Below are 61130 nucleotides of genomic sequence, written 5' to 3'. Positions count from 1 at the left end.
TTAGAATGGGACTGATTTCACTTCTGTCGACACAAGTGAATTTATTTTGTGATTCACACACAAATACTCTTGAAAAATGACGAAATGATGATTCACATTCACACTTTGTAAACCTAGGCTAAATTAATGCTTTTGAAGGGATTCAATGTTTCTTCGGGGGGGGGGGGGTCCGTCCAGGAGAGCCGAACCGACTAAAATGAACGGAGAGTTGGAAAAGCAAACGACTCCTTTTGAGTGAGTCACGGCAACCGAGTCTTAGAAAAGGAGTGCAACCTCCCATCCAGCCCGTCGAGCGGTCCGAGCGCCGTGGCCCCGCCCCCGTCCCGCTCTGTCCCCGCCCCTCTCGGCACACCTTGGCCCGCTTCCGCTTCCGGCCCCCGAAGGGGAAGCAGCAGATGAAAGATGGCGGCAGCCGAGACGGACCGCGAAGCACCGTCCGCTCTCTGCGCCGAGTACCTGGACTTCTCCACCAAAGACACCGCCTCGGTAAGCGACAGGTGCCCCTCCCGGGTCGCTCCGCTTGCCGCGCGACTCCCGCGGCGCCGAGAACCGGCGTCGGCGCGTTTTGTTACCGACGCCGCACGTACGGGACCGTCTCCCGGGTGTCGACTTGTTTTTCAGCCGAGCTGTGCCCACCCTCTGCGGCTAGGCTAAAGCTAAGCTAACGCTAGGCTAGGCTGCGGCTAGCTGCTGCTCCAGTGAGGTTGACAATAATAAGGGCGATGATAAAAATGTTAAAACTGGTAACATCTGTGCGGGTGGAGAATAGTGTTTCCAAACCCTAATCTGCGGGTTGTCCTGTCACAATACTTCCTTTACCCACATTATCAACACTTCGCTGCATTGTCACCGGGTGGTGGACCTCGTACATTTGACTAAATAAACAATATTCTTGCATAAGCTCAGTTTTCCATCCGTCTTCCTGTAAGAAAAACAACCAAACAAGAGGTGGTATTATTTCCGGACGGTGCCGGGTCGCAGCAGGCTGCTGCTGGTGCTTTCTAACCTGTCAGCATCATTTTGGTGGATGTCAATACCTAAATATCACTGGCTGCAGCCCCTGCTTCAGCGAGTGCATGTCTGACATGTGGCCGCAGTGGCTGTCGGTTCTCCAGCTTTACCGACATTGTCACGTTTCAATATTCACCTGTTATTGAATTTTACTGGAACGTAGAGAAACTTACACACAACAAGATAAGCTAAAACTCTATTAATACATAGGGAAAAATACTGGGGTAGCAGCAGCAAGATACTGCCGATTAAGAAAGAGATAAAAAATAAATGTGTATTTGTAAATGTGTGTGTGTGTGTATGTATGTGTATAAATATATATATGTGTGTGTGTGTGTATATGTGTGTGTGTATAAATATATATGTGTGTATGTGTGTCTGTATAAATATATATGTGTGTGTGTACATATTTATGTGTATAAATTATATATGTGTGTATATATGTAAGTGTATAAATATATATATATGTGTGTGTATATATGTATGTTTATAAATATATATGTGTGTGTGTGTATGAATATATGTATCTGTGTATATGTATGTATGTATATATGTGTGTATATGTGCATGTGTATAGATATGTATGTATGTGTATAGATATATATAGTATGTGTGTATATATACATACTGTGTGTGTATGTGTGTGTGAGAGTGTGTGTGTGTGTGTGTGTGTGTGTGTGTGTGTATATATATATATATATATATATATATATATATATATATATATATATATATATATACTGCGTGTGTATACACATCTTTCAACAGGGAGTAGCGCTATGCAAATTAATCTTCCAATATAGCCAGGTGGCATTATACTACTGAACTAAATATTTTAAAAGGTTTAATAGTACTTCCAATAAGCTGGTATAGCAACTATCTGCATAGCCTTATTGTATAAGTATATCTATGTATAGTCTGTTGACATAGTAGTATAGTGAAGAAATGTGGCATTAAGGTATTAACAGCAGTCTAAATACAGTCATAACAAAAACACGGATAATAGTACTACTACTAATTGTAATAATAATGGTAGTTACACTTATAAAAATGATATAATTGTAACTGCTAAGACAAATACTTAAACTGAAAAGGGAAACACAAATGATTCACCAAATTTCCAAAAGGAACAGAGGCTGCGTCAGAGGGCAGACGCTTTGTACGGCTGCCAGTTTGAAGTGACCCGGTTGGCCTCCTAACCTGATCCAGGTTAGTGGCTCATTAGGACTTGCAAACGCATGCCTCAGTGGAACCTCTTTGTGTTTGCTCATACGTTGTATGACTGAGGTTCTCATCCCGGGCCACAGTACAAGCAGACAGTATCACTGGAACAAGGTCTAGCGGCTGAATGGTCCTCGGAGGCCAATGCAGGTTCCAGCCCTTCCTGTGTTACTTGACGCCTCTGATTGGGGCTGCTAATCAGGATTAGCAGAGTGGGTCAAGGTGTGGACAGGAATGTGGTGTATAGTCCTGGCAATGTGCTGTCGACTGGGAGATGTAGTGTTTTGGTAATGAGGTGATTTTCTGGAATATGGCGTGATCTGGATTAGATAGAACCAGAACCAGAACACCGCTCTAGCCCTTAAGCAGGGAACCACGGTTAATGCTAACTGAATGGAATTACAGGGATGCTTACGACTATGAGTCGGCCCCACTTTAGGGCTAAATCGCTGCTGCACTCAAGTAAAGGCATATTAAAGTCACGCGTCCAATAAATAGCGGTAGATCACTGCTCAGCTGTCTAACAGACAACAACAGGCTTCAGATTAAAGGACGGGAAACAGCTGCCAATTGACATGAATAGATGAATAATTAAACATGATGCTTGTTTTTAATGTCATGGTGCGCATGCTGTAAGAAGCAGAATACAAAGCCTCTGTGTGATTAAATACCTCACAGGCCTCCTCCAGATGGAAGTCGATGTGTCTGTCGTCTTCTGCTCTCCTCTGACGGTCTATAGATAGTTGCACTGCTGCTGCAGCACGCTGCCTGGTAACATGATGCCTGCATGCACGGCTGCACTGCCAAAGACAGCTTTAATTCAAGGTGTGGGTAGGCATGTTTATGACGCTGTAATAGTCCTTGTAGCTGTTTTCCCTTGCTGTCCGCTGGTTTTACCAGTTCTCCTTCCACATTCCATACAGAATACTGTCATCTGTCTCCAGATGCTTGCACCAGCCCAGTGCTAACCATTACACCTATGCAGTGCTATCAAGGTCTACCTCTGATCACACAATTCCAGTCCTGACGCATCCTCCCTGCCTCTAAATGCCGACTAGATCTAACTCTAAATAAACTAGCTCAAAGCTAACTTGATCTCCAATACAGTCCCCTTGACTCAGACAATGCTGCAGATTGTTTTCTGTTTCTGGGTCATCTGCAGCCATACTTGGCTGACTTTTTTTAAGCCTCACCACCGTTCCATTGTACAACAATACTCCTTAGAAATACTTGGTTACCTTGTTATTGCCACGCCCAGCAAACACTGCTGCTAATAAGGAATTACTGCTGACGTCACAGAATCAACCCGGAATCTGAGAAGATAATGTTGAGACTAGTTTGCTGTTCTAATTTAATATTGAGACTTGGTAGGATATGGTAGGAAAACATGAAGTCACTTGATAACACACATCCCATTTCTCTAGCAGCCCACTTCTAAATTTACTGTACGTCCAGAAGTATGAGGACACCTGAACCAGTCAATTTTATTTCTAAATCATGTGGAGTTGGTCCTCCCTTTGATGCTGTAACAGACCCCACTCCTCAGGGGACACCTTCAACAGTGGCAACCTGGCTCCAGGGGTTTGTTTGGGTTCTGCCTCAGTAGCTTCAGTGAGGTCAGGCTCCAACCAGGCCTCTGTGTTTGTGTGTGTGTGTGTGTGACCCCCGTCAGGAATGGCTCCGGGCCTCAGACCTCCCCAAGGAGGTCTACCAGCACCTCGCCTTCCACGTCCCCAAGATTTACTGCCTGGGCCCCAACCTGAACCCCCAGAGCGAGGAGCTGCGTGCCCAGCTTCAGCTCCTGGCCCCCCTGGAGTGGTACCTGTTTGGGGAGGAACCCACTCTGGCCCTGGCCCGCCTGGAGACCAGCAACCAGCCCTCGCAGCTGTGTGGTCACGTGTTCAAAGTCGGCGAACCCACCTACTCCTGCAGGTCAGTGCAGCCAGGATGTGATGGGACTGTTGATAAGAGGCTGTCACAACTGTCATGCAATCGCCTGATCATAATTATTTTAGCAGGACGTGATGTTTTTGTCAAATCGTTAGATCCACAATCATACGTTTGCATCCACGTTGAATCAAATCATCAAATTGATCTTTTGTAACAGGTAGACATGTGGTATTAAAATAAATAAATAAATCTGCCACTATTACACTATATACTATCATTATTATTAGGGGTGTCCGCATCTCTAAATCCATGATTCGATTTGGCTTTCAGTTTTAAGGTTTTGACTCGATTTTCACTTGAAACATGTGGCAGCGCCTGGTGTTTTGGGTCTCAAGTAAGCCACGGTCAGTTTTTTACAGATTATGAAAGTGCAGGTTGTTAACTTTCAAATGATGTGTCATACATTGAAATTGAAAATATAATGATAGAAGAAGATGTGCTTATTTGAATGTTGGACCGCCTCATCCTCCTCTAAGATCCTGGAGTTCTTCACACTTCACAGGCATGGGCGGGAACGATATCTGTTAACTCCGCCCCCAGCCACTCCCCCACTGGACGACCTGTCACTGTCAGTGGGTTAAAGTATGTAGTAGTATAAGAAAATAACACATGAAAATATGATACTCTCCCTAAGTATCTTATTTATTTATTTTTCATTAATATTTATTTAAAAATTCTGGAAAATGCATAATTCTACTTAATCCTTTAATTTTAAATTAAAATTAAAAAAAAAAACAATTGTAGTAAATAAATTTAAAGTAATTTTAAGTTCATGCTCACTATAGAAGCATGACCCCTCTATTATTGTGTAACTTTTCAACATTCCCATTTCCTTCCTTTATTGTTTTATAACAATGACCGTTTTAAGATTGATCCCACTGTGTCCGTATCCACTCTGTACGTTCTTTTCTAATTTGACTTTTTTCCTAATTCTATTCATCATATCACAGCATCATGTTCCATTTAACATTATTATCTTATATTTGATTCCACAATCCAAATCATATCCATAATGTTAACTACTCTTATAGAGCGTTTACTGGTGTGTACCGGTTTCTGTTCTGCCATCTCAAGTGGACAAATCAGGTGGACATCTTGTAAAATATATATCATGTTTTATTGAATGGGAGCACTCTACTTTTTCTTTAAATGTTTACAACTCACAAGCTGCGAGCTCTGGCTCCGCCCCCCTAGGAAATGCTTCGTTTCAGCGTAGAGTACGCAGTTTATTTTCAGGTAACATTACATAAGACGTGACATTTATTGTGTCTTGACTGCTCTGATATGGTCAGTCAAGATCCATGTCGGACGGTATTACAAATACGGGGAGTATCGCGACCCTGCTTGTCATTTTGACTGTTTTTCTGTCTGGAATCGGAATCGTGACACATTAATCATTAATTGTTTTAGTTTTCAACTAAAACGATATGAATGTGACAGCACTGTTGTATCTGTCAATAGAAATGCACCGCCAGGAAATGAAGATCATATTGTAATGCACATGTCGGTAGCATGAGTCCGTTAAAAAGGTGATGGCAAGTATCTCTGGAGTCAAGTCAAAACACAATGTTTGACATTATATTAAGGGTGAGAGTTGGTGAGTTGGTGTGGCGTGTTGGCCACAGAGGGGAACAGAGTTGGGCGAGGCAACAGTCTGTTAATCAGAGTGTTAATCAGCGCCTGCTGGCGTCTATGTTTATTTACAAAGCAAAGGCTCGCGGGCCTAACGGGGAACCTAAAATGAAAACAGCCCGACTCCTCCTCAGTGTCTCTGGTTCTCTCTCTGAGGTCCCGCTTGTGCGTCTTGGGACTCCCGCACACCCGCCTCGCTGAAAGAAACATTAAGAAAACTTCCTGTCCCGGGTCAGGTGTGCTGCCGCGGGGGAAAGCCTGTGCCGGCGTTTGCAGACCGCGGCTCAACCACGCCCCTTGGTCTGCCGCGCTTGGATTTTCTATCATGGGTTAATTCATAAACAGGAAATGCAGATATATTGATTTTGTGTAACAGCATTTTATGTATTAATATTTTCAACACAAGAATATATTGAGCCAGTGAATTTTTAGTGAAACATTTATCATTAGATATCATTTTGAGGCTGTATTGAACAGGGCTGATGTGGCTGTAATGACACACACACACACTCACTGCTTCTGAAAGATGACTGAATCTAAAGGCATGTTGCCTGAAGGGTGAACTAATACTGTGTGTGTCCACAGGGAATGTGCATCAGATCCCACTTGTGTTCTCTGCATGCAGTGCTTCTTGGGAAGCGTCCACAAAGAGCATCGCTATCGGGTGAGTCTACACTTATCAGCGGACGGGGGGGGGGCACAAGTCGCGTGCCCCGTTAAGATGTTCGTCTAAGAAGCATTTCAGCTATTATCAGAAGAGACTTTTCTGCCTTTCTGCCTCTCCATCGCCAGAGATATGTGGCGGCTGCCTCTGCCTGGCTCTCACACACGAGGAGACTCTTGAGTGACGATGGCACGGCGAGCGCAGACTGCGCCTTGATCGCCCCCTCTCCATGTGTGAAGCGCAGAAAATAAAGAACTTTTAATAATGCACTTAAGTTTTGAGTTTTTCCTCAACAAAAGAAAACAAGAGTACCGTTAAAGTACTAGATTGTAAAAGTACCCTTATTTATAATTCCTCATCCAAATGTTAACCTTGTGTATTTTGTCAGCTTCTATCCGTTTTATCCTAATGCACACTGACTGACAAAAAAAAAGGCTGCTTGACTTGAACAATCTCAGTCAACTGACATGTTTCCCACTGATGATTCGACTCATCGACTTTATGTTGAGAAAGCTTGAGCTCTTTCAACTAGTCCATTGACACCATTTGGGACAGTTCTTCAACCAGCCAGCAGAGGGCCACAGGGAGACTCACTTCCTGTCAGGCTTCACAACGCTGGTCAAAGCAGGAACATCTAAATGGAACCTGTAAGGGGGGGGGGAAGCTGAATTGTTAAACCTCTGTGTTGATTACACTACAAGCCCTAGAATTCCCGATCCGGGCATTCTTGCTGGGAAAGGCGGACCTCGCCACCAACACTGTACATGGCGTACACAGCGCTTGCAGAACACAAATACATTGAAAAGTTTTTTATAAAGTGGCAGCTCATCTTATGGATCGCCATTTTAAGGAAACTCAATGCCGTGTGCCCAAATGGATGCTTATTTAATTCAATGAACTTTAAAAATGTTGGGATCTCATCCCACCTCCCCCTCAACCCTCTCCTGTCCATGAGAACGGTGCAGTTTGCGCCCGGTCTGGCAAAGGTTCCAAACCTGCTGTAGCACAGAGCAGCTCAGTGTTCTGCTGGAAGGAAGGAGGTGAAGGAAACAAACACAAATTCACCACCAACAGCTCTCTGTGCATGGAAACCTCCACTGGCCAACTGTGTGTGTGTGTGTGTGTGTGTGTGTGTGTGTGTGTGTGTGTGTGTGTGTGTGTGTGTGTGTGTGTGTGTGTGTGTGTGTGTGTGTGTGTGTGTGTAGATGACTACATCAGGTGGGGGGGGTTTCTGTGACTGTGGTGATGCTGAGGCCTGGAAGGAAGCTCCTTACTGTCAGAAACACGAACCAAACAGCAGCTACTGCTCTGAGGTGAGTGGGAGTCATGCCCTGCGCCTCCTCTCTTCTGTTTTCCTCTGCACCTCCTCTAATCATTCTCTGCACCTCTTCTACTCCCCCTCTGTACCTCCTCTACTCTCTACTCCCCCTCTGCACCTCCTCTACCCCCCCTCTGCACCTCCTCTACCCCCTCTCTGCACCTCCTCTACCCCCTCTCTGCACCTCCTCTACCCCCCTCTGCACCTCTTCTAATCCCCCCTGCACCTCCTCTAATCCTCCGCTAATCCTCCTCTGCACCTCCTCTAATCCTCCTCTGCACCTCCTCTAATCCTCCTCTGCACCTCCTCTAATCCTCCTTTGCACCTCCTCTAATTCCTCTGCACCTCCTCTAATCCTCTGCACCTTCTCTGCACCTCCTCTAATCCTCCTCTGCACCTCTTCTAATCCTCCTCTCCACCTCTAATTCCTCTGCACCTCCTCTAATCCACCTCTGCACCTCTTCTAATCCTCTTCTGCACCTCCTCTAATTCCTCTGCACCTCCTCTAATTCCTCTGCACCTCCTCTACCCCCCTCTGCACCTCTTCTTATCCCCCTTGCACCTCCTCTAATCCTCCACTAATCCTCCTCTGCACCTCCTCTAATCCTCCTCTGCACCTCCTCTAATCCTCCTTTGCACCTCCTCTAATTCCTCTGCACCTCCTATAATCCTCCTCTGCACCTTCTCTGCACCTCCTCTAATCCTCCTCTGCACCTCTTCTAATCCTCCTCTCCACCTCTAATTCCTCTGCACCTCCTCTAATCCTCCTCTGCACCTCCTCTAATCCTCCTCTGCACCTCCTCTAATTCCTCTGCACCTTCTCTAATTCCTCTGCACCTCTTCTAATCCTCCTCTGCACCTCCTGTAATCCTCCTCTGCAGCTTTTGCAATCCTCCTCTGCACCTCCTCTTATCCTCCTCTGCACCTCCTCTACTCCTCTTATCCTGCTCTGCACCTCCTCTACTCCTCTACGTCCCCTCTGCTCCTCCTTTAATCCTCCTCTACACCTAGACATTGTTAAAACAGTGCTGTTCCCTTTAACGTGTAAGGTTTCAGTGTATGAGGTGATGATCTGAAGATTAGCTTCTTTTTAATTTGACTCAACGCTGTGTGACATAATACCACCGTATTGGAAATTCTATATACCGTACATCCCAAAATATTTATATCCGTTTTTTGAAGAAGTGGACATAGGACATGATGAACACAATAATAAATGTATTTATGCTATTATGATAGTGGTATAACATTTACAAAAAAGAAGGCCCAAGCAGTTTAAAGTAATTGACTGATTTTAGGTGCAGTGCTAATGTTCCAGCCTGTGCTCACAGCTTTCTAGGGGGTGCTGTCTTGGATTGACTGTGTTTTGTCCCTTTCAGGACCCCTTAGCCCAGCTGTCCGAGGACATGGTCGCCCGCTGCTACAACATCTTCTCTGTCGTCCTGAAGTATGCGGTGGACATGTTGACCTGGGACAAAGAGGAACTGCTTCCCGCTGGCCTGGAGCACCCGTACGTTTCATTTAATTTCCTGCAGATTTGTCAGCTGCACATTGATACTGCCAATCTCCCGTTCTATCACATCCCAAAGGGGTTCTGCTGGATTCAGATCCTCTGACTTGGAAGGAAACTGAACAACGCTGAACTCATCTTCACGTTCATGAAACGGTTTGAGACGACTTTTTCTTGGTGACACGGTGCATCATCGTGCAGAAAGTAAATGTTAGAAGGTGGGTCAATTGTGGCCGTGAAGGGATGCACACGGTCAGCAACAATACTCAAATAAGCTGTGGCATTCAAGCCATGATTGATTGGTAGTAATGGGCCAAGAAAAAATTCCCTACACCATGACACCACCACCACCACCACCACCACCACCACCAGCCTAGACTGTTGACACAAGGCAGGTTGGGTCCATGGATTCATGCTGTTGACCTTACCAACTGTGCACCTCAGCAGAAATGGAGATTGATCAGACCAGGCTATGTTTTTCCAGTCTTCGTCTGTCCAGTTGTGGTGAGCCTGTGCCCACTGCAGCCTCAGCTTTCTGTTCTTGCCTGATAGAGGTGGAACCCGACGTGGTCTTCTGCTGTTGTAGCCCATCCACCTCAAGGTTCGATGTGTTGTACATTCTAGCTGCTTTCACACATGCACTCCAGACAATGTCTGGATCTGATTATACCGACATTGTCCCGAGTTGCCCTTTGACACATGTAGGACACAACTGGAGATTGTCTGTGTCGAAAGCGTTGGCACCACCTGGAAATACTCTGGTTGCTTTAGACAAGGGGCGGAGCCTCTGTAGAGTGTGCTGGATGCAGGACATGGCGCGAGGACACTGCAGAGTTTTAGCAGTGCATGTGTGAAAGCAGCTTCTGACATTTTTTTCTGCTCACCACAATTGTACAGAGTGGTTATCTGAGTTACCATCGTGTTTCTGTCAGCTCCAACCAGTCTGGCCATTCTCCGTTGACCTCGCTCATCAACAAGGTGTTTCCATCCGCAGAACTGCCGTTCAGTGGATGTTTTTATTTTTATTATTTATTTATTGCACCATGGGGGTTGACCGGATCCGATATTTCTTATTACCGATTATCGGAATCGTTATTTTGTCTGACATGATTGCAGATAAAATAACGAAATTTAAAAAACAGTACGGGGAAGGAGCTTGTTGGGGCTCTCAAATGCACAGGAGATGCAAAATAAGGACATATGTGACCCACCGCTTATTTTAGGATCATTTGGCGGTTTTCGAGATTTTTTTTTTTCTCGCATCATTTGAAAGTGTAGAATCAGAGCTTCCAAACAAGGTGTCACTTGTGCAAATCAAGCAAATATTTTTAAAGCTATTACTTGTTAATGACACGCGTGTGGCAAACTGTGATTCTGAGATGATCACCTCCAAAGTTTTACCCACACCAGCTTCATTCAGCTCCCACAACACAACTGGTTGGAGGACAAACTAAGCTGTCATGGCTACTTAACGTACTGCCGAATGGACCAATCACAAACAGCTCAACAACACAACTCAGTTTGCTTTTTAAAAAAATGCTTTTATTTAACAGTAAGAATATACATGTTTTATAAAAGTGGAATTATTTTGGAGTTTAAAAGTACGGACAACACAACAAAATGTAGAGTCTATCAATATTATGAGTCTCACAAATCGAATTTTCCTCCAAGAAAGGTTTTTTTCAACTTATTTAGCTGCAGCTGGTGATTTCAGAAATGCGCGAGATGGCGACTATTGCTGTGGTGGGACACACATATACAGTTTATCAAAATCCGACTTCTTTGCAAAATTGAAGATGTAAACTTTAATTCACTGAAACCTTGAACTAAAATACAATCTGCAAACAAAAAGCTGCTTGTGTTTGGCTCAGTTGTTACCCTCCCTTCATGGTGCCGCAGACGGGCAAATACTGTAATATTCCATGATCCATCCAATGAGTAATTTCCCAGAGCGAGACATTCCACCATGTTTATTTACACTCGCTCCCAAGTGCAGATCACGTAAAGCAGGGTGTCGTAAAATATTGCCGTAGACCTGCCCGCAGCATTAACGGATTTGTTATACGTATATGTTTTTGACAAATAATCTCTTGAACTTGAACGTCACGAGTAAACAGCCAAACAACCACGTATTCCCTATTTGTGGGAAGGACGTGCGGAAAGAGGAAGAGAGAGAGAGGCACAGCTGAGATGAGAGGCTGTTTTTTCAAAGTAAAAAGAGAGAGTTTATTCTGAAACATGGGTATTTTTGGGTTTTTTTGCATGGCACTAATACCCTTCCGTGGAAGTTGCAATATAAAAATCACAATCATTATGATCTACTGTATATCTATGATGACATTACCCAGTTACATTTTTTTTTCTGATTTTATTTATTTTTACTTTTTCATTTATACAGGAACAAAACCTGATTACTTATAATTGGTGTCGGCCCTGAAAAAAAAATATTGGTCGACCACTTATTCAGAGTAAACTAGAGACTGTTGCTTGAAAATCCCAGGAGATCCGCCATTACAGAAATGCTCAAACCAGCCCTCCCGGCACCAACAATCATGCCACCGTCGAAAACACTGACATCCGTATCTGCATGAGTTTATGCACTGCTGCCACAGGATTGGCATATTACATAATTTTATGAGGTGTACAGGTGTTCCTAATAAAGTGCTCAGTGAGCTTATAAAAATGTATCGATGATAGATGTATTGGGTCACATCTTCTAATTGTAATTTTTTTTAAGGTTGCAAAGTTCTCTACCATAAGTATCTTTCAATTTCCTGAAAATACAACACAACTGAAAGATGTTTAACTACATGGATCCACTGCAGAGGGACTTGGTGCAACATTATCACAATAATCAGTAGAAATTTTACACATTATCAAAAAATCACAATATCTGCTCATATAAGGCAGGGAAATGTTAGTTGTAAAGCTCATTCATACACAAGGCTGTTCAAAGTGCTAAGGCATAAAATACATCAACACAATAATAAAGCCATAGGAATAAAAAGCTGTAACAGATGGGCTTTGATGTAACAGGCCTGCACACTTAAACAGGGTGGGACTCGAACCGGCACCCACCTCGCTTGTTCGGACTCGTAGCCGGCCCAGATACTCAGTAGGAGTGATACTACACATTTAGGAATAAACGGTTAAATCGCAATTTAAAACAGGCTGATTATTCACCTGAAGGCGCCTGGATTTAAAAGTAGCAGTGTGGAGAGAGTCTTTGTTGACGATATGTCGACCAAAATGTGGTTCATCTCATTGAAATAGATGATCATATGAATTCACTCAAATAAAGAGACCAATCTGCTCACCTCTGTCCAGGGATCGGGCGGACACCTACTACTGCATGCTGTTCAACGATGAGGTCCACACCTACGAGCAGGTGATCTACACCCTGCAGAAGGCTGTCAACTGCACCCAGAAGGAGGCTGTGAGCTTCGCCACCACCGTGGACCGAGACGTGAGTCCCGAGACCGTCCAGTGGTCTGCATTTGGGGAATTTCTAATGGGTTTTGGGGAGGTTCTAGTGGATTTTTGGAATGGTTTGTGGGTTTTATGAAAGTTGAAATATTTCGGGAGGCTCTAGTAGGTTTTAAGAAGGTTCTAGAGTTGTATTAGGGATGTTCTTAATGGTTTAGGGAGGTAATTTTTTTAAGGAAGGTTCTTGTGGGCTTTGAGAAGGTGCTGATGGCTCTCTGCTCTTCCAGGGGAGGAAATCCGTGCGCTTTGGTGATTTCCAGTTCTGCGAACAGGCCAAGTCGATCATCGTGGTGAGTCCTTCCCGTTCCAATGTCCTGGTTGCAAGGAACCAAAGTGTTTTTTAACCGACATATTTCTTCATCAGCATTAGGTTGATTGATGACATTTTATTTTGTTGTTCCTTTATGGACTGGCTAATTTGACTGTGCACTTGGGGTGTGTTAGGTTGCTATGGATGGCTGTGTCCTTGGTTCTATGAGTTTAAATTAGTGAAAGGAATCTTGACAGAGTTGTTTTTCAAACTTGATTGTGGAAAACACACCATGAGGGCTGTCAACATAATGACTAATTTGACTTTATTTGCTCACAGAAACAGAGAAAAATTGTCAATGATTGCATCTTGTTATATACACCAATCAACAACAACATTAAAACTACCACTAATAACCACTAATATTGTGGAGCTCCTCCTTGTGATGCCAAAACAGTTGTGAGGTGGAGGCATGGACTCCACCACACTCTGAAGGTGTCATGTGGTATTTGGCACCAAGACGTTAGCAGCAGATCCTTTTAGTCCTGGAAGTTGGAGGTGGGGCTGCCATGGATCGGGCTTGATGTTCCAGCACATCCCACAGACGCTCCATCGATCGGACCCTAACCCCATCCATCCACATGATGGAGAAGAAATCCATCCATCCATCCAACCTTCTCTCCACACCTTCTTCCATTGCTCTGTGATCCAGTTCTGGGGTCAGTTCAGGGTCAGCATGGACACTGTGAGCTCCCATACGCAGCAAGCTGCCATGCACTGTGTGTTCTACACCTTTCTATCACAGCAACATTCACTGTTTCAACACTTTGTGCTGCAGTAGTTCTTCTGTGGGATCCAACCAGACGGACTAGACTTCACTCCCCACGTGCATCAATGAGCCTTGGGCCCCATGACCCTGTCGCCAGTTCACCGGTCGTCCTTCCTTGTAGCACTGTTGGTAGGTAGTAACCACTGCACAGCGGGAACAGCCCATAAGACCTGTGGTTTTGGAGATGCTCTGACCCAGTCGTCCAGCATCACAATGTGCTCCTTGTCAAAGTGGCTCAGATCCTTACGCTGCTTCAACATCAACTTCAACAACTGACTCTTCACTTGCTGCCTCTTATAACCCACCCCATATATACAGTGGGGCAAAAAAGTATTTAGTCAGCCACCAATTGTGCAAGTTCTCCCACTTAAATAGATGAGAGAGGCCTGTAATTTTCATCATAGGTATACCTCAACTATGAGAGACAAAATGAGAACAAAAAATCCAGAAAATCACATTGTCTGATTTTTAAATAATTTATTTGCAAATTATGGTGGAAAATAAGTATTTGGTAACACAGACTTTCAACTCCCTCCAAATATTTTCTATGGGGTTGAGATCTGGAGACTGGCTAGGCCACTCCAGGACCTTGAAATGCTTGTTACGAAGCCGCTCCTTCGTTGCCCGGGCGGTGTGTTTGGGATCATTATCATTCTGAAAGACCCAGCCACGTTTCATCGTCAATGCCCTTGCTTATGGAAGGAGGTTTTCACTCAAAATCTCACGATACATGGCCCCATTCATTCTTTCCTTTACACGGATCAGTCGTCCTGGTCCCTTTACAGAAAAACAGCCCCAAAGCATGATGTTTCCACCCCCATGCTTCACAGTAGGTATGGTGTTCTTTGGATGCAACTCAGCTTTCTTTCTCCTCCAAACACGACAAGTTGAGTTTTTACCAAAAAGTTCTATTTTGGTTTCATCTGACCATATGACATTCTCCCAATCCTCTTCTGGATCATCCAAATGCTCTCTAGCAAACTTCAGACGGGCCTGGACATGTACTGGCTTAAGCAGGGGGACACGTCTGGCATTGCAGGATTTGAGTCCCTGGCGGCGTAGTGTGTTACTGATGGTAGCCTTTGTTACTTTGGTCCCAGGTCTCTGCAGGTCATTCACTAGGTCCCCCGTGTGGTTCTGGGATGTTTGCTCACCGTTCTTGTGATCATTTTGACCCCACGGGGTGAGATCTTGCGTGGAGCCCCAGGTCGAGGGAGATTATCAGTGGTCTTGTATGTCTTCCATTTTCTAATAATTGCTCCCACAGTTGATTTCTTCACAACAAGCTGCTTAACTATTGCAGATTCAGTCTTCCCAGCCTGGTGCAGGTCTACAGTTTTGTTTCTGGTGTCCTTTGACAGCTCTTTGGTCTTGGCCATAGTGGAGTTTGGAGTGTGACTGTTTGAGGTTGTGGACAGGTGTCTTTTATACTGATAACGAGTTCAAACAGGTGCCATTAATACAGGTAACGAGTGGAGGACAGAGGAGCCTCTTAAAGAAAAAGTTACAGGTCTGTGAAAGCCAGAAATCTTGCTTGTTTGTAGGTGACCAAATAATTATTTTACCGAGGAATTTACCAATTAATTCATTAAAAATCCTACAATGTGATTTCCTGGATTCTTTCCCCCCATTATGTCTCTCATAGTTGAGGTGAACCTATGATGAAAATTACAGGCCTCTCTCATCTTTTTAAGTGGGAGAACTTGCACAATTGGTGGCTGACTAAATACTTTTTTGCCCCACTGTACATGTATTTATTCATTTATCTATCTTTTTGTTTGTTTATTTAGTTCTTAATGCATGTGTGTTTCAGAGGCACACCAGCCGTCAGTCCAAGCCTCTGAAGGTCCAGGTGATGCATTCCTCTGTTGTCGCTCATCAGTGCTTTGCTCTGAAGATTTTGGCCTGGTTAGGACACATTCTAGGATACTCAGGTTGGTGCATCTAATGAAGTGTGTAGAGTGTGTTGTGACACTGCTTTAAATCACAGATAATGTGATGTGATCTATTTTTCACATTATGTGTCACATTATATATATATATATATATATATATCTCATTGTGAAATTATTATGATATATGCAGTATTACATTTCACTGCATATATGTATGGAAGTATGTATATGTATGTGACAAATAAAAATCTTGAATCTCTTGAATCTATGAAAATGCGCATTATGAAGTCACAATAAAAAGCCAAGAATATAAATGATTCATGGATTGTAGGCCTATTAGTTATCTTCTTAATTAATGAAAATTGGCGAACACTATTTCCCTTCGTAAACAATGTCTAAATATCATACAATATTTCAAAATACAGTACAAAAATACAAAAAAAATCTATTCCATTAAAAACACAACTATACTTCAGTCTATACTAGGGATGCAACAGTACGGTTTAATACGCACACGTGAACCACAGTATTAGGATATTATGATAGAAATCCACCGGATGCGTTGGAGCAGGGTGCGGGTGCGGTGTGGGGGCCCGAAGTGCTGCTTCCTATTAAACCCACGTTAAACTGCTGCTCCATCGGTCACTTAAGCATTACTCTAGCTTTGCGCAAGAGGTCAATTTTATTTTTATTTTTTCTTCAGCTGCACACGGCTACAGAACCTTTCCCATAGAAACCCAAGATAAGACTTCCTAGAAATTATTTTATAAAGAGTGCAATCAATCAAGGTGTCCAATCTGAATATAACCCCTGGGATGGCTGCGTCTCTCTTCGTTACAACACTCTACGACACTCTTCAGAAACTCGCACCATGTCGTTCACGAAACGATCTGGTTCTTTTGAACAGCTCTTTTGTAGGAATGAATGGAACTGAGTCTCTCTGGGTGATGAGCCATTTTTTGTTTTTTTTTGTTGTTGTTTTTTTTGTTTGTCTTTGTCAAGTTTTATGTTGTATTTGTTTTAAGTTTCCGTCTCATGCTGCCGGCAAATGTTAGACAGCCTATGCTCCTCCCTCCCCAGGAGTTGCCCTGGCTGAAAGGGAGCGCACCCACTGTCACATCAGGTTCACAAAACGAAGGCACACAGGCACTGGTCTGACTGTGAGGTTTTATTACTATAGGTTATTTTACTACAGGTACTCCTCACTGAACCACCTCCCTGTTAAACGACCGTTCAACGTGGATGAGCGCTCAGGACTTGAGGCTGGATGAGGTGGTGGGGCGGGCCCAGCCCTTGCACTGGCACTGGTGGGGGGTGTGGGCGGTGTGTAGGTCTGTCAGTGCGGGACCTTGCGCCGGGCCTGCGGTCCGTGCGTTGTGGTCGTGGGGCGTCTCACCCGTGGTGATTCTCCCTCTTGGAGTAGTAATGATGATTAGTTTAAAGGCCAAAACATGATAAGATGGTTCTCCAAAGAGAGGGGTTGGTGGTGGTTGTGTGTAACAAAAAGCTGTGCTCTGTTCGTCCCACAGCTCGTCACAGGACAGAGTTATTGCAGCAATTGTTGATGATTAAAGAATGAATAAAGAGTTTCATTGCAGGTTGACAAATTAAACTCCACTTGCAGACTTACTGTCCTCGATGCAATGGAACAAATACTCTGTGTTGTATGTCCAGCATGCTGACAACACAGGGTTAAAAAAAATAATAATAATTGAATTTCCCACTATCCTGGACACCTCCCCCCTAATCAGATAAACTTATGCAAATTATAACAACCCACTAATGAACTTGAACCCCCCCCCACAGTCATGCACACAGAGCGTTGCAGTAGTTATTTATGGCAGACTACTGTAAAAACCTTTTTTTACACCTTTTAACTTTTTAAAATAAATCTTAAATATACCGTAACGTTACTGTGGTCTCAAAACCGTGATACATACGTACATACCGAACCGTGGGCCCACTGTACTGTTGCATCCTGAGTCTATACACACTCTTGTGCAGCCTTATACAGCACAAAACTCTGAAAAGCTTCTAAGAAAGGAGCAGAATGAACTCCGGGCCAATATGGCGGTGGTATTTACTGTCTGGCTCAGCAAATTGAGGCATCTTTGTTCCTGTGTCTATTGCGTGGCATGGCTCCCTGTTATCTCCAAATGACAGAGTCTGTCCATGAGTAAACAAGTTTGTTTGCCTCAGTCGTCATTTCTTTGAATTTTGCTCAATGCAGCTTAAACCTCGACGACAGATTGTTTCACTCAATACAATACTCTGAAATACGTTAAACAATAATATGGACTAGTCACATGCAGCCATGTTGACTTTCTACTTACACTGTAGGCAAATATTAGCTGGTTCAATTGGTGTGTTTGCACACATTACACTGGCTAATGTGCGTACGTGTGTGTGTGCACGCAGATGCCCTGAGGAGGATCCTGTGCCAGGTGGGGCTGCAGAGGGGTCCAGAGGGAGAGAACTCTTCCCTGGTCGATACTCTCATGCTCTGTGACTCCAAGATGTGGAAAGGTGTGTGTGTGTGTGTGTGTGTGTGTGTGTGTGTGTGTGTGTGTGTGTGTGTGTGTGTGTGTGTGTGTGTGTGTGTGTGTGTGTGTGTGTGTGTGTGTGTGTGTGTGTGTGTGTGTGTGTGTGTGTGATCAAATCTCTAATTTATATCAGGACTTGTTCTATGGTCCTTGATTTTCTGGCATTTCCTTCGTTAATTTCCCGTCTGTCTGTGCTTCTCCCCAGGAGCCAGGAATGTCTACCACCAGCTCCTCATGAACAGCCTCCTCATGGACCTCAAGTACAAAAAACTCTTCGCCATCCAGTTTGCAAAAGTAAGATCATCCCACTGTGGAGAGTTCAGAAAACACCGGGTTCATCATGTGCTCAACATCTGGAGATAGATCTGAAGATAAAGGTCTACCTTCAACAACCTAGATCAGGGTTTTCCAAACTTTGGCCGGGATCCCTTGTGGTAATCAAAGGAATTGCAGGGGGTCTACAGTGAAATTATAATTGGTTTATTATAATTTATTTACATTATACTGGTTATTTTGTTTCCCTATTTTTTGTGCAAAAAAACCCCCATTCTAAATCTCCTGCCAGTGAAGGTTTGTGAACCCCTGAACTCAGCGTTTAAGCATCAAACTGGACATTGTGTGTGTCCAGCCGCAGTATGGAGGGAGATCTGTTTATTCCCGGGCTGTGAAGTGGATTTTTTTTGGGGGGGGGGGGTGGCTGTGACCTCTGACCCAGAGGTGATGGTCCCGTCCCCTCCACTCTGTAGAACTACAGATGCCTCCAGACAGATTTTATGGACGATGACCACGAGCGTGTAGTGTCTGTGACCTCTCTGTCTGTTCAGCTCTTCACTGTCCCAACCGTGGTGAGTACCCTCCCCTCCCCAAACTGCACTACCACCCGCACACACTCCTCTCTTCTTCTCTTCTCTCCCTCCATCCATCCCTGCGCCTCCTCCACCCCCCGCCACTGCTAGAATTATGAGCGCTTGCAGAGCGACTATGTGAAAGATGACCATGACAGAGAATACTCCATCACTGACCTCTCAGTGCAAATATTCACCGTGCCGTCCCTGGTGAGTACCTCCACCCGCGTGCAGTACTCGGATGTTTAGATGGTGAATGTTAAAATGTTGACAGAATGACGAGTCTGTGTTGCTGAAGGGGCTTTAAAACTCAACCTGACTTTAAAGGATTTGGCTCAAACGCCGGTTTTGTCTTTGAAGGATTTAGCGACCCCGTGAAGGTCACACGTTCTGAAAGACGGAAGAAAGGTTGAGTGAGCTACGCAGCGTGTCACTGATGGACGTTCAGAGTGAACACTTCAAGCGTATAACATTAAAACATCCACGTGTGTGTGTGTGTGTGTGTGTGTGTGTGTGTGTGTGTGTGTGTGTGTGTGTGTGTGTGTGTGTGTGTGTGTGTGTGTGTGTGTGTGTGTGTGTGTGTGTGTGTGTGTGTGTGCGCGCGCCAGGCGCGCATGCTCATCGTGGAGGAGAACCTGATGACCACCATCATCCGGACCTTCGTGGACCACCTGCGCCACAGGGACCTGCAGGGTCGCTTCCAGTTCGAGCGCTACACAGCTCTGCAGGCTTTCAAGTTCCGACGCGTCCAGAGCCTGATCGGAGACCTTAAGTAATCAATACTCTGATAATCAATACTCTGATAATCAATACTCTGATACTGGGAGAAAGCTCTGATCTTACCTCATTCTCGTTCATTTAGCAGATAATCATATACAAGTGTACAGCTTAACTAGCTCACAGCTTGCCGTTGTTGTCGCAACTATTTGTGAAATATCGTCGTAGAGCTTCCATACGACGGTGTTAAATATTGTCACATAACTTTATATCTTGAAGTCTAACTTTAAAACGTTGTCTTTGCAGGTACGTTCTGATCAGCCGTCCCAGCGAGTGGAGCGAGCAGCTCAGGGAGAAGTTTCTGGAAGGTCTGGATGCCTTCCTGGAGCTGCTCAAATGCATGCAGGTGTGCTGCCACGCCCTTTAGGCTGCCACCCTGTGTTCATCAGTGGGACCACACGTGGATGCACAAAATTCACCACAATTGTTTTGTACCCAAAGAAATATAATTTGCATAAGTATCTTTGGATAACGCCATTATCAAGTTGATACCATGGTTACTCAGGAAAGACAGAATATTAGGCTGTGGTCATAGTCACAAATAAATGAAGCAGTTTTAACAAGCGTCTGTTATGGTTTGATTATTTAATATTGTTGCTTTGGTCACAGCTCAGTTTATCACAGGCACCGATTTAGAACAGAACTATGATCAATATGGCATAAACACCTGCCAGCCAATCAGAAACCAGGATTTTTCATGGTCATTTTAAAATAATTGATTTATTTTTAATTGTAAAAGTGAGCGATCGCACGTATGTTCTCTGTGGCAAGGCCGACTGACTGGTTCTGACTGGTTCTCTTAGTACTGACTGGTTTAAAGGCTGATTCTGGATGTGAAGGCTGCTTTTAAAGGCTGGTTGTGGTCCTGCAGGGCATGGACCCGGTGGTGCGGCAGGTGGGTCAGCACATCGAGATGGAGCCAGAGTGGGAAGCTGCCTTCACCCTCCAGATGAAGCTCACACACATCATCTCCATGATGCAGGAGTGGTGTGCGACAGATGTAGGTCACACACCCTGAAACATGCGTGACAACATGCAAATGTACACATACATACACGTGTAGATATGAAGTTTGAAGAGTTAAAGAGTTTTGAGAAAAACGATTCTTTATAGGAGCAGTTGGCGGACACAGATTAGACTAAATCCTGTGTGTGTGTGTGTGTGTGTGTGTGTGTGTGTGTGTGTGTGTGTGTGTGTGTGTGTGTGTGTGTGTGTGTGTGTGTGTGTGTGTGTGTTAGGAGCGCGTGCTGATCGAGGCCTATAAGAGGTGCCTGTCGGCGCTCAGCCAGTGTCATGGCGGCTTCACGGACGGAGAGCAGCCAATCAGCCTGAGCCTGGCCGGTCACTCGGTGGAAACCATCAGGTACCAGGTCTCACAGGAGAAGGTGTCCATCCATCTGCCTGTCTCCAGACTGCTGGCCGGTAAATACACACACAGAGCCACTTGATCACAGTTACAGAGCTTTATCAAATGGATAACGAATGGAGCATTTTAGGTCATGGAGGTCAACAACAGTTATGATACAGTCTCTGTCTACATAGTTGTAGTAGTATTACTAATAGTGCTAGTACTAATAGTAGTAATACTAGTCCACTATATGGGATTGTATTGTAATGCTGTTTTCTTTCCTTCCTCTCTGTCCAGGTCTCCATGTTCTCCTCAGTAAGACAGACTTGGCAAACCGCTTCCCTGAGCAGCTCCCCCTGGTGGGTGGAGCTCATTATTTATTTGTCTTAACTGACAAGTGCAGACAAGTTGGATCAGAAATTACACTCGAGAATGATTTTGCCCTGGAATTTATCCGCATAAGGCCTCTACTTGTATGAGGGTATTTCAGCCTGCTTGTCTTTTAGTCAGACGTTTATTATGGTTTATTATCCCCATGAGCTGATGCCTTGACAACCAGCTAGTCTTCCTGTTATCCAGGACAACATTAAACCATGACACACGACACCCTAAAAACACAGACATGTAAGAATATGATAGCAAACAAAACAATACATTTCAACAAAACAATACGTTCAAACTAAATGTTCAAACAAAACAATACATTTATACAAAACAATACGTTCAAACAAACCATTACATTTAAACAAACCAGTGCAGATAGACTGTCAACTATAAGCCTAGTTGTCACATTCAGATATTGACCGATAATCAACTCCAAAATAGGGGTTGAGAGATATATATATAAATAAAAATATGGGCGTTCTCTTGAAGAAATGAGGGGTTTGTGTCCTCAGAGCGAGCTCAGCCCCCCCATGCTGCTGGAGCACCCGCTGCGCTGCCTGGTGCTGTGTGCCCAGGTGCATGCTGGGATGTGGAGGAGGAACGGCTTCTCCCTCATCAACCAGGTGACTCCGCCCGCTCACGTCTCGCTTCCCTCCCTTCTGTGGGAGGAGAGAGGGGTTCCATGATTCTACCACATCAACAATCTGTGGCCTTGAGCTCCTCAAAATATTAAAGTCAGGTGAACGTGTTGTGCTCCATAGATCTACTACTACCACAACGTGAAGTGCAGGGTGGAGATGTTCGACAAGGACATCATCATGCTGCAGGTACAACACACACACACACATCAGAGACCTCAGAGCTCTCTTTTAGAGGGGAACAATATTCCAATGTGTGTGTGCGTGCACGTGCGCGTGTGTGTGGCAGGTTGCGGCCTCCATGATGGATCCAAACCACTTCCTGTTGGTGGTTCTCAGTCGCTTTGAGCTGTTTCACATCTTCAGCTCGGCAGACTGCAGGAAGAGATACCGAGACGGAAACAAGGTCTGGACGCGACATGCAAACAAAACACAACAACACACCTCAGAGCTCAGAGCACCCTCTCACCTCCTGCTCTGTGGTTGCTCCTTCCAAAAAAACAACCAGTTGGTTGTTTTGGGTTTTTGTTTTTCTTTCAAGACTTTTTTTTTTTTTTTAAATACTTTATTTTTATTTTTGTAATTATTTTTTGATTCTGTATTAATTTGTCATACTTGTACCATTGGAACCACAGTAAAAGTGAAAGCTTTGAAAAACTCTCTCTCTCCCAGGACGTGGTGCAGCAGAACAACACCTTGATAGAGGAGATGTTACATCTCATCATCATGGTCGTCGGTGAGTATGGACGGAATAACTATTTTATTTTATTATGATACAATATTCTCATAACATAGCAGATCATATTTGCATTATGTCAAAACTTCCATTTGATTGACCTGTTCTGGTTCAATCCTGAAAGACTGTCATGTGTGAAAAGAACCAATGTCATTTACTGTAACTGAGTCTGTTTATTCCCGTTAAAGGAATTGGTGTTGTACAGCTTTTTTCATCCCAGAATTTTCCTTTAATATTTGCGTGCGTGTGTGTCCCAGGCGAGCGCTACGTGCAGGGCGTAGGTCAGGTGGAGTCGTGTGACGACATCAGGAGGGAGATCATCCATCAGCTCTCCATCAAGCCCATGGCCCACAGCGAGCTGGTCAAAGCCCTGCCAGAAAACGTACGTGGGTGAACCCCACCCCTGTGATAACCCTGCCCAAACCTCACCCCCCCCTTGTTAACCCCACCCATTACCACAGACATAACACCACCCGTCACCCACCACCCCCATCATGTTAACCCCACTTAAAACTCACTGACCCCACCCCCATGTTTTCACCACTCGTCTTCCACCACAATGTTAACCCCAACCAAAACGCCATCCCCCTTTAACTCCATCCATAACTCACTACTCATAACTCCACCTCCATCTTAACAACACCCAAAACAACTTCCACTACTACAACAGCAACACTGATCTTTCTGTTTTCCAGGAGAACAAGGAGACGGGCCTGGAGAAAGTCATCGACACCGTGGCTCTGTTCAAGTCAGTCACTGAGTTTCTACTTAGTTTGGAGTTGTAGTGAAGGTGTAGTTTGCTGACTGACTGACTGACTGTGTGTGTGTGTGTGTGTGTGTGTGTGTGTGTGTGTGTGTGTGTGTGTGTGTGTGTGTGTGTGTGTGTGTGTGTGTGTGTGTGTGTGTGTGTGTGTGTGTGTGTGTGTGTGTGTGTGTGTGTGCAGGAAGCCAGGGGTCACAGGTCGAGGTCTGTACGAGCTCAGACCAGATTGGACCAAACACTTCAACCTCTACTTCCACCATTACTCAAGAGCGGACCAGTCCAAGGTACCACACACACACTGACAACACACACACACACACTGACAACACACACACACACTGACAACACACACACACACACACACACACACTGACAGCACACACACACACACTGACAGCACACACACACACTGACAGCAGACACACACACTGACAGCAGACACACACAATGACAACACACACACACAATGACAACACACAAACACAATGACAACACACACACACACTGATAGCAGACACACACAATGACAACACACACACACACAATGACAGCACACACACACAATGACAGCACACACACACAATGACAACACACAAACACAATGACAACACACACACACACTGATAGCAGACACACACAATGACAACACACACACACAATGACAGCACACACACACACAATGACAGCACACACACACACTGACAACACACACACCATGAGAATACACACACTGTACTGAGCGTTGTCTTTAGGGCCCGGACGATAACTCTTCTGAATAACTTTTGGTATCGGTTGAAATGTCACTGACAAGTGCTGATGAAGGTTTTATCCTTCCAATGCTGACACCAGGCATGAACAGATTTAGAAGCCACCGGTAGCAGTAAGTCAAACTCTGAATGTTCTTCTAACTTTCCGTTGCTTCACTAAATCTTCAATAGAGTCGACATTCGTCCGTGGACATTTCATTTTAGAGAAGAATAAATGTAATCTTGGGGAGTATGAAATAACCTGTAAAAGTTTGTCGGTGTGCATAGTAAGCTGAGACTGAGCGAACATCAGGGATCGGCCGACATCCCTGCTGGAGTTTTAGTCCTAAAATAAAAGAAAACTGACATTCCTTACTCTCCCTAAAGTCAATCAAAAACAAATTCCGTGTTTGTGACCTCACACATGAAGTTCGCTTGCCGCTCCGACGCATCGGGTCTGAATCTTGTCTGTTTTATTTTAGTCCCAAAAGTTTATGATGTGGATGAAATGCAGTGTTTGGTGGTTTAAATGGAAGCGTGTTGTTTCTAACAATCAGTGGTTTCCACACAGACAAGGAGGCCGTACTGTTTGAGGACAGGCAGTGGACAGCCACGTTCTACCTTTTAAGAATGAAGTAATAACACGTGGAAAGTGTATCCTCTCCTCTAGGCACACGCCAACAGGGCTCCTACATTACCCACAATGCAATGTCTTAAAGCGACAGGCCCTGTCACGACTGGATTTACATTTATTTTTCTGCCAAAATAAAAATATATAGTAAAAATATAAATGTAATATCTGCATATAATAGATGATAATTAGTTATCAGAACTTTTTGCCCGCTATAATTGGTATCCATATCGTGACAAAAAAATCTGTTGTCGTGGTTACTGTTGGTCGTGTGTGTGTGTGTGTGTGTGTGTGTGTGTGTGTGTGTGTGTGTGTGTGTGTGTGTGTGTGTGTGTGTGTGTGTGTGTGTGTGTGTGTGTGTGTGTGTGTGTGTGTGTGTGTGTGTGTAGGCTGAAGAGGCACAGAGGAAACTGAAGAGACAGAATGCAGAAGATTCTGGTAAGAATACTCTTCTACCTCTCCCCCTTTCATCCAACACTCTTGTCTCCTCCTGTCCAACTAATCTCCACCCACTCCTATCCTTCACTTCCTCCTTTCTTCCGCTCTTTCACCCCCCCACTTCCTCTTAAGTATTAAATGTACTGTATGTAAACTGTAGTCGACTATTAGTCGTCAGTTCAAGCCATTAGTCCACTAATCGTTGCAGTTTTATCATATGAGTTTAATTATGTAAAAATATGTTTTTGGGGCATCAGAAAATGGTTTGAGTTCCTGGGCTGAGAAAGAACGTTATAAGTAACGTTGTTAACACGGTGCTACATGACGGATAAATACTCAATCTAATACCCAGCCTTTAAAATATACATTCAATTTACAAGCACTGCGCGCACAAAGCACCTGTTGATCACACCGGTTAAACATGACATCGGTTCAACCTATTAGGCCCTTTTATTATTTTATTAATTTACACACCTTTAAATTACATGTTGTCACAATTTGCACTGAAATGTGGCGTACATGTGTCTGACAACCAGCGAGGCGACTGAACATGTATATTTGTTAAAATGAGTTTGAAATGAAAAGACCTCTAGAGTTTCAGACACGGGTGCAGCCGTACAGAAGTGAAGGTTCATTTTGACGAGGTGTAACCCCCGAATGAAGCTTTTGTTTTTCCTGCGACCGGGTTGACAAAGACTCTTCTCGGAGACTGACGTTTGGTTGACTTTTTGTCACTAATTTATCGTGTGTGTGTCTGTGTGTGTGTCTGTGTCTGTGTGTGTGTGCAGCCCTGCCTCCCCCCTCAGTCCCCCCCCTGTGCCCCCTGTTTGCCAGCCTGGTGAACCTGCTGCAGTGTGACGTGCTGCTGTCACTGCTGTGCGCCGTGCTGCAGTGGACCACGGAGCCCAGTGGGGGACACTGCACCGAGTCCATGCTGCAGAGGGTGGGTGCAGCAGATAAGACTAGAGTGATAAACTGTGTCTGTGCTGCTGTGTAGTTATCATTAACATAACTTGGTCAATTTGAGCAACTTAAAAAAAAATACAAAACACAAAACTTTGAGAATAACCTATGTATTTTTTTGGTTTTCTCAACCTATAATCAAGAAATGAAGTTGTAGATTTAAGGAGTAGATCAGGGCTTTGCAACTGCGTTCTCTTGGGTGCCAGACTGATACATTAAACACACATTTTCATTGTTCAGAGCTATAGCTGCACTTTAAGCTAAATCTCCCCCATGTCTCCGACTGATCCGTGCAGGTTCTGCACCTGATGGGAATGGCTCTGCTGGAGGAGAAGCAGCAGCTGGAGAGCAGCAGTGGAGACGACGACATCACCTTCAGCTTCACCAGCAAGATCAGCCGTTAGTGTACACACACACACACACACACACACACACACACACACACACACACACACACACACACACACACCCCTACTACATCAGACCTCATTAAAGACAAGCTTAGTGCATTTACTTTGAGGTTGAATGTGCTGCTGTTATCAGAGTGCTAGCAGTCCTTATCAGGTTGTCCCTAATGTGTGTGTGTGTATGTGTCCAGGTCCGGGTGAGGCTCCCAGCACCAGCGGCAGTATTCTGGCTCTGCTGGAGAGTCTGCAGAACGCTCCCCACCTGGAGGCTCACAAGGACATGATCCACTGGATCCTCAAGGTACACAACCTGTCCGGAACACTCTACATGTATATCTATCTACTGTATTTCCTCAAATATTGACCTCTGCCTTTATTTACCTCAACTGCAGAGGGTACCAGGCCTTTATTGGAAATAGGCTTATATTATATCAAATTCCCTCTGTTTAATAAGTATATTTGTTCATATTTTAGGATACATTTAAATCAGACTTCCGTCTGGGTGCCATGCCAAGTACATACATGTATGGTGGAAAAAAAAAAGAGAGCTCGTAGCTACCCTAAAACACTCACACTTTATTATTATTATTATTTTTACCCTGTGTTGTCAGCATGCTGGACATACAACACAGAGTATTTGTTCCATTGCATCTAGGACAGAGTTAGTCTGCAAGTGGAGTTCAACTTCTCAACCTGCAATGAAACGCTTTATTCATTCTTTAATCATCAACAACTGCTGCAATAACTCTGTCCTGTGACGAGCTGTGGGATGACCAGAGCATAGCTTTTTGTTACACACAACCACCACCAACTCCCCTCTTTGGAGAACCATCTTAACATGTTTTGGTCTTTAAACAACTATTCATCATTACTACTCCAAGAGAGAGAGAATCACCACGGGTGAGACAAATAAACATAGAAACAAACAACATGTACACGGAAAAACAAACATAGAAACAAACAACATGTACATGGAAAAACAAACAAACAAACATGTACATGGAAAAACAAACAAACAAACATGTACATGGAAAAACAGAAACATAGAAACAAACATGTACATGGAAAAACAGAAACATAGAAACAAACATGTACATGGAAAAACAGAAACATAGAAACAAATATGTACATGGAAAAACAGAAACATAGAAACAAACATGTACATAGAAAAACAAACAGAAACAAACAACATGTACATGGAAAAACAAACATGTACATGGAAAAACAAACAGAAACAAATATGAAAAACAAACATAGAAACAAACAACAACATGTACATGGAAAAACAGAAACATAAGAACAAACATGTATACAGAAAAACAAACATAGAAACAAACATGTACATGGAAAAACAAACAGAAACAAATATGTACATGGATAAACAAACATAGAAACAAACATGTACATGGAAAAACAAACAGAACAAATATGTACATGGATAAACAAACATAGAAACAAACATGTACATGGAAAAACAAACATAGAAACAAACAACAACATGTACATGGAAAAACAAACATAGAAACAAACAACAACATATACATGGAAAACCAAACATAGAAACAAACATGTACATGGAAAAACAAACATAGAAACAAACAACATGTACATGGAAAAACAAACAGAAACAAACAACATGCACATGGAAAAACATCAACATAGAAACAAATAACCACATGTACATGGAAAAACAAACAGAAACAACATGTACACATGGAAAAACAGAAGCATAGAAACAAACATGTACATTTACATCTACATTTAGTCATTTAGCAGACGCTTTTATCCAAAGCGACTTAGAATAACATGTACATGGAGAAACAAACAGAAACAACGTGTACATGGAATAACATGAACATAGAACCAACATGTACATGGAAAAACAACATAGAAACAAACATGTACATGGAAAAACAACATAGAAACAAACATGTACATGGAAAAACAAACAGAAACATGTACACAGAAAAACATCGGCATAGAAACAAACGTGTACACGGAAAAACATGAGCATAGAAACAAACGTACACGGAAAAACATGAGCATAGAAACAAACAACATGTACATGGAAAAACATAAACATAGAAGCAAACATGTACATGGAAAAACGGAAACAAACAGGTACATGGAAAAACGGAAACAAACATGTACATGGAAAAACGGAAACAAACATGTACATGGAAAAACATAGAAACAAAGCACATGTACATGGAAAAACAAACTGAAAGAAACATGTACATGGAAAACCAAAAATAGAAACAAACATGTTCATGGAAAAACATCAACATAGAAACAAACATGTACATGGAAAAACTTAAACATAGAAACAAACAACAACAACATGTACATGGAAAAACAAACGGAAACAAACATGTACATGGAAAAACAAACATGGAAACAAACATGTACATGGAAAAACAGAAACATAGAAACAAACATGTACATGGAAAAACAGAAACATAGAAAAAAACATGTACACGGAAAAACATGAACATAGAACCAACATGTACATGGAAACAAACATAGAAACAAACCACAACATGTACATGGAAAAACAAACATAGAAACAAACAACAACATGTACATGGAAAAACAAACATAGAAACAAACATGTACATGGAAAAACAAACATAGAAACAAACATGTACATGGAAAAACAAACATAGAAACAAACATGTACATGGAAAAACAAACATAGAAACAAACATGTACATGGAAAAACAAACATAGAAACAAACATGTACATGGAAAAACAAACATAGAAACAAACAACAACATGTACATGGAAAAACAAACATAGAAACAAACATGTACATGGAAAAACAAACATAGAAACAAACAACATGTACATGGAAAAACAAACAGAAACAAACAACATGCACATGGAAAAACATCAACATAGAAACAAATAACCACATGTACATGGAAAAACAAACAGAAACAACATGTACACATGGAAAAACAGAAGCATAGAAACAAACATGTACATTTACATCTACATTTAGTCATTTAGCAGACGCTTTTATCCAAAGCGACTTAGAATAACATGTACATGGAGAAACAAACAGAAACAACGTGTACATGGAATAACATGAACATAGAACCAACATGTACATGGAAAAACAAACAGAAACAACGTGTACATGGAATACCATGAACATAGAACAAACATGTACATGAAAAAACAAACAGAAACAACATGTACATGAAATAACATAAGCATAGAAACAAACATGTACACGGAAAAACAAACATGTACATGGAAAAACAGAAACATAGAAACAAACATGTACAGGGAGAAACAAACATGTACATGGAAAAACAAACAACAACGTGTACATGGAAAAACAAACATAGAAACAAACAACAACATGTACATGGAAAAACAAACATGCACATGGAAAAACAGAAACAAACATGTACACGGAAAAACAGAAACATAGAAGCAAACAACATGTACCTGGAAAAACTAACAGAAACAACATGTACACATGGAAAAACAGAAAAATAGAAACAAACATGTTCATGGAAAAACAAACAGAAACAAACATGTACACGGAAAAACATCAACATAGAAACAAACATGTACCTGGAAACACAAACAACATGTACATGGAAAAACAGAAACATAGAAACAAACATGTACATGTACATGGAAAAACAGAAACATAGAAACAAACATGTACATGTACATGTAAAAACAGAAACATAGAAATAAACAACATGTACAGGGAAAAACAGAAACATAGAAACAAACAACAAAATGTACATGGAAAAACAAACATAAAAACAAACAACATGTACATGGAAAAACAAACATGTACATGAAAAAACAAACAGAAACATGTACATGAAAAAACATAAGAATAGAAACAAACATGTACACGGAAAAACAAACATGTACATGGAAAAACAAACATAGAAACAAACATGTACATGTACATGGAAAAACAGAAACATAGAAACAAACATGTACATGTACATGGAAAAACAGAAACATAGAAATAAACAACAACATGTACATGGAAAAGCAGAAACATAGAAACAAACAACAAAATGTACATGGAAAAACAAACATAAAAACAAACAACATGTACATGGAAAAACAAACATGTACATGAAAAAACAAACAGAAACATGTACATGAAAAAACATAAGAATAGAAACAAACATGTACACGGAAAAACAAACATGTACATGGAAAAACAAACATAGAAACAAACATGTACATGGAAAAACAGAAACATAGAAATAAACAACATGTACATGGAAAAACAGAAACATAGAAACAAACAACAAAATGTACATGGAAAAACAAACATAAAAACAAACAACATGTACATGGAAAAACAAACATAGAAACAAACATGTACATGGAAAAACAAACATAGAAACAAACATGTACATGGAAAAACAAACATAGAAACAAACATGTACATGGAAAAACAAACAGAAACAAACATGTACATGGAAAAACAAACAGAAACAAACATGTACATGGATAAACAAACAGAAACAAACATGTACATGGATAAACAAACAGAAACAAACATGTACATGGAAAAACAAACAGAAACAAATATGTACATGGAAAAACAAACAGAAACAAATATGTACATGGAAAAACAAACATAGAAACAAACATGTACATGGAAAAACAAACATAGAAACAAACATGTACATGGAAAAACAAACATAGAAACAAACATGTACATGGATAAACAAACATAGAAACAAACATGTACATGGATAAACAAACATAGAAACAAACATGTACATGGAAAAACAAACATAGAAACAAACATGTACATGGATAAACAAACAGAAACAAACATGTACATGGAAAAACAAACAGAAACAAACATGTACATGGAAAAACAAACAGAAACAAACATGTACATGGAAAAACAAACATAGAAACAAACATGTACATGGAAAAACAAACATAGAAACAAACATGTACATGGAAAAACAAACATAGAAACAAACATGTACATGGAAAAACAAACATAGAAACAAACCTGTACACGGAAAAACATCAACATAGAAACAAACAACATGTACATGGAAAAACATCAACATAGAAACAAACAACATGTACATGGAAAAACATCAACATGGAAAAACTGAAACAAACATGTACATGGAAAAACATCAACATGGAAAAACTGAAACAAACATGTACATGGAAAAACAAACATCGAAACAAACATGTACATGGAAAGAAAGAAACATAGAAAAAAACATGTACACAGAAAAACATAAACATAGAAATAAACATGTACATGGAAAAACATAGAAACAAACAACATGTACATGGAAAAAAATAAACAGACACATGTACACAGAAAAATAGAAACAAACATGTACATGGAAAAACAAACAAACAAACATGTACATGGAAAAAAATAAACGTACACAAACATGTACACAGAAAAATAGAAACAAACATGTACATGGAAAAACAAACAAACAAACATGTACATGGAAAAAAATAAACGTACACAAACATGTACACAGAAAAATAAAAACAAACATGTACATGGAAAAACAAACATAGAAACAAACCTGTACATGGAAAAACAAACAGAAACAAATATGTACATGGAAAAACAAACAGAAACAAATATGTACATGGAAAAACAAACATGTACATGGATAAACAAACATAGAAACAAACCTGTACATGGGAAAACAAACATTGAAACAAACCTGTACATGGAAAAACAAACATAGAAACAAACATGTACATGGATAAACAAACATAGAAACAAACATGTACATGGAAAAACAAACATAGAAACAAACATGTACATGGAAAAACAAACAAACAAATATGTACATGGAAAAACAAACAGAAACAAATATGTACATGGAAAAACAAACATAGAAACAAACATGTACATGGAAAAACAAACAGAAACAAATATGTACATGGAAAAACAAACATAGAAACAAACATGTACATGGAAAAACAAACATAGAAACAAACATGTACATGGAAAAACAAACATAGAAACAAACATGTACATGGAAAAACAAACAGAAACAAACATGTACATGGAAAAACAAACATCGAAACAAACATGTACATGGAAAGAAAGAAACATAGAAAAAAACATGTACACAGAAAAACATAAACATAGAAATAAACATGTACATGGAAAAACATAGAAACAAACAACATGTACATGGAAAAAAATAAACAGACACAAACATGTACACAGAAAAATAGAAACAAACATGTACATGGAAAAACAAACAGAAACAAACATGTACATGGAAAAAAATAAACGTACACAAACATGTACACAGAAAAATAAAAACAAACATGTACATGGAAAAACAAACATAGAAACAAACCTGTACATGGAAAAACAAACAGAAACAAACATGTACATGGAAAAACAAACATAGAAACAAACATGTACATGGAAAAACAAACAAACAAATATGTACATGGAAAAACAAACATAGAAACAAACATGTACATGGAAAAACAAACATGTACATGGATAAACAAACATAGAAACAAACATGTACATGGATAAACAAACATAGAAACAAACATGTACATGGATAAACAAACATAGAAACAAACATGTACATGGATAAACAAACATAGAAACAAACATGTACATGGAAAAACAAACATAGAAACAAACATGTACATGGAAAAACAAACATAGAAACAAACATGTACATGGGAAAACAAACATAGAAACAAACATGTACATGGGAAAACAAACATAGAAACAAACATGTACATGGGAAAACAAACATAGAAACAAACATGTACATGGGAAAACAAACATAGAAACAAACATGTACATGGGAAAACAAACATAGAAACAAACATGTACATGGGAAAACAAACATAGAAACAAACATGTACATGGGAAAACAAACATGTACATGGAAAAACAAACATGTACACGGAAAATCAGAAACATTGAAACAAACATGTACATGGAAAAACATCAAATAGATTTTTTTAGTGTCGACCACACCCCCAGCATTTATTAGAGGAAGTGTGTGTGTGTGTGTGTGTGTGTGTGTGTGTGTGTGTGTGTGTGTGTGTGTGTGTGTGTGTGTGTGTGTGTGTGTGTGTGTGTGTGTGTGTGTGTGTGTGTGTGTGTGTGTGTGTGTGTGTGTGTGTGTGTGTGTGTCTATCTATATTTATTCCTGATGTGTTTCCAGATGGTGTTGAACATTAAAACGCAGAGAGAACGAAGCGCATCGACTTCAGCCGTCTCCACCTGGGGAACATCACAAGAGGTTACACTCACTAAGTCACACTTTAATACATATTATACATTATTACTCTAATACTCACACTGAAATACACAAGTACACACTAATACATATTAATAGCTAATACAGTGTAAAACACATTAACACGTGGAGATTCACTAGTTCTTTGTAATGTACACTAGTACACACACTAAAATACATCATGATACATCATGCAAAGGCAAGGCAGTTTATTTGTTCAGCACATTTCATACACAGGGTCATTTAAAGTTCTTTACATGAGACACTGAAGGAATTCAATTAAAACTAAAAGAAGAATAAAAAAATAAAAATGTAGGCTGAAGTGTGTGTGTGTGTGTGTGTGTGTGTGTGTGTGTGTGTGTGTGTGTGTGTGTGTGTGTGTGTGTGTGTGTGTGTGTGTGTGTGTGTGTGTGTGTGTGTGTGTGTGTGTGTGTGTGTGTGTGTGTGCGCGTGCACGCCAGGCGGTGGGAGAGAGGGACAAGGCGGAGAGGAAGAGGAAGGCGGAGATGGCTCGGCTGCGGAGGGAGAAGGTCATGGCCCAGATGTCTGAGATGCAGATCCACTTCATCAACCAGAACAAGGAGCTGTTCCAGCAGAGTCTGCAGGAGCTGGACGCCAGCGCAGCGCCCCCTGGTGGTCACGCCTCCAGGTACACACACATGCACCTGCACAGGTTTCAACTGCCTCAGGAAAGCCTCTCTCAGTATTAGTTTATTCATGTTTTGGTACTTTTCCCTCCAATCATTTTATTCTTTATTTGTTCGATCATTTTAATATGTATTGTACTTTCAGTAAGGCAATATATGTTTTTATTTCTCCATTTATACACTTTTTTTATTTATATTATAAATTATATTTTTGCGTCATTATTTTGGGTACATTTTAAGATTTGGTGAAATTGTTCTATGACTTTCATACAAATAAAACACATTGAATTAGAAAAGTTGGTTTAACCTCCAGGCTGCCCTGCTCTCTTCTTCAATACTTATATTGAATAAGCATTCCTACATTTCCTCATAATTTGTCTTAAAAATATTAAAATGTAGCCCTCTGGTATCTGTTGACACCCTATGTTGCTACACATACACAGGGTGGTCGGAGTGTGTTTTCCCATCATGCACCTGGTCTCTCCTTAGCACTCCATGCACGGTGGGCCCTGAGGTGCTGGTGTGTGTGGGTCCGCGCACGGTGCCGCTGCCGGAGCGCAGCCGCCAGACGGTGACCTGCATCCTGTGTCAGGAGGAGCAGGAAGTGAGGACGGACGGCAGAGCCATGGTTCTGGCCGCCTTCGTCCAGAGGTCCACGGTGCTGTCCAAGAACCGCAGCCGCCCACTGCCCGACCCAGGTACACAGTACTCTGAGTATTATTGCTTTGATACAATACTTTAATATGGATTCCTAACAGAACTGTATAAATGGGGCAAATAATAAGTGTTCCTCTCTCCCTCCAGAGCACCACGACCCCCTGTTCATGCATCCTGACTTGGCCTTCGGCACTCACACTGCCAGCTGCGGGCACATCATGCACGCCACCTGCTGGCAAAGGTACGCTACTGCAGCTCCCATGTAACCATGTATCCACACGTTTGTTCATGTATTTGTACATATTGGTCGCTGGGGAAACAGAAGGCAGCTCCCAGTTCGAAACAATAAAGATCAATTAAGAGAAGTTTACTTTTTGAAAACCACATTGTGGAAAATTAAGAATGTAAGCCAACAATATACATAGATCCACAGATACTTTACTAATCCCCGTAGGGAAATTATAGTGTTGCCTGCAGCTCGGTGCGCAGGGCTCAAATGGAGGTCCTGACAGGGCCCGTACGACTACCATTAAATCTCAGGTAGGGATCAAAGACATCCACGCTGGGCGCGGGCGCCACACGCCCACCAAAAAATGGTACGCCAGTGGGTGACTGCCTTGCGTGAAGCATCCAAGCCTGCATGACACACTGAGATTGCTGCCATATAGACCTTAAGTGTAGAGGTGGCTTTTCCCTCCGCAAATAGTCTCTATAGAAACTCCAATATTGGTACTATAGGGCAGTCTGAAGGAGTGTGCCCCGTTGCTTATGCCACTGGGCTAAAAAAATGCCTCAGAGTGTACTCGGGGCATGTAGAGAGCAGGCTGGCGCTCTGTATAGTGGTGACGACCACATCTGACAGGCCTGATGCTAGGAGCTTCTCCCTAGCAGGTACCAGGCCCGCAGGCACCACAGGTCTGGGCATGGGTGCCATATCATTCCATGTTCCTGAGTGAGCAGGTCCCGTTGGAGGGGACGCTCCCATGAGGGACATGTGCCGCACAGATTGGCAAACCACGGGTAGCTGGGCCAATAGGGAGCCACCAGCCGCAGCGACAGGTCATCCTCCTGCACTCTGTTGACCAACGGCAGGAAGATCGCCACGGGGGGAAAGTGTAGAGCGGCGCCTCCAGCCACGGGTAGGCCAGTGCATCGAGGCCCAATGGGGGCTGGCCTCCTCCCAGGGAGAACCATAATGGGCACTGTGTCATCTCTCACAAAGCAAACGGATCCACCTCTGCCTGGCCAGACTACCTCCGGATCTCCGCCACCACCTGGGGGTGATGGTGCAAGTCTGCTGCCCAGGTGTTACTCCGGACAATAGGTCCACTCTGTGGTTGAGTCTGCCAGTCTGCATATAGCAGAAAGCGGTTCACTATGTGGTACAGGGGAAGGGATTGGACCTCATCCTGGTGATTGATGTATGCTATCACTGACGTGTTCTGACCTCACCAAAACATGTTGGCCCGTGAGGGCTGGGAGGAAGTGTTTGATGAGTTAATAACACTATGTGCGCCGTGGTGGGATGCGTCTGTGGTTATGGTGGAGCGGTATGATACACTCCCAGCGCAGACGCCGCACAGAGTAGCCATGCGCTTCTCTACACTGATAACGCAGTCTTGCCCCTCAACAAGTTATTTTGCAGTGTCTGTCTGTCTTTACTGGGTGAATGCGCCTGGATGTGTACCACCTCTGGAAAGCCCTGGCCCTGCAATATGCCAAGGGGCAGCACCGGGGCTGCTTATGCCATCATGCCCGGCAGCTTCTGGCACAAAAGTGATGTCACTTACCGTTCTGGTCCGAACTGTGAGGCGTGTGAAATTGATATCCTGAATTCTGGCTGAAGAGAGACGGGCCATCATGGAAACTAATCGAGTCCAGTTCCATGCCTAAAAAAGGGGTGCACTGGCTGGGGGTTAACACACTTTTCTCCATGTTGATAGCGAAGCCTATTTTCATTAGATGCATGTTTAACATTTGCGTGTCTAGTATTGGGCAAAAGTTTCCGTCTTTTGGGCACCACAAAGTACCAGCTGTGATGTCTGTGTGCCCCTCTCTCGGGACGCTCTGCACCGCTCTTTTTTCGAGCAGAAAGTTTTATCTCACTCACGAGAACCTCAGTCTGATTGTCCAGGACTATAAACTCAACGTTTTCCCTTGATGGTGGGCAGGGGGACGAGCTAATTGTATGACGTAGTCCTTGGCCCCAGTCCTGAGGGCCCACAGGGAGCCCAGGACAGCTGGCCGGTGCTCACCCGGAGGCTCGGAAAGCTGTCCCCGTCCTCTGACTTCTCAGAGTCCGATGATTCCTTCGGGGCCCCGAAGGATATTCCCTCCTGCGGTTCCTCCGCAATTTGTGCCGGGAAGAAACCGCCAGTGATATGGGGGCCGGGAGAGCGCTAGGAGTGACAAGGCCAATGCGGCCAGGTCATGCGCTAACGCTAGGCGGGCAAAAGGGCTCATCCTCCGTCATAGCCCCTTCGTCGGTGTCCACCTCGCACCAGCGCGATTTCCCTTCTCCCTGCAGCGACCACAGTGTGGGTGATCACCTTCCTGGAAGCCATGTTTGTTTGTTCCCAAACGGAAAGACAAGGAAAAATAGTGAAAAAGCACTACACTATCTCACCAATCTGTACTCGAGCCGGTGACTCACACCAACTCGTGTGAGTTAGGAACCTTATGCGAAGTAAGAAAAGAGGAAGAGAGGAAGGTGAGCTGCGGTTTTATACCCCCACGCGGTGGCGTGATGTGAGCGCGGGGAACCCATATTTAACTTAAAGCAATGAATACAAGATGTGGGACTCGCATTGAAATAAATACACGCTAAACATCTGTTCAGTGCGGCAGATGAAATATATAAATAGAATCAATAAAATGACATTGTGAACTAAACCGTGTGCAGGTACTTTGAGGCGGTGCAGGTGAAGGAGCAGCGGCGGCAGCAGCGTCTCAGAGTTCACACCAGCTACGACGTGGAGAACGGAGAGTTCCTGTGTCCGTTGTGCGAGTGTCTGAGCAACACTGTGATCCCACTGCTGCCACACACACACTGGTACACACACTCACACACACATTACTACATAGTAATATGACCCATGCTAACCGTCCATTATGTTGGGAATAATTTGCAGCCAGCCGGTCATTATTGCAAAGTAATGACTTTGTGATATTGACCGCCTGGCTGCACAATGTCCTGTTTATTTCACGTCAACTTCCTCAGCAAAAGAATACTGAGAGACGCAAGATTGATTTGAAATGTCTTTGTCATCAATTATTTCTTTGTGTGCAGTGTGGAGCAGCCGTGTCCTGTTCAGTCCAGTCTGGAGGTTTGGATCAATTCCGTCAGTCAACTGACAGCAGCACAGACGGAGGTCGACCAGCAGACGGAGGGTGAGTTCTGCTGTCTGTCTGTCTGTCTGTTTGTCTGTATGTCCCTCTGTCCTCCTTCCTCTCTTCCACTCTGTACAGCAGGATCCGGGCTAAGTGTGTGTGTGTGTGTGCGTGTGTGTGCGTGTGTGTGCGTGTGCGTGCGTGCGTGTGCGTGCGTGCGTGTGTGTGTGTGTGTAGGCAGAACAGCAGAGGAAGGCGTGGAGGCCTGCGGCGAAGGTTCCTCTCTGAACTGTCCTGGCAGGTAAGTCTGAATCAGCAAGTTATTCACATGAATGTGGAAGAAAATATGTAAACACTGGACACAAGGAAATATGTTAAATAAATAAGGATGAAAGACGTGGACTCTCCTCGGTGCTCCCTCAGCACGTTCTCCAGCAGCGTCCAGGAGATGCTCACCACCTTCGGGACGGCCACGTACAAGATCGGCCTGAAGGTGAACCCCAACGACCAGGACCCCCGTGTGGCCGTCATGTCCTGGGCCAGCTGCGCCTACACCATCCAGTCTATAGGTGCCTGGAACACACACACACACAAATCAAATTAACTAATGATTAAAAAAAAAAAAAAAAATGCAAAATAGTACTTGTAGGAGTTGATCAAATTGCGCCAAATACGATGCACTTCCTGTCAGGACATCCCCCAGACAGGAAGTCCTCCTAGAGGTCAGAGCTTGATGGTGCTTGCTGTGTCTCTGCAGAGCGACTGCTGACGGACGAGGAGAAGCCACTGTTTGGAAGTTTGCCCTGCAGACAGGTACATACACTGCAGCACACACCACTCTGCTGCTGCCACTGCTGTGTTTCTGCTTCTGTCTTGTGGTTTTTCTCTTTTTTCTTTTACTTATTTATTATCAGATTTTTTTTCTGCACTGTTTTCCAACCGTGTGTGTTATTGAACGGCTATTGGCGCAGGAATTTCATTTGGAATTAATTAAGTTTTATGTGTGTATTTCAGGACGAGTGTCTGAGGTCTCTGGCTCGGTTTGGTTCTTCCTGCTGGACGGTCGCTGGTCTGGAAACAGTCCACAAACACTTCACCAGACTGCTAGCAGGTACACACTCACACACACACACACACTGTACAGATATTTTATCACCATAAATATGTGCTATAGATATTTATATGTTTTTGTATTTCTGTGTGTGTAGCTGTGGTTCCAGACATGAAGCTCAACACTCCTTGTGTCCTGGACATGGACATGTTCCACCTGCTGGTACGTCTCTGCCTCGCTCTCCCAACCTCTCTGTCCGTTTTCATTTAAAATGTTAACTAATAGGCATTTTCAACCTCCAGGTTTCCATGGTGTTCTCTTACAGCTCGGTGCCAAATTTGGACCAATCGGAGCCGAGCTGCATCGGCTCCGCCCACCTCCACCTGCTGCAGCTCATCACAGTCACTCACACCGTCCAGATACTGATCAGCTCCGCGCCAGGTGCACGCACAATACACACGCACAGCTGCAGTATTATCAAATACACCTTTCTTTACTAAACGTGTGTGTGTGTGTGTGTGTTAGAGTCCTCCATGGAGCAGGAGAACAGTGGATCAGAGTTGGAGGAAGAGGAGATGACCCTTCGTCTGTACAATACCCTGAGAACACGCCTGGACGGGTGTGTGTTTGTTTGGTTTTTTTTATCACTTCATTCATTTTTATCATCTCTTTTTGACGTGTGTGTGTGTGCGCTCTCCAGCTTGCTACCAGAGGTCTCCTCAGGTTGGCACCTCTGGCGTTGCGTTCAGGCCGGCATTCTGCCTTTCCTCCGGTCTGCCGCCATCTTCTTCCACCACCTCAACGCCGTGGCCGCGCCCCCAGAGCTGACTGGTACAAATCAACACACACCCGTCACCCAGGGCATTTTTTTGGGCTTTTTAGTTTTGAGAACAGTAATGGGGGGGCGGGGGGGGTAGAGAGAGGGAGAGACACGCAGCAAATGACCAGAGGCTGGATTTGAACCCGGGTCGCTGAAGGCATTTTGCCAGTATGGTATGATCTGGTTGAGCCAGCAGGACACCCCTCGTCCCGTCTTCTGTCTGTTGTAGTTGCAGGTCATTGCCAGTGGGATGCGCTGTGTAGCTACCTCAGTCTGCCCTCCAACCTGCTGCAGCTCTACTACAGTCATCACACACTGCTGGAGCCGTTCCTACAGGGGTACGTACACACACACACACACACACACTGACATGTATTTATTTCCTCCATTAGTGATATCCACTTTGCTGTTTTCTTCTGTGTGGTTTTTCCACTTTCGCCCGAGCCATTTTATTTCAGGGTGTTTGTACGTTTACCTCAAAGAACTGAGTAGCCATAGTGAGAGGCTGCAGACTGACTGCTGTTTGTGTGGCGGCCTGCAGGTGGTGCTGTCACCCTGGGGTGAAGAAGGCTCTTCAGGGAGACGAGGCGGTGATCAGGTGAGGCTTTCACCACGTAAATGCACTTTTACCTCAGAATTTATTATACCTTTATGACTATTTTGTGTGATTTTTGTTGTTAAGTGTGTTGAGACCCCTGTGGGTGTTCCTGCACAGGAACTGGAGATGCTAACTTCCTGTCTGCTGTTCCTCAGATTCCCCAGAGAGTCCAACAGATTGATCCAGCTTCCAGACGACTACAGCGCTCTGATCAACCACGCCTCCAGCTTCACGTAGGAACACACTGTACACACACTGTACATAAACTACACACACTTTGAAAATGGGCGTGGCATCACAGTCCTGCCCAGTCAGTGCACGACTTTTATTTCATTTTATTTGTGGCGTAGTGAGCCACTAAAAGTACTAAACTGTCTGCATCTATATCCTCCCTGAATGCTTTGTATTGAAATGAACCGGTAGATGGCGCTGAGCCACACTTATCTGCCTTTTATCCCTTGAACTGATGTGTCTCACCAGAGAACAGTCATATATTTCAATTTACTACTGTGGCCCTGAGAGCTCAACGCACTGCAGCTTTAAAAAACTCAAATGCAAATAGACAAAACATAATCAAATTACGAAAAACAACCACATGAACAGAAAAACACAACCAAATTTACAGAAAACACAACCGCCTTAACAGGAAACACAACCAAATTTACAGAAAACACGACCGCCTTAACAGGAAACACAACCACATTTTCAGAAAACACGACCGCCTTAACAGGAAACACAACCAAATTTTCAGAAAACACGACCGCCTTAACAGGAAACACAACCAGATTTACAGAAAACACGACCGCCTTAACAGGAAACACAACCAGATTTACAGAAAACACGACCGCCTTAACAGGAAACACAACCAGATTTACAGAAAACACGACCGCCTTAACAGGAAACACAACCAGATTTACAGAAAACACGACCGCCTTAACAGGAAACACAACCAGATTTACAGAAAACACGACCGCCTTAACAGGAAACACGACCACACACGACCGCATATATATTTCTATGACTTTATGATTATAATTATTATGACTGCTGTAACGCCACCATCCATCTCCCCTGGTCCAGGTGTCCCAGGTCAGGGGGCGATAAGTCCCGCGCCCCCACGCTGTGCTTGGTGTGTGGAGCGCTGCTCTGCTCCCAGAGCTACTGCTGCCAGACGGAGGTAGAGGGCGACGACGTGGGGGCCTGCACCGCCCACACCTTCAGCTGCGGGGCGGGGCTGGGGCTCTTCCTCAGGTAACTCCACCGGGACTACACCTCGACTCACTTCTGTTACTACTCTACCTCTACGTTACTCTGCCCTTATGCTGCCTCAGTATCACAATACTTCTACTCTACCTCCCTCTACTCTGCCTCTACTCTACCTTTACCTCCCTCTACTCTGCCTCTACTCTGCCTCTACTCTGCCTCTACTCTACCTTTACCTGCCTCTACTCTGCTTCTACTCTGCCTCTACTCTGCCTCTACTCTGCCTCTACTCTGCCTCTACTCTGCCTCCCTCTACTCTGCCTCTACTCTGCTTCTACTCTGCCTCTACTCTGCCTCTACTCTGCCTCCCTCTACTCTGCCTCTACTCTGCCTCTACTCTGCCTCTACTCTGCCTCTACTCTGCCTCCCTCTACTCTGCCTCTACTCTGCCTCTACTCTGCCTCTACTCTGCCTCTACTTTGCTTCTACTCTAGCACTACAGGGAACTCATGAGGGAATCCCCAATGTTGTCAATGGCTTTGCAAAGACTTGTGATAGGGTTATATCTTTGACTTTGACAAAATCAATACATAATAATAATAATAATAATAATAATAATAATAATAATAATAATAATAATATGAGGACATGCAGGCGGTTGGTGTCAGGAAGGAAGATGCACAGAACAGAAGGGGTTGGAGGCAGATGATCTGCTGTGGCCAAACCCTAACGGGAGCAGCCCAAAGAAGAACAAGATGAATTATCATAATAATAATAATATATTATGTATAAATCATCTCATCTAAATGACGTGTTTTGTTGATAACCCATCTCAAGGCTTCCTGGGGAGCAGCTCTGATCAGTGTTTCTGAAATCTGCTGTGTGTGTGTGTGTGTGTGTGTGTGTGTCAGGGTGAGAGAGAGTCAAGTTCTGTTCCTCGCTGGGAAGACTAAAGGCTGCTTCTACCCCCCGCCCTACCTGGACGACTACGGGGAGACGGACCAGGGCCTCAGGTCGCACACGCAGGCACACACACACACACGCACACACACAGTTAACACGCACACACACCCGCACACACAGTTAACACACACACACAGTTAACACACACACACACACACAGTTAACACACACACACACACAGTTAACACACACACACACAGTTAACACACACACACACAGTTAACACACACACACACAGTTAACACACACACACACAGTTAACACACACACCGTTAACACACACACACAGTTAACACACACACACAGTTAACACACACACACAGTTAACACACACACACACAGTTAACACACACACACACAGTTAACACACACACACACAGTTAACACACACAGTTAACACACACACAGTTAACACACACAGTTAACACACACACACAGTTAACACACACACACACACAGTTAACACACACACACACACACACACACAGTTAATACACACACACACACACACACACAGTTTACACACACACACACACACACACAGTTAACAAACACACACACAGTTAACACACACACACACCGTTAACACACACCTCTTTCACATTGAGCCTCATTAGGACACATCCACATTTTATCTGGATCCAATCTGAGATCAATAGTGTGTGTGTGTGTGTGTGTGTGTGTGTGTGTGTGTGTGTGTGTGTGTGTGTGTGTGTGTGTGTGTGTGTGTGTGTGTGTGTGTGTGTGTGTGTGTGTGTGTGTGTGTGTGTGTGTGTGTGTGTGTGTGTGTGTGCGCGCACGTGCAGGAGGGGGAACCCCCTGCGGCTCTGCTCCCAGCGGTACCGTCAGATCCAGAAGCTCTGGCAGCAGCACAGCGTCACCGAGCAGATCGGCCACGCCCAGGAGGCCAACCAGTCGCTGGTGGGCATCGACTGGCAGCACCTCTAACTCAAGCCACGCCCCCCTCTCGCGGAAACCCCGCCCCCAAGTCATCTGACTCCGCCCCCCCCTCGGTCCCACCCACCGGGGCGGCGGCGGATCTCACGTCAGCTTTCAGGGAGGACGACACGTAACGTCTGAGCTCCTGCCATGTTTACTCTTCCTCTCGCCTCCACTCCTCCTCCTCTCCATACGAGTGCATGTTATTTTATTTTTTGATTTTTAAAAACACTTATTTAAAGCTTCAGCCGCCATAGCTCAAAGACTGTGTGTGTGTGTGTGTGTGTGTGTGTGTGTGTGTGTGTGTGTGTGTGTGTGTGTGTGTGTGTGTGTGTGTGTGTGTGTGTGTGTGTGTGTGTGTGTGTGTCGCCAGGTGAGTCCAATGAGAGAGCGAGAGGCGTGTGTGTGGTTTAGAAGTTGGATTTAAGGGTAAGCGTGTGATTGGCTGATGGCCTCCCTGAGTCTCTCTCTCTCTCTGTCGGCGTCTCTCGCCCACTACCAGCCCCCCCCCGCTCATCGCATCTGACTTGTTAATATGTGAATTATTGTACCATATTGTATAAGAATGAAATAAAAATCAAAAACAAGCGATTCCAGCCTCATCAGTGTCCTGACCGCGCCAGCAGCGAGGAGCTCCCGCCGTCCACGCCGAGGGAACCACCAGCCGTGGTCGTTTGAGGAACAACCACACAAGGTGAGGTCCATTACCTGCCATGACACGCCGCCTCCGGTCAACACCCCCGGAGTCAAACTAGTAGCGTGCGGCTTAAAGCGAAGCAGCGTAGCCAGGTGAGAGCCACGGAGGCTCATTCAGTTATCACTGAAAGAAAGAAAGAAACAGTCTTTATTCGTCACGCAACACACCACACTACAACACATGCTTGCACACACACACACATGCACATGCTTTGATGGTGCCGGTGAAATGGCTCCTCTGCATTGAACCATCCTGGCTTGTCCTTCCTCCGGGGCCACAGCCAGGAGCAGTGGGCAGCGTACGTGGACGCGCCCGGGGACCAGGTGATAAGTGTCCATCCTGGTCAGACGATGATGGTGCATGTTTTTGGTGGGGGTCCTTACTGACGTGAGGTGGAGGAAACCCCATGTGAGCACGGGGAGAACATGCAAACTCCACACAGAAAGGCTCCTGTTTGGGAGATAACCCACCAGAGCACAGTGCCAACAGCGCCCCAGGCGGGAATCAAACCCAGGACCTTCTTGCTGTGAGGCAGCAGTGCAATGCACTGAGCGACGATCCAGCGGGAGAAATGCTCGCATTTTAGCCAGTGGGTCAGTAGGGGGCGACAAACCCAACCCAATTCTGTCAGGGTCAAAAAAAAAATAATTGTGTTCAAGTTCAAGAGATTATTTGTCACATACATATACATACGTTCATACATATATGCAGTGAAATGTCATGACACCCGGTGATTACGCACAATAAGCTCTATAAATACTAAAAAATACCAAAATGTGCGTAATCGACACAAGGTGCTCGCGCAGGCAGCCGCAAGGGGAGGCGCCACAAGCGCGATTCTGGGTCCTATAATTATATAATAGAATTAATTGACTGTGTTGTATTAAACATGGATATAAAACAAGTTATAGATGGTAGAAAATGTATTAATATTCATCACAATCAAGACAGTCACTACTTCTGCATGGGAGCTCTGTGAAATGGATTTGGACTTAGTGATACTAACATACGATTTTTTTGTGTGTGTGTGTGTGTATAATATATATTATCATTTCTAAATCAGCCTTGTGTTTTTAATAAACCGTGGTAAATATATATTTTTTCCCTATTTTGTGGGGGGTTTTTTCCGTCGACTACTAACCCAGTTTGTTTATCCACACCATACTGGTGTTCAAGGGGGCGTGGCTTTGCTGTCAGGTGATTATTTTTACGCAATCTGATTGGCTGCTGCGGGGAGGAGCCTTCAGGAAGTGGTGTGCGCTTTCAAATGCCTTTTCAGGTGGTTTGCAGGTGAAATGTGTTCAAACACACGTGTTCCCAAGCTGCTTTAACTCAGAAGGGACAACACTAAGTTGTGTGTTTCTTAGTCACCTACAAAGTTCTGGTAACGTGGAGTTTCCACGAGAAGAATCTTTTCCGTCTCCCAAATTCAGAAACCGTGTAAACATTTAGTGTGTTTTATTTTATTTTATTATATATTATATTACTACATGGTGATGTGGGACAACCTCGACCGTCACCAGCGGCAGCCAGGTGTCAGTTAGCGCTCCCATAGGCTAATGCTAGCACTAGCGAGTGGCGCCATCTTGTGTGGGCTCGTTGCGGAGGTCGGTGGTTCTCCAGGTTGTTGCGGCGTCGAGGGACCCGGATGCACGCAACATGGCGGGAATTAAAAAACATGAAGAATACAAATAAACTCAATTTTTTAATCATTTATGATTTTATAATTGTCGTAATTGACATTTATTACTTACTTGTCGACTCATTTGTATTTCACCATGAAGTTCGAGGACTTTCAAGTACCTTTTAAGCACTATGGTCTATAATTCATATCTATATATGTCATTAATCTCAGTCTATATTATTATATCTATATAGCTGTCATTAATCTCATTGTCTTTAATTTATATATCTGTCATTAATCATATTGCCTATTATTTATATTTATATAGCTGTCATTGTCATCAACTATTTTAAGTGTCTTATTCCCAACCATGCTGGATTCAGTTTCAATGTACTGCATTTCCCTGACAGAATTTCTCCTAAAAGCCTGCAGAGTAAACGCCTGATCCATGTAATAATATCCAGAATGGATCACATTTGATGTATCTGTAATTAATGGAAATGTATTAATCACATGTTTGTTTTCAAACAAAAAAATAATTTTTGAATTTATCTATAATATATATAAATATTTACATAAAAATTTATTTCAGTAATTTTTTTATTTATTATGATTTTTTTTACCCTGTGTTGTCAGCATGCTGGACATACAACCCAGAGTATTTGTTCCATTGCATCGAGGACAGAGTTACTCTGCAAGTGAAGTTTTACTTGTCAACCTGCAATTAAACTCTTTATTCATTCTTTAATCATCATCAATAACTGTCCTGTGACGAGCTGTGGGATAACCAGAGCACACAACCACCACCAGCCCCCCTCTTTGGAGAACCATCTTATCACGTATCAACTGATCACTACTCCAAGAGGGAGAATCACCCCGGGTGGGACAAATAAACATAAAAACAAACGACATTTACACAAAAACATAAACATTGAACGACAACATGTATTAAAAACCAGTTAATTAGGTCCAGGAAAACTAGAACTACAATGGTTTGGTTATTTTCAACAGCGACCTCTTCATTTTTGCGTTGTGGTTGTCAAAAAGACCCTTTCTGTCCTGGCTCAGGCAAACATAGAAAGCTGTTTGAAGCGATGGCCCTCCAGTCTTCTTTGGTCAGAACAGACGTGACTTCTTCCACCAACGAGGCCCAAATGACCCTGCACACCTCACAGCGCTGTGCCCAACATGGTAGCTGTTGGAATCTGTTGGAATATTTAATATTTATTTTTAGGAGAAGTACAACTCTTATTGTTATTCTTATGTGTTCACTTTTTGATTAGAATAGTCTGTAAAAGCAACAACAGCCTATACATGCGTTCATACACAGATTATGGAATTCCTTCATGATGTGTTTCAACTGTGTTCATTTATCATACAGAATTACTGACAATTTAATCAAATGCAAATAAGGTGATTTCTAGTACATTATTTAAATTGAATGCTTTTATTTTTTTTAAACATACAATAGACAGATTGAGAGCCGTTCGGCAGGAGACGTGGCTCGCTGGCAGCTGGTGTACATCCTGGCAATCCGGGTGCCACCTTGAGAAGCAGGGACTCAATTCTCTTGTATCTAGCTGGAAATAACTCTGGAAGCTTCCGTCATCCAGCTGGTCCAGGTATGCAGGCTGTAGCCCCCCATACTCCAGCCCCCCATACTACAGCCCCCCATACTACAGCCCTCATATTACAGCTCCCATATTACAGCCCTCATACTACAGCCCCCATACTACAGCCCTCATACTGCAGCCCTCATACTGCAGCCCCCATATTACAGCCCTCATACTACAGCCCCCATACTACAGCCCCTCATACTCCAGCCCCCCATACTCCAGCCCCCCATACTCCAGCCCCCCATACTCCAGCCCCCCCGTACTGCAGCCCCCCTGTACTGCAGCCCTGAAGCCTCCCGTACTGTTGTTGTCACTATTTTTTGGCTTTGAGCCGAAAAAAAGAGGTTTGCAGTCGCTGTGGGCACCAAAGCCTGCAAAGCATGTCAACTCCTTTGTAGCGAACTAATCTTTTAAATCACTCGGGAGTCTGGCGTCACTTCCACAAAAGGAGGCGTTGAGCAAGGGGGTGAATCTTCAACTCCCAAACCCAAAATGATTACCGACTTAGTAATAACAAAAGACAGCCCAAGGTATTTCACATAATCCATATTGAATGTGACCTATTTACACCTTTTAATCCCCCCCAAATTAACTAATTTGATGAATAATTAATACAATGAACTCAGCACCAAACCGACTTTTCCTCCTCTAGTTCATCTTTCAGAACTGATCCAAACAAACTGGACGAATTGAACGATTCGTGCTAGCCATACTAGTTATAAATCTAAACATCCTAGTTATAAATCTAGACATACTAATTATCAAAATCAAAATACCATTTCAGGAAGTGTTCTTTTATTCAGTAAATAGCCTTGTAATAAGCAGGATAATGTCAAGCCAGCCATGGGTGATCACAAAATAACCCTCCAACAGTGATCACCCTGTCTGGGGTTATTTTGCCGATACTAACCGGCTAGCTGCACATTATCTCTTCCACATGACCTAATTTTATAGTCAAAGTGAATCACACGGATTAATCAAATAATCATAAAAATAATCAACAGATGAATTATATGGTTAAATCTGCTGATTGTTTAAACTTCCCTTTTCTTTACGTTTAGAATATGGATTCAAATTTGCATTTTTTTCCCCATATTATTTAAGTAGATACTTTTTAACCTAAAAATCACAAACCTTGGTATTAACAATTTAGATTGTGAAGTAGGAAATTGTGCACATTTGCATAAATATTCATGGCTTCACAAAATAATTAACGAGTTCCTGGGATTTTTGATGGTTGGGATGATTGAGTTTGAAAAATAAAGCATACTGGTCATTTTTGACCCATCAGATGCTTCTATGCATTCTCAACCATAAAGCAGAGATATTATTCTGCTGCAAATATATGACAGGGTCATGGGGCCCAAGGCTCATTGATGCACGTGGGGAGTGAAGTCTAGTCCGTCTGGTTGGATCCCACAGTAGAACTACTTCAGCACAAAGTGTTGAAACAGTGAATGTTGCTATGATAGAAAGGTGTAGAACACACAGTGCATGGCAGCTTGCTGCGTATGGGAGCTCACAGTGTCCATGCTGACCCCTGTCCACCCCTGAAAGCACCTACAATGGACACGTGAGCGTCACAACTGGACCCTGGAGCAATGGAAGAAGTTGGAGGTCTGATGAATCACCTTTTCTTCAACATCATGTTGATGGGCGGGGGCGTGTGCATCATTTACCAGGGGAAGAGATGGTACCAGAATGCATCGTGGGAAGAAGAGAAGCCGGTGGAGGCAGTGTGATGCTCTGGACAATGTTCTGCTGGGAAACCTTGGGTCCTTTAACACCTACAACCTACCTACACATTGTTGCAGATAAAGTACACCCCTTCATGGCAACAGTATTCCCTGATGGCAGTGTCCTATTACAGCAGGATAATGCGCCCGGCCACACTGCAAAAAATGTTCAGGAATGGTTTGAGGAACATGACAAAGAGTTCAAGGTGTTGACTTGGCCTCCAAATCCCACAGATATTGATCCGATGGAGCATCTGTGGGATGTGCTGGAACAACAAGCCCGATCCATGGGGGCCCCACCTCCAATATCCAGGTCTTAAAGGATGTGCTGCTTACGTCTTGGTGCCAGATACCACAGGACACCTTCAGAGTCTGGTGGAGTCCATGCCTCCACCTCACAGCTCTTTTGGGGACACGAGGGGAGCTCCATAATATTAGCAGGTGATTTTAATGTTGTGGCTGATGGGTCTATGAACTCTATCCCATAAATGTTGTGAGAAAATATAATTTCATTGAGGGTCACACCGGAAAATGAAACAATCTTATTAATTGATTTTATTTGATGGAAAATACATTTGACAATGTTCTCCCATATGAGTACAGTTGTGTGTTTATTCTTAATTAATATTAAAGATGATCACGCTCCATGTGAATGAGGGATGGTTGAGGATCATGGCCTCCACTCGGTTCACCTCAGTTAACATAGATTAGTTTACAGTTTAACACCTGATGTGGGTGACGTCAGACCGGCTCACTCAGGCAAAGAGCACTTCACCTGGTGCATACGTCTGTAGTTTGTCTGTAGTGTGTGTTGCATTGTCCTGGGTTGTCCTGAAGTTGCTGCAAACTAATTGCCCTCTGGCGCGAAACGGGCTGATTTAAACACTGGCATTGCATGGTGTCCATGATCTCCAGGTCTGTGCTGGTCCCCCTCTCAGTATCCGAGGTGGGGGGAGGGGTGTGGGTTGGAGGCTGTGGTTGGGGCCAGAGCCCATGAGCCTGGTGTCCTTGGCCATCACCTGAGAGAAGCGGGATTGGCCTCTACCTCCAAGCCGCTTAACTCCTGATCTCCTCAGCTGCTGCTAATGGTCTTGAGGAATTCTAGAGGATTTTCCAGGGCAGATGTCAGATGTCCAGCACCTCCACCCTGCCACACACACTGAAACGTCACCTGATCTTCAAACAAAACTATATGTGTATAGCCTTGTACTTTGGATACTGCTGTAAGGTTCTTTATGGACCTGCATCGAGTGTGAGTGAGTTATGTTGTGTAGTTGTTCTCAACTGGTCATGACCCAAACGTGATTTAGGAAATAATTTATGTTCAGTCGTCTAAAAACTCAATAACCCAATTCAATACTGTTGATCCAGACAACAATAAAATGCAAATACAAATAAAATAATCAGCAAATCGTATTGGTCAGGTCCACTCAAAAGGCGCCTGCGACCCAGTGTCAGATCAGCAGCCAACTATTGAGAAACTGGTATAGTTTGTATGAAAGATTCAACTACATAGAGCGCTCCAGAATGAAGTCATCTTTCAATGTTTTATTACTTTGTTTTCTAGGTTGTTTTTTGTGCCGTTACGCCACGTGGTAACGCCACGTGGTAACGCCACGTGGTAACGCCACGTGGTAACGCCACGTCGTAATGCCCGCGCCACCTCGCAACGCCACGTCGCAACGCCACGTCGCAACGCCACGTCATAACGCCCACGCCACATTGTAACAGCATGTTGTAACGGCAAGTTGTAAGGGCATATTGTAGCGGCAACGTTGTAGCGGCACGTTGTAACGGCACGTTGTAGCGGCAACGTTGTAGTGGCAACGTTGTAACGGCAAGTTGTAACGACACGTTGTAACGGCACGTTGTAACCCTTACCACGTGACCCGGCCGTTACCACGTGACGCCAGCATTACGTGGTTCCGGCCGCGTTACGTGGTTCCGGCCGCGTCACGTGGTACCGGCCGCGTCACGTGGTACCAGCCGGGGCTCGTGGTACCGGCCGCGTCACGTGGCAACGCCCCCATCACGTGGCAACGCCCCCGTCACGTGGTACAGGCTGCGTCACGTGGTACAGGCTGCGTCACGTGGTGCCGGCCGAGTCACGTGGCAACGGTTACAACGTGCCGTTACAACTTGCCGTTACAACGTGCCGTTACAACTTGCCGTTACAACTTGCCGTTACAACTTGCCGTTACAACTTGCCGTTACAACTTGCCGTTACAACTTGCCGTTACAACTTGCCGTTACAACTTGCTGTTACAACTTGCCGTTACAACTTGCCGTTACAACTTGCCGTTACAACTTGCCGTTACAACTTGCCGTTACAACTTGCCGTTACAACTTGCCGTTACAACTTGCCGTTACAACTTGCCGTTACAACTTGCCGTTACAACGTGCCGTTACAACTTGCCGTTACAACTTGCTGTTACAACGTGCCGTTTCAGCCTGCGAAATGTCACCTGTCATCATGTGCAGAAGAGACGTAGGAGGTTTTCAGGAGGAGCAAAGGAAAGAAAATCCAAATGACGAGACAGACACGAGGCTTTCACACACATCTCTTTATACAGCTGTCGTACACGGCACTAGACGCTGCCACCAAACCAACAAATGCTCTGCTCGAAACAAAAAGATTACAACTCTCCATATGACAAGAATAAAAACATTACAACTGAATACATAAAACATCTGTGTTCTCTTCTCACGACTGGGCCTTTAGCTCTATACAAGTGGATAACACTGTGTGAGGGTTACAGCTGGGCTCCTCCGGGCTGTCTCATCAGCAAGGACACTTCCTGGCCAGGTCGCAACTTAGGAAATATGGCCACTCAGCACTGTCTCCTTACTGTAGGAAGCCTCCTAGTTAGGTTCCTTGATTTGGCAAAATTTTAAGGAAGTGTCGGGTCGCTCCGAGGGCAGCGCGGAATATCCTAGAATGATCCCTTGTATCTGGTTGTTTTAATGGCTGACGTAGTGTTTGTTTGCGACTTCAGACCGCTCCTAAAGGTCGGAGCGTCGGGGCCGAGACAAACCTTCCCCAAGTACACGCTTCACGCTGCAGTTGTACAAACTAAATGCTCCCAGGTTCCTGTGGAGCTGATCCACCGACTCCTCCAGGGGGCACTAGAGGGCAAATCTGATCTGCTTTGTAGAACCACAACAATCCCAAACAAACCTGCCGGCTGTTGAGGAATGTGTCACCTCGTACTTACTGTACCAGAGACTTAGGTTTCAAAAATAAATGTTCCACTATGTTCCCAGATTATGTTCTCGTATGAGGGGAAAAATAGATGAGTAGAAAAATTTAATAAAAAAATATAGGCGATGTAAAATTAAAAAAAAAAAAAAAAAATTTATACAAGGGTTTAAAAAAATAAAGCAATATAAGAGATTTGGGATGCTCTCGGGGATGCTTTCCTGTTGTTGCATGCTATAGCGCCCCCTGCTGCAACGGCTGAACTGAAACCGAGACCGAAGTGTCTGTGTTCAGGCACTTACATAAGGTTACGTTTCAGCCCTGAAACCTTCGTCGTGTGGTCGTATCAATGTTACCGTGGCAACCAGAGGGGTCACCTGGCGCCGCCCGTGCAGCGTTTTGACAAAACCAGGAAGTTAATCAGGAACATTCCCACCCAGGAGACAGGAAGTTGCATTGGAAATGAGACAGGCCGAAGGTAAAATACAAAAACATGGAAAACAAACCCCATCGCCCCCCCACGGTCCAGAAAGCCCCCGAGGTGGTGGGTGGTGGGTGGTGGGGCATGGACCTGGACCCAGACCAGGGGGCTCGTAGCTGAAAGCTGCCATAAGAAGGTCCACCCCCCCCCCACCCCACCTCACCCTGAACGCCACACACACACACACACACACACACACACACACACACACACACACACACGCACGCACACACTAGGATCTACTGTCTGTGTGTGTCTGCAAACTGACCTAAAACTTTCCGACAGGGACCAGTTGGTTCTGTGTCCAAATAACAAGCTGATGACATCACCAAGATGGCGGACTGGGTGGGGCTTGACCTACTGAGGCGCTGCGCCCCAAAATGGTGTTTATCCACAGCGCATCTTTCACAGAAGTTTTTAAAAAATAGATGGTTTATATAATATTTACACATTTTTATGGACAGTATAAACATTAACATTCAAGCTTTCAAACTAGTTAATTTACTTGTTCACCTTGTCTGTGTGTGTGTGTGTGTATGTGTGTGTGTGTGTGCGCTCTCAGTACATGTAAAAGAACAGATGAATGACTCCATTTTGCATGTGTGTGTGTGTGTTACGTTGTGAAGGATCCTCCTCTGGCTTCCTCTGTGGGTTGGGGGGGGGGCAGATCTCAGTCCTCTGGGTGGGGTTTGGTTGGTGGTGGTGTTGGGGGGGGGGGGGGGGGGGTTAGTGGGGTCTCAGGTGGCCTGCCCCTCCTCACCCTCCTCCACCTGGTTGCCCTTGCCCAGGCTCTTCAACTTGGCCAGGAGGTCGGAGAAGGTCTCCTTGACTCCTTTCTCCAGGAGCCAGCCCTCGCTCTCGCTCTCGGGGTTGTCGGGGTCCGTCAGCGTCTCCAGGGCCGTCGTCAGGTACTTCAGCCCGGCCATGTCCAGCGACTGGACGCACACAAACAGATTACGATGCAGTTAGTGATGCGAGGCGTGTGAACGAATCTTTCATATGACTGGAGCCACCTTGGGTAGGAGGGTTGTTTGTTCATTGAGTTTGCGGCTGGGCGGCCGCAGCCTGGCTCTCCATTCAGGAACGAAAAGAGCGGAGGGCCGCGGGTCCCATGCGCGTCCAGGAGGCCAACGAGTTCCTTAAGCTTTTATTCAGTCGGGGGCCCAGTGAGGGAGTGAACCGGGAATAATTACCGGCGACTAAATTCATTTGTAAAAAAGGCTTTTGTTATAATTCATATAAGAGGTGACAATGTACACTCTGCATTCTAAAAATAAACAATTTTGACAGAATACATTTGTTTCTTGGAATCACACTGTTTCTCTGCCAAAATAAATAATGACAGAGAGTTAGGCCGAATATATATATGGTATCCACAATGTGCAATCATCCACCTCACCTCACCCTGACTGTCGATCATCACTCACCATGGATCCTCCCTCGCTCTTATACCGAATCAAATGATACAAACTTTGAAACAAAATTAAACGACTCGCAGCGCTCTTGGTTCTCGACTCAAAATTCAAACTCTGCGAATTTCTTCGTGTTGGGCTGCAGTTACCAAGTGGCAAACCAAATGAACTCAGGACTTTCCAGAGTGACTCCCAACTCCTGAATCATTTCAAAGATACGTTCACTACGAACGACTCGTTTGCGAGTCGTGTGCCACTGGTTCCAACAGTGAGTCTCAGTTCTTCCCCGTTCACCCAAACCCTGAGCCCCAGACCCACGAGCAGCCATGAGAATGGCTCCAATATAAAGCTTTACAGTATTTACAGTACTTACAGTATTACTGCAGTACATGGTGCTACGTACAACATGTGAATCCTTTCAGAGATGTTTGAAAGTTTCCTGATCCATTTGGCTCCTGTCATCTCTATTCAGGTTAAACTTGCTTTGACCTACATTCTAACCTAGTTTTCACTCTCCTGCCCGTCATGGCCGCCGCCTCCTGTGTTTTCCCAGAATGCAGTCTGCTGTTGTGCCGCTCAGATTAACGCTGAGAATAGTTTGTGATCCGGCATCAACCTGCCTCCGCTCAACTCACTCCACTGCTTACACAACCCTCCGTCCCGGATCAGCCCGGGACCGGGACCGGGACTGGCACCGGGACCGGGACCAGGACCGGCACCAGCGCCAGGACCAGGACCAGGACCAGCGCCAGGACCAGGACCAGGACCAGCGCCAGGACCTAGGCCTGGGGCCTCTCGGAGGTTGTAACAGTTGGATTGTATTTGCTTCAAACCGCAAACAGACCAGCAGGTTTGGGGAGGAAATTGACATCTCTGTTGAATCACAGAAGCTCCACTATTCCAGGGGTTCCAGGGGGCTCCCAGCAAAATGATTAATGGTAAAACTTCACCCATTTACCAGACGTTAGCACCGCATCTTCTCAGATTGGATCCCAGAGACTATGTGGCACAAAGCGGATCAAACTCAGGGCCCTTGATTTGGAAAAGGTTGAGAATCACTGTATTAGGCCATTCACATTAAACATCAACTTGAAGCCACTGTCAATCAAAACAGACAATGCCACTGAAAGTACATTCCATGGTGACTGACAATGAAGGAGGGCAAAGATTTGGCAAAAGAAACATAGAGAAAGAGAGGGATTGGGGTACGAAGAGGACTAGAGGACGCTTGTATTCAGTTTGTTTCAATCAAATGAGTTCTAGTCATTTGCACTTTTATCAATCCACCACCATTCATCAACTACATCTTTATTCAAATGTGAGTCTGTCAGATGGTGGTGTGTTCGGTGGATTCCACTACAGGTCCCAGATTTCCGTTCCAAACCACGGCTGCTTTGCTGCTGGGAAAGGCGGACCCTGCCACAACCCTGGAAGCAGCACTGAATGTCTGTTCCTGATAAAGTTCCCGTCAGAGAGAGTCTTATTCTTATTCTTATTCTTCTTTTCTCTTTGTCGACCTGCTTACTCTGCACCGCACCTCCACCGCTGGCTGCGTACTCAATACCTAATCAGTCGCTAATCAGTTACTACGTCCATTGGACGTGTTTAAGGTCACATTCGCTGATTTGTATGATCATCCTCGCGTGCACCTGCTGCTGTGGCACCAGTTGTAGCAGGAGTATGAGAAAACAGCAGGTTTGGGGTTGGTTCTGTTGTATCTGTAAAGATGCTGCTTTGTTTATCATGGCTATGAGCAATGATTGTTTGACGTTTAAACTGCTGTGTTGCTGTATATCTGGCTGTTTTATGTTGTTGCAACAACTTAAGGTCAAGATTTGACCAAATTATCAAGTTATCCTTTGAGTTTGGGCCAATGAGACTCAGTATGCACTGATCCTGGTCATGGATATTGCTATGACACATGTGAATATTCCCAATATTAAGTTTTCAATCGTAAACACATTATCAAGCATAACAAACACAATAGAAAGAATATTATTGGTTTATGTTGAATATCTCTAATAGAGAAAAAACGTTGTCGATAATTATGTTCTAATGATTCCAAACTACTTGTCAAAGTCTGTACTGCTCAGTATAAATAATTAGGTCTGGTCGGTCTGATGCCTACAGAACCTCGCTGGTACCGTTGGACTGTGAAAACATTGACCTTGGCGTGACCTTCTCGTACCTCCAGGAAGACGGTGACAATCACCAGGGCGCCGATGCTGTTCATGATCCCTCCATAGTAGGCGACCAGGGACTCCCGGCAGCCCCGCGTCCAGATGTTGAGCTCCTCGATGCGGTGGTCGTAGTCGTAGTGGGCGGAGTTGTTGGTGAGGTGGTGCTGGATGCAGGGCCGGGGCGAGCCTGGGTTACAGCAGCTGAACGGAACGCTGTCCATCAGGTACTTCCCCTCCACATTACTCAGCAAGCGGCTGAGGACGCAAAGAACATAACTCAGTATTTATACTCAGTTACTGAGTATTTATACTCACTTCAGGAAGTTAATAGTAACTTAAACGAAATTCAAAATCAATTATGCATCTGTAACTCTGTTTAAGGAGAGGTGAGGTATCTATTGGTAATTAAGGACTGTTCAAGGCAATTACACATAAGTAGTTACACATTCATTCTGTTTACTTTGTATTTCTAAGGCAGTTTTTTTTTTTTAAAGGTTTATTCACACAAATTTGGACTATTTGTGTGGTTCTACCAAAAATATGAAAGTACTGCAGTCAGTTTGTAAAGAATGGTGTTTTTTTTGTTTTTGTTTTTTTCTCAAGGACATTACTTGTTACAGTGGTGTTTGTGCAGCCAAGAACTAAACGCATCCCCCGTTGGTTTAGATTAATCATCGTTATGAATGTATTCCAACATTAATGTCGCAATTTTTCTGGAGAATGTCAAGAACCTAACATTGATAAGTACCACACATAACGAGGTCCAATCACTATTATACTACACCTGTTCAGTCAGATATTACCCAGGAGGAGCTGCCCCGCGGCACCTCCTTTGGGCAGCTTGGTTCTAAAGGTTGTTGGGTGGAGTCTGTGGCAGGTAAATCATTTTAAAATGGGATTATGGGAAATATCCTCTTTATGCATTCGTCAGAGAGAGTGGAGCATCTAAGTACATTAAAAACTCTCAGGGCTGCACCTCCTTGAGAAGGAGACCATGCTGTGAGGAGCAGCGATCTGAAGCTGCTCTCTGATGACTTCATGAAGAGGACCTTTTACACCAAGCAACCACTATGTTAATACATCTGAGAGCACCTCCTCTGTTGTCATCACCTCCAGTCTACAGGCTGCCTCCACATCTACAATATTGAGTATGGAAATCAGAGGGGTATTTCATAAGGCAGGCTTATACGTTTTGCCAGCTATCCATGAAATATATTCTTATATATCCTGGTGATATTCATTTGAATCTGTTCATGATTATATCTCATGACAAAAAACATTTCGGAAGATATTTTGTGGCATATTTTTGGTTTCGGGATAGCTTGCTAACCATGCTTTGTCAAAAACAGATCTGTAAATGAAGACTGGGTCAGAGCAAGCCTGTGGTTGAAGTGGAAAGATAGACCTGGCACTTAGGTTTCCTTTGGTGCGGCCTTTTCTCAGAGCTGAATTATCACATCGGCAAAGTGTGTGTGTGTGTGTGTGTGCGTGTGCGTGTGCGTGTGTGTGTATGTTTAATTGAACCTTGCCGTGACAAGAAGGCAGTAAGCTGGATCCTGATCCTTATGGATTATGGACTTATGGAGAAGCTGCCTTTACCAGCTCTGACCTCCTGCGTTGCTAACTTCCACCTTCTTAATACCTTGCTCATTTATCCTGTACTGACCCCTTTTCAAAGCACGCCTCATCGCCCCCCTGGATCACCATCAAATTCCTATTTTATCAACTTTTATGAGTTTTTAATTGGCAATCTTCACCGAAAAGTCATACAACTCTTTGAGATGATTTACCAAGATGGCACTAACATGTGACCCCAAGAGTAGAAAGACACCGTGCTTCAAAGGCAAAGACCTTTTGATTGGCTTTTTCTCTCTCCTCCATCACTGTAACTCAGCAGTTGTTTCAGTGTTACACCCAAAACGATCCATTATGAGTTCTGCTCTTATTTCTTAAACTCTTGCATCATAACAACACATTTCACTAACGGCTTCGGTCAGCTCGGTACTCACTCTTTGACCTCATCGTTGCTCATGTCCAAGTAGCGGTTACTGATCCACTGGATCTCAAACCAGTCCCTGTAGTTATTGTTCCCGCAGCAGCGAAACTCTATCTGGGTCATGTCCAGGGTCCTCTTCATGAAGCAGCGCCCGGGGGTGTCCGTGTCCTTGTAGAACCGGATCCCGTTCCGCAGTCCCTCGGCCAAGGTGAGGTAGAGCGCAAACTGCATGAGGAAGCAGAGCATGGCCGTGACCACCAGCAGGACGTTGAACCCGCAGCAGATCAGCAGGTAGTGCTTCAGCATCGGTTTCCACTTGGGGAACTTGGTGGGATCCAGAGAGTCGTGGCACACTTTGCCGCCAAAGGCATTCAGCCCGCAGGCGAGCAGTCCCACCAGGATGAGCAGGTTGGGCACAAAATGGCTCTCGTTGTTATCCATTATCTCACTTCTTTTCCGGAGCTCGATCTTGAAGAAGATGCCCAGGCTGAAGATCAGGATCCCCACCATGACGGAGAGCCAGTAGAGGAGCCACAGAGCCTGGGCAAGTTTCACCCTCTTGGGCAGGTCAAACTTAATGGGCATGAACGCCATGATTGTGTATCTTTGTTTATTATTTTTTTGGTTTGTTTTTTAACCTTTGAGGTGACTCACTTTGACCACAACAAAATATCTTCCAAAGACGTTTGTCCTCTCTTTCAAACCTCAGAGACGTTGATCCAGGCTTCAGAGAGTCGGTTGAAATCCGTTACAAACGTGAGCTTCAGAATTCGTCTTGCCAAGATCTCCTCTTCTCACACCCATGCTGACCATCCGCAGGTCAGGAAAGTCCATAGTGTTGGGTGGGCAGGTTGGGGAGGGGGGAGGGGGGGTCTGCCAACAAACAATAGAAATATTCACATAAAAATTGTGCGAAGAAGCTTGGCAGCGCAGGTGGCAGCAGTCCGGAGGGAATGTGAAGCAACAAGCCACCGCACTGCAGTACGTCACTCTAAGTCCCAGTAATCATCATCCCCTTTACAGCAGATGATCCCTGTCCACTAATCCACTGTCTTACCTGTTAATTGGTTTGCTGCTTAAGCACCAGCTTCCTCTCCCCGAGGAAACTGAGGAACTGCCTAAAGACTGTCGCTCTGCCCCCCACAGAGAGCTGTCAATCACTCCCTAACCAGGGCTGCAAGTCTGGAAAGTAAAAGTGTCCAGAAAGAAGAAGCACACCTCGAAGGCTTTTTCGTAGGGTATTTATACTTGGGTGGATTTGAGATGTCTTTCCACTGGTGCAAATTGGAGTATTGTAAGTATTATTGCAGTTTGAGGTCATATGTGAATTAAGTTAACAAAATGCATAGGCAGTATTATGAGCACACAGCTGAACGCTCCATCCTTGGTTCGTATCTTACTTTGAATGGACTCAGAGCATCTACCGATATATGCGTTAACTACTGTTTTTTTTTTTTACAACAGATATACCCATATATATATATGGCCAGGTTCTGTAGAACAACAAATTCAGTCCACCTGTCCATTTTCTTTACCTTATTACTGTTCAGGGTCCGAAGAGTTAAATTCCCTCTCCTGCACCTCTTCCTGCTCAGTTGTCCAATCACAGAGTTCCTTCACTGGTTGGTTGCCAGGTTGAACTCAGTGCTTAAATGTCAGCCAGTTATACATTGCATTGGGAATACATCTCATATGTATCATCGAAGTTGCATATTGAACAA

The 61130-nt window shown here is 44.0% G+C and overlaps 2 protein-coding genes across 3 annotated transcripts; one reads left to right on the top strand and one right to left on the bottom strand.

The window, feature by feature from the left end:
* Window positions 1–402: 402 nt before the first annotated feature.
* On the top strand, window positions 403–45044 carry ubr2 (ubiquitin protein ligase E3 component n-recognin 2; the record flags this gene model as incomplete). 2 transcript variants are annotated; one of them, XM_080016798.1, is made up of 47 exons in its annotated part: window positions 403–486; window positions 3905–4164; window positions 6400–6478; window positions 7684–7791; window positions 9176–9306; window positions 12634–12772; window positions 13020–13082; window positions 15685–15805; window positions 18185–18292; window positions 18515–18603; window positions 19266–19364; window positions 19763–19926; window positions 20178–20277; window positions 20803–20931; window positions 21170–21353; window positions 21577–21638; window positions 22176–22286; window positions 22425–22490; window positions 22591–22707; window positions 22974–23037; window positions 23295–23419; window positions 23733–23785; window positions 23982–24084; window positions 25567–25615; window positions 26404–26558; window positions 26875–26977; window positions 27177–27286; window positions 34186–34263; window positions 34722–34909; window positions 35397–35605; window positions 35712–35805; window positions 38467–38616; window positions 38854–38954; window positions 39132–39195; window positions 39318–39463; window positions 39652–39707; window positions 39909–40005; window positions 40103–40167; window positions 40248–40386; window positions 40471–40564; window positions 40646–40776; window positions 40995–41103; window positions 41307–41363; window positions 41519–41596; window positions 42444–42614; window positions 43478–43579; window positions 44336–45044. In XM_080016798.1, 47 exons carry the CDS (start codon window positions 403–405, stop codon window positions 44475–44477), a joined length of 5247 nt encoding a protein of 1748 aa, XP_079872924.1. In that variant the 3' UTR covers window positions 44478–45044. The 2 variants fall into 2 exon arrangements, with proteins under 2 accessions (XP_079872924.1, XP_079872923.1); XM_080016797.1 differs by lacking the exon at window positions 19266–19364 and adding an exon at window positions 19056–19154.
* Window positions 45045–54558: 9514 nt separating this feature from the next.
* On the bottom strand, window positions 54559–60003 carry prph2b (peripherin 2b (retinal degeneration, slow); the record flags this gene model as incomplete). Its single annotated transcript, XM_080016803.1, has 3 exons — window positions 54559–54756; window positions 57422–57668; window positions 59423–60003. 3 exons carry the CDS (start codon window positions 60001–60003, stop codon window positions 54559–54561), a joined length of 1026 nt encoding a protein of 341 aa, XP_079872929.1.
* Between the last annotated feature and the right edge of the window lie 1127 nt (window positions 60004–61130).

The sequence above is a fragment of the Zeus faber genome, assembly GCF_960531495.2.
Source record: "Zeus faber genome assembly, chromosome: 16".
NCBI lineage: Eukaryota > Metazoa > Chordata > Actinopteri > Zeiformes > Zeidae > Zeus > Zeus faber.
Note: the sequence above shows the minus strand (reverse complement) of the source record. Positions and strands in the feature narration are given on the sequence as shown.